We start from the raw sequence: 63,429 nt of genomic DNA, 5'->3' as shown, positions 1-63,429 counted from the left end.
TCAGAGAATGAATACGAGATAACCTAGAGAACACTAATGAAATTAAGATTTCTTAATTAGCTTTTTTCATTTCAAAATAAATATTTTTGATAAAGAATTACGGGGGAGGAAGTGAACAATGTGTCCTTCTTTTCTATATATAAATATTTTTCATGAATAAAAATAAAATGTGCCTTGATTATAAATGAAAATGAGAAAATGGAAAAAATACCCAACTAAAATACACTTTATTTTTAATATTGGTAATATCACTAAGCTTTTAAGTTTTGTGTGTCAAACACACAATCTCTGTAGTAATGACTCCTTACTAAGATATTTCGCTTCATTCATTTTTTTTCTGCATTTTTTGATATTGTGAATTCATAGAATTATTATATTAAAATGTAGCCTTAATTTATATTTAAAAAAAACTGAATCTAAAGCCAGATATATCAAACATTTTTGTTTCCATCTATCCGTTTTCAGGACTTTAACAATCAACAATAACACGCCTGGAAAGTAAAATGCGTACTCGGCTGTGTGTAATCGACCATTTTAAGACACCCCAGGCTCCTAAACAAACAAGCCGGGGTGGGGTTCAAAGATGCAAATTAAGTACTTATATCAATATTTTATCTTTTCGTGTACGGTTTATGACCCCTCCTGTGGCCTGTCAATTCCGAAATGTGCAAACTGCAATAGTATCAAAACAGCACAGACAATGAATAATAGAGATATAATTTTGTACATATATCAAGGGGAAACTTCTTGCAAAGCATTATTATTTATAGTTCATTATTGTATTCAGTAGAAAAAGAGAATTTAGTGAAAAATAAAATCACTATTTTTGTAGAAAATTCACAGACCTTTGTCCAGAGATTTTTGTTATGTTTAGCATGGGATCAACACAGTGGTTCATTACCGAGTAAAAAAAATCAAAATATCTATCTACCTTGCACATTTCAGAAAATTCAGATCAGATAACGAAACTGGTTCCAGCAACATTTATAAGCAATTTAAGATTGTGACCCTCACAGTTTCCATTTACCACAAATATTCTCGTTACAACGAATCATTTTAAATACAAAAATACGTGTTGCATGCAGCCTTTTGTTTATCTATAATTAATATATGTATACGGATAAAGTTATGAAAGGCAGCAGGGTCATCAGGGTGAGGAGTCCATTTCATCTGAAATAAATGCTAAGCATAGATCTAGAAAGCGACATATAATCATGAAATTAAAAAAAGTCTCTTCTTTTCGACTTTTTTCGAACAAATTGACACATAAAATGAAATACATAGTATTGTGAAATTTTTAACTTATTTTAGATACTATATATATTGTTATCTGATATTGGAAGAAAGATGTTGCCCTTTTATGTTATTATGTAATACAAGTTCGGATCATTTGAAAACACATATTAAACAGCCAAATAGATGCACAAGAGCTAAAATAGGAGTCATAGATCCTGTTGGCAACAATTATCTTGCTTATTTTATTGATTTTGTAACATTTGTTTCAAATATGACCAACTTCTTATCCAAAATCACCAGCACCGTATCAGGACCCACCAGCACAATGACAGGACCCACCAGCACAGTATCAGGACATGAATAAATTGAGAAAATGCTTAATTTTAATAAATTGCAATGTTTTTTTTCACAAAATTGTTTTGTCGTGTGGATTGCGGTATAGAAGGCGGACTCAATGAGCATTTTTGTTTTATTTTTTCAGTTCGAGATTTTCTGAAAATGAGCATTTTTGTGTTACGCTTACTGAAACAGTTTAGAGGGTAATTTTTTTAATGGTTTATATATGAACCCATAAGAAACGAAATTGAAAAATCTCAACTGTTTTCTTCCATTTTTTATGAGTGAAAACATCATTTTCGTCTTTGTTTACATTTTTTCATTGATCACCAGCACCCGTCAGGACCGAATCACCAGCACAGTACGTTCTCTCGCAGGACAACCATACCCACCGTGGATTTATGAATTTCGAACAGCGGTATAATAAAATTACCTTTATCTATATGCCCGAACTTCTAAGAGGACTTATATCAAAATTCTGTACTACCCCTACATCACTTTAGGCAATCTTAGCATGCTTCCATGTGTTTTTATACTAGTAACATTCCAAGTTACATCTCTAATTCCTTGAAAAAATATAGCATTGAAGATGAGCATAGTGAAGACATCAGCACAGTAATGGATATGACAGTTTTTTTCTAGTAATGAACAAGTGGCGATAATAATAGATGGTTGTTTGCTTAACGTCTAGTGGTAATTATTTCATACATTCTCTTGACGAGAAAAAAATAACAACAAATACAATAGGTAGGTCATGTTACAGAAGACATCCGGGATGAAGGTCGAAGACATTTGGACTGCCACTGAAAAAATGTCGGTATACATACTCGATATGCACAGCAATTTTGCATTAAAACAGAACACCCACAAAGAATGGCTTTCTCTTAACACGTGACATCGGCATCAACGTCATCATCCTTATCCGACGTGACTACGTACATCCAGCACAGTTAAACGGGTGCTCTATTTCAACAAGGGTTTTATTGGCGGTCGGAAGGAGACTTACGTGATCATATGTCTACGGTTAAGACAAAGACGCGCACGATCATACTTAAAATATATTGTTATGCTTCAAACCATAAGCAATGAATTGTGTTTTGTTTATTATATAACCCATTTACGATCATTTATTGTCAAATAATGAATAACAAAATCAAAGTGCATTACTATAGAAAACACAAACCACTGAAAGACGACTTTTGCAAGTTCAAGGATACCAATCATATATCAAAATCATGGGAGATCATTCTAATATCTTCTTAAAGAACACTTCGGATAGAAAATTTAAGAGTAATCGTTGGAACTTTTGTTGAGATGAATTGACTCCATCAGCAGAGGCAAGATCGAGACAAACCAGGATATCTCTGGGTAAGTAAAACGATGGTCATATATGTGTCAGTAGATCTCAATTGTTCCGAGCTGCTGAATATATTGTCAAAGAAAACACAGGAATTTGATAAAGGAATCTGGGTTGTGGTAACATGGTTATACAATTGAGAATGGGAATTTGGAATGTGTCTAAGAGACATCATCCCGACCAAAGAGCAGAAAACCGCCAAAAGCCACTAATGGGTCTTCAACACAGCAAGAAAATACCACACACGGAGGCAAGCTTCAGCTGGCTGTTAATAACGGATGTGTACTAGTTCGTTGAGAATGGACACCACACTGAACTCCAAAACAGATAAAGTAACTAAAATGGATAAAATATACGAGACTAGCAAAGGACAGAGACACGCGCAAATATGTATCAAGGTTTAACATGTTAAGTAGGTTTAATCTCTCACCAAATAAGTTTTTTTTTATCTTACAAAACAGACATCTAAAATTTAACAGAAACTAAAATAGGTCGATATGGGATTTTGTGGGGTAAAAGGACTAAAAGCATTAAGACTTACAAAATCACAAAATTTAATATAAAAACAAACATCCCTACATCACCCCACGGTTTTAAATGCAACAGCCGATGATCAATGCCATATCTCTGGCGTTGATAAATCATTGTACCAACTAAAATCAAAAGTCAACAATTGTTTTCTAAGATGACTAATCCACTTTTCTAGTATTTGATCAAGATATTTTTAAAAACTACCTCTTGTGTTTATACTGAATATAGCATGTGCTTTTGCAGTTGCTAATTTGGGAATTTGATAAGTTGAAATATTCAATAGTTTACACAGAAAGCAATAAGAAAAAGAGGAAAACAAACAGGAATTTGCTAGACTTCATAAACCTAGGTCTTTAACGTTGCTTTGGTATATGTAAATTTAGGAATACGGATTTTTAGCGCAGTGAATATAACGTTCTACTAAAGAGGATTTCCGAATCTTTAAGCCAATGAGATTCTCTTGCTTGAGCCGGTCATAGCGAAAGTGAGAAACGCAATCGAGTTAAGATTTCCAATGATAATCTGTATATCGCTATTTTACCTATGACGACGTTGTTAATATCATTAACAACGGTACGTGCTTCCTAAGTTTCTAGCGATAATGTTTATAGCACTCTGCTTTGCTGAGAAAGGAAGGGCCAAGGAATGATCATCAGTGAATTCAGTCAGTGAGATCAAAAGAAATTTTCGTAAATTAGCCACAAATACATTTCTAACGACAAAACATATCATTTATCTATAAGTTTAACATAACAAATATTTTCGGTTATCAATAAAAAGCGCAAGGGATTTTCTGCGACAACATGACATCGTTATGACCTCTTGAAGTTATCAGTGAGCCAATGTAAAAATATATTGATGAAACATTAAGTGGTATATCAAACATGTTCCCTAAAATTCAAATCATATAAAAGAATTGTTAAAATATGCCATTCTCGAGTTGTTTTCATCAGAGACATATATACACAGAAATGTTCACTCTGCTACTGTACACTAGTCGCTTACATTGGTCACCATCTATGTTTGTTTAAGTCCTTTAAAAAATTGTCAATGGTGCTTATTTATATTTATCTGTTGTGTTGTTTAAGTTTACATGTCCTCATTCTGTGATCACTATTTCATCTCTCCTGTTTTGAAAAAATGTTCATGGTAATATTTTCTGCAATAAGTTGAAAAGGCACAGATGCTATGACTAAACAGAAATGTGAGGTATATATGTCAATGAGACAACAACCCAACGACAACAATATTCTTTGCACATTTATGAATGTTTAAGAATTCTTGTGAAGGTCAAAAGCACATAACGTGTACTTATATTATATCCATGACCTGGTACATGTATGTACCTATTGATGCATTCCGTCCTAACTGACACAAGTTGTGGGAAGAGACCAAGCAGTTGATATGCTTATAAAAATCTGATATTAATATGAATTCCTGTATAACAAATTCCGGGAATGAGACTATTTTATTTAAAACAGATGAGATATTTGTGGTAAAGGTTTAAACAGAAGCAGGAGATGTCAAGGGGCAAATCAAAAAGTACAAGGTCGTGTAACACAGAGGAAAAAAATAACAAATGAAATGAAAATAACTGCACAGAAAATTACCTTGAACAACATAAACCCACAAAAGATCAGATAAAACTTGTGCACAATTTTAAATCTTTCTAATTTCAAACTCAAGTTTCACTGTGTATATATGTCTCTGGAAAGAGTAAAGAGAAGAATGTTGAAATACTCCAGTGGTTTATGAAACAAAACATTAAAATTCTACAGTTGAGCAGGAACATATTAACGTTAGATATAATGTTCCCAGAGTTGAGCAGAGCATTTTACTGTACTTACTGTATGAAACATATTGTTTTTAATCAAAGTCTATGATATTAAGTCTTTAAAAAAACACAAATAATGACGGATTCATAATCAATATTTCATGGCAGCAAAAAATAGTGATTTCGACAACACTAAAATGTACTTTCATTGAGGAAATTTACGCAAATGTTCCATATAAAATAATTTTATTTTAGGTCAATCGACAATTTAACATTATAATTAAATTAAAACAGATATAAATTCAGTTTCTCACGAGACAAAATTCGGCCACAAAATTCTACTGGCTACATATTTTTATATATATGACCAGAGACATATAATGTCTCTGATATGACAAAGTTGCCTCATTTCTTTTTTTTTACATGTTAAAAGACTCTTTTTGTTTTCCTGATTGAATATACACTATAGTATTGCCGAGTGCTTCTGTTAAAATAAAGTTCTGGTCATGGTTAAAATAATATGTCAGAATTTGTAAATTTTTAAAAAAACAATTGCCAAGTAATAATCCATTTAGAATTCACCTCCGGTAATATTCAGGTGATCGGAGGGCAATAAATTGCGTAATCGCACACCTGTGAATCAACAGTCACAACTCTATTTAGGACCTAATTACCGGAAAATCGGACACACACAATTTCACTGTGTAATTAAACAAACTATTGCAAAGATATATGCCGTACCGAAAATTTTCTTGTTATAACAATTGAGCATTACCAGATTTGAAATTTTAATTATGAAATGCATATCATATAACAATATTTTTCTCAATAAATGCTTAAAGATAAATATAACATTCAAGTTTTTTTATTAGAAAAGAAATTATAATATGATCTGATATAATTTTCCCATTGCTTCTCTTGATTATCTATCGAGGTTATTCATCCACGACTTGATTGCATGTTCTAAATTTTATCGACGAGAATCTCATTCTGGGCCGCGATCTTTAACGGGATTTCACGGAGTTGCCAATCTCTGTGTATATATGTCTCTGTTTTCATGAATTGGTTACATCGCTAAGCCGCGCGTGCATGATCTCAATCAGGAACGGGTGCACACACGATGTCATCCGATGATCAATCAGCTTTAACTGTGACGTAATAGCAGACCTAGCATTGTACCATAGGAAATTTCAAAAGGGAAGGTGCACGAATTCGAAAGTTCTCTGTGTTACGATATTATGAATATACTAGATATAGATATGAACTAAATGTTATATATCGTACAATCCACTGCAATCAGTGACTATATTCAGGCTAAGCTTTGACATACGACGATCAAGGATTTGTATGTGTCCATATCACGAAAATCACCCTTTTATATCAATAATATTATTTAACCAGTTATATTTACAAAGATTTGTGACGATACAGTATATTGCGGTACGGCCAAATAATGTGCTCCTCAACGGAGGAAGTTTAATATAAGAGGTTTCTTTCTGGGCACAGTCCAAAGCGTTCTACTAGTTTCTTTCCCCTGTCTACAATACACACGTACCTTTTCAAAACGAATAACTCTTTTTCGATGTTAATGTGATAGGTATGCAGAAAACTGAACAGTCTTTACAGGTACGTTTAAAGATGAAAATGATAATGCTACAGCACCCATTTTGCACGAAAAGGATGTTCACATTCTAGTTTAAATTAACTCTGGTCTGGGTACAAGGGCCGAAGGGGACAGAGATGTGTTGAGGGAGGGTAAACAGTTTTAAAAACATTCTTCTGATGTACTGAATTTTTTAGCTCCCAGAGTCAGAATCAAACTCAGGACTTTAAGCAATGTAGACATCTGTATTAACCTCATAGACCACGAACCCACATTAAAAGTGCTACAACCTTTCATCCTCCACATACACCTGATTGCTATTTGTCCACCATTACTAGACATCACACAGGTTCATGTAAAATTTTGACGTCTTAAAAATATCTGACGCCACAATGGAAAAGTGATTGTTGTTTGACATCAATAGTTCAAGCAGACACATTCTCTGGTTATCTCAGAAATCCTACATGTACTTTATACGGTGACATCCCATTAGTCCGACAACCATTATTCAGACAGCCCATTACTCCGACAGCCCACTATTCCGACAGCCCATTACTCCAACAGCCCATTATTCCGACAACCCATTACTCCGACAGCCCGTTATTCCGACAAATTGATGCGTTTTTCTTATGTGTATGGGTAAATTTTCTCTAAAAAGACCAACTCCGTTCTCTTTGATATTTGTGGTTGTCCGTTTTGATTACAATTATTCTTTCCATGCAGGATATTTGTCTCAGTATATTGGAGTTGATACTCATGCCTATAGCAACTGCTCAGTCCTTACTCTCGTCCCACTTTCGTTTTACGTGTCTAGGTACTTTATTTATCTTTATATTTCGTTGTTTGTGTGTTCAATATCAGTCTGTGCTGTTCTAGGTCGCTTTTTTTTTGCATGTGTGTCTTGATCTACCTTCTTTCAGTAGATCTTCGGTTCCCCCTTTTCCCGTATTAGGGGAGTGAGGTGTCTCCACTGTTAACTACATAAATAAATATATCGGAGTTGTATAACATTTCCCGCCCTTTTTGGTCGCAACACTTTCTAACCCTTGTCACTCATCTGAGTTTTATTTAAATTGATTTTGTCACAGATATAAGGGACTAATGTGGCGTCAGTCAAAATGAGAAAATCAGATACACATTATACATACCCAGATCCTAAAAAATAAGATGACAAATAGGAAGAAACATTTGCTCAGAAAATATGAGCAATTCCAATTATGAATACGGTATCATGTTCGGGAATATGAATCCATGAAATACGGAGACAGTACACAGCACTTCCAATAGCGATCGTTCAGACATAGTCTGAGTGATGAAACTTTATATATTTGTAGGGATACAGTGAGATTTTATGTCCTGAGCTTATTTTAAAATCTAGAAAAATATGTCTCTTTTATTATGGTTAGTGGAGAAGCAGAAATGATGGTTTACAACACAACTTATTACGAAAAACAAATATGACGGACATGACGGCAACTTCTACTTAAATATTCATAAGGAAAAGTGCATGTATCGGTTCAGTGTCTGTATATGTTATAGAAATATACAGTCAACGCATTTTGACTGCTCAAATAGAACGAGTGCAGTATAAAGCCAATAACAAACTAGTAAATAATCTAAGACAATGTGTGACATTCTTGTCCCGCTTGTGTTTTTGTCAAATTGTCTTATTTTAAAAAAACTTAGTACATTATGTGTTTTGTTGGAAACTTGACACTTATTTTTCATTTAAAGATTGTTTTCAAGAAGAAAAACATATTTAGATATCATTTATTTTAAGAAAGGTAGTTCTTATGTTAATTCAGAATCGGTGCTCTTCCATTACATTAACAATTGAAATTGCTAGATAATCAAAAAATCTTATTGCTGATAAAGTTGAGGATAAGCGTCATTTTTCAATCAAATGCTCACTTCATAATAACTCTTTCACCATATTTCTAGCACGTAAGAATTTTAAAAAAGTTAGATAAATATGATAAATTTTCGATGAAAAACACAGGAAAACTTTACTATTATGGGGTGAAAATGAGGATTACATTGTTAGTTCTTTTGAATTATGTAGTACATGTCTTGATACTGACTGTTATTTGATATCAATATGTTAGTTGTTTTTTTCTATTTTACTTGGCTCCGATTGTGACTGAGGCTTATAGTGCTATAAAGATAATTATATCATATTAGTATTGTAATTTCTTAATGTTGACTCAATCAAGTTGACCACATTAGACCGCCGCTTCGAAAAAAGTGGGGTTATACTGTTTTACCATTGTCTGTCCATCCGTCCTTCCATCCGTCTGTTCGTTCGTCCTTCAGTTTGTCCGTCCGTCCCATAAATATATTCGTTGCATCTTTTTCATGAACTACATACCAAGGATTTCTGAAAGGTCTATTGAAGTCGTTTATATCGTGTGATGCGTTTTCAAATTCATTACTCATTACATGACAGCCAAGTTGAAAATTTTCGTCACATTTTTCTCCTGAACTACAATACAATGATATCTGAAATTTGGTTTCAATGTTTATATAAGTCAGTTATACTGAGTGATGGTTTTTCGGATTCACAACTCAAAATCTCCCTGTCTACCGAAATGTTTGGGCGGGATTTCATCAGTAGCTCGTACCATCAATGGTTGTTCTTGATTTATATGCTCTTTAACAATGTTTAAATATCCTTTAATTTGGAAAATGAAACATTCTTTTCTTTTATATTCTATATACATATTTCGAATTGAGTATATAGACAGTATTCGAACTACCTTAGCCTTATGTTATATATACGCCATAATACAGAGTTATTTCTTAAAATATGTTATTACATATCTAAACGTAATAATACAGACAGACAAATTTAATTTTACCCTGATACCCTGATACTTGACTTGATACATTGTAAGTGTCGGACTTATGGGTTGTCGGAGTATTGGGCTGTCGAAGCAATGGGTTGTCGGACTATTGGGTTGTCGGACTAGTGGGTTGTCGGACCAATGGGCTGTCGGACTAATGGGCTGTCGTAATAATGACGTGTAACCCTTTATACCACATGGTCTTGTTTCCATATACATGTATATATATTAAAGTACTACTGTATGAAAGAATACTTGTATTTACTGAAAACTAACTTAAGCTCTCAATTTTATAAGCAGTCAGAGCTCAGACATTTTAAACAAGTCTATTTATGTTTTCGACTTAAAGAAGTCAAAACATGTATTTATCATAAAAATGTGTTTTCAATTTTAGATTTATCTAAGTCAGAAAATGACAGACTTGTTTAGGTCAATTTATGTTAATGAAAAAATTTTTTTTTCACTTGGTGGCCAAACTACACCACCTATGACAGCAAAAACCTGTCTGAGAGTTCACAAGGACTTGAGCTATCTATATTTAATTGTCTAATTGAACATCCTTCATTTGTCCTTACTAAACACAGATGTTTTACCTCATTAAGTGTGGTGTGGTTCCAGGTGGTTGCATTGTAGGGTTAATTAACATTATCTCTGATTTTTTAGACTCTCTTATTTTTCTTTAGAAGACAAAGTATTGTCTTTCAATGTTGTCATTATTTGATTTAGACGCATGACCTCCTTATAAATATGGGTGGGTCCGGTCTTGAAGTAAACCAATTTGCAACTTTATAATTCTAGCCAATTATTTCTTGTTTAACAATATTTGACTTATTAAAGTCGTATTTTGTCTTTAGGGAGACAAATCCTAAAACTTACAAATTTAGACCGCTATGAGTCAAAAGCAGATTCAGACTTATTTATGTCTGAGCTCTGACTGATAAGCTGAGATATTAATCACTGCAGCTTACATGGCTTAAATTAACCTGCTACACACTGCAAAGATAATGCTTCAGACTCTTTTCTTAAGTTAATGAATCGTTTATGTCTAAATTTCTTTAATTATCAATAAAAAATTGATGTTTCATTTACTTGGAAAAAATTGAAAATGTCCAATGACGGAAGCAACTGAAAGCAAGTATCATCAAGAACAGGGCAACATGTTTTTAGCTTTTGGGGGTCTTGAAAAGCAAAGTAACAGTCGGGAAAGCAACTTCTTTGCCCAAGTTGCCTGGTAGCGTGAGCCCTGCTTAATCATGTTAATAAAAAGAAGGGCGAAAGTCATCCAACATGCCCAAGGGATATTCAAAAGTACACCAAACACAACATAAAAAATAAAGACTTAGTTACTGTAGCAGCACAAACTCGACTAAAAACTTGGAGTGATCTCACTTGTCATGTATAATTGATGAAATATCAATGATATTGACTGCTGTTGTGCAGCCTATTAAACTTCATATCTTCAATCTGATGCAATTAATACCAAGAATTGAATTATGTTGACAATTCTAGAATATACTGGCTGACTTGAATACATGTACTAAAATTATATACTAAAAATGAATAAACATTATATTTCATATTTAAGTTTCCAATCAAACTGATCATGCTGATAGGAAAAAGTAGGGAAAATAAATGATCGTTTCATTCAGAAATTTCAAAATTAACAACAATCATGACAAAGGTATAATTACATCAAACATAGTAGATATATGTACAAGAAGATGTGGTATGACTGCCAATGAGACAACTCTCCATTCAAGTCACAATTAGCATGATAAGTAATACTAAACCATTAAAGGTTAAAGTCTGGTTTTCAACACACAGCCTTAGCTCCCACTGAACTTTAAGCTATAAATGGCCAAAAAAAAATGAATATTGTAAAACCATTCAATCAGGAAAACCAATGGTCTAATCTATATAAAAACAAGAAATTAGGAACATTTATGAACCACATCAACAAATGACAACCACTGAGCTTATCATACACGTTTTAGATTTACACTTAAATGGCAATAAGTATGTATTTTGCAAGATTAAGTATAAATGTATAAACTTTTTAATTGAAAATAATTTTTTCAGATCCAACTGAGAGAAAATGTTTTCTACTAGTACACAGAAAAAACATTGGACATTTACAGGCGAAACACAGATAACACAAAATAAAAGAGATACTAATTATAAATATGTAAATAAACATGGTGGAGCTAATCTTGATGTAAGTAAACATGGTGGTGCTAATCTTGATGTAAGTAAACATGGTGGTGCTAATCTAGATGTAAGTAAACATGTAAGTAAACATGGTGGTGCTAATCTTGATGTAAGTAAACATGGTGGTGCTAATCTTGATGTAAGTAAACATGGTGGTGCTAATCTAGATGTAAGTAAACATGGTGGTGCTAATCTAGATGTAAGTAAACATGGTGGTGCTAATCTTGATGTAAGTAAACATGGTGGTGCTAATCTTGATGTAAGTAAACATGGTGGTGCTAATCTTGATGTAAGTAAACATGGTGGTGCTAATCTTGATGTAAGTAAACATGGTGGTGCTAATCTTGAGGTGAGTAAACATGGTGGTGCTAATCTTGATATAAGTAAACATGGTGGTGCTAATCTTGATGTAAGTAAACATGGTGGTGCTAATCTTGATGTAAGTAAACATGGTGGTGCTAATCTTGATGTAAGTAAACATGGTGGTGCTAATCTAGATGTAAGTAAACATGGTGGTGCTAATCTTGATGTGAGTAAACATGTAAGTAAACATGGTTGTGCTAATCTTGATGTAAGTAAACATGGTGGTGCTAATCTTGATGTAAGTAAACATGGTGGTGCTAATCTTGATGTAAGTAAACATGGTGGTGCTAATCTTGATGTAAGTAAACATGTAAGTAAACATGGTGGTGCTAATCTTGATGTAAGTAAACATGTAAGTAAACATGGTGGTGCTAATCTTGATGTAAGTAAACATGTAAGTAAACATGGTGGTGCTAATCTTGATGTAAGTAAACATGGTGTTGCTAATCTTGATGTAAGTAAACATGGTGGTGCTAATCTTGATGTAAGTAAACATGGTGGTGCTAATCTAGATGTAAGTAAACATGGTGGTGCTAATCTTGATGTAAGTAAACATGGTGGTGCTAATCTTGATGTAAATAAACATGGTGGTGCTAATCTTGATGTAAGTAAACATGGTGGTGCTAATCTTGATGTAAGTAAACATGGTGGTGCTAATCTTGATGTAAGTAAACATGGTGGTGCTAATCTTGATGTAAGTAAACATGGTGGTGCTAATCTTGATGTAAGTAAACATGGTGGTGCTAATCTTGATGTAAGTAAACATGGTGGTGCTAATCTTGATGTAAGTAAACATGGTGGTGCTAATCTTGATGTAAGTAAACATGGTGGAGCTAATCTTGATGTAAGTAAACATGGTGGTGCTAATCTTGATGTAAGTAAACATGGTGGTGCTAATCTTGATGTGAGTAAACATGGTGGTGCTAATCTTGATATAAGTAAACATGGTGGTGCTAATCTAGATGTAAGTAAACATGGTGGTGCTAATCTTGATGTAAGTAAACATGGTGGAGCTAATCTTGATGTAAGTAAACATGGTGGTGCTTATCTTGATGTAAGTAAACATGGTGGTGCGAATCTTGATGTAAGTAAACATGTAAGTAAACATGGTGGTGCTAATCTTGATGTAAGTCATGGTGGTGCTAATCTTGATGTAAGTAAACATGGTGGTGCTAATCTTGATGTAAGTAAACATGGTGGTGCTAATCTAGATGTAAGTAAACATGGTGGTGCTAATCTTGATGTAAGTAAACATGGTGGTGCTAATCTTGATGTAAGTAAACATGGTGGTGCTAATCTTGATGTGAGTAAACATGTAAGTAAACATGGTGGTGCTAATCTTGATGTAAGTTAACATGGTGGTGCTAATCTTGATGTAAGTAAACATGGTGGTGCTAATCTTGATGTGAGTAAACATGTAAGTAAACATGGTTGTGCTAATCTTGATGTAAGTAAACATGGTGGTGCTAATCTTGATGTAAGTAAACATGGTGGTGCTAATCTTGATGTAAGTAAACATGGTGGTGCTAATCTTGATGTAAGTAAACATGGTGGTGCTAGTCTCGATGTAAGTAAACATGTAAGTAAACATGGCGGTGCTAATCTTGATGTAAGTAAACATGGTGGTGCTAATCTTGATGTAAGTCAACATGGTGGTGCTAATCTTGATGTGAGTAAACATGGTGGTGCTAATCTTGATGTAAGTAAACATGTAAGTAAACATGATGGTGCTAATCTTGATGTAAGCAAACATGGTGGTGCTAATCTTGATGTAAGTAAACATGGTGGTGCTAATCTTGATGTAAGTAAACATGGTGGAGCTTATCTTGATGTAAGTAAACATGTAAGTAAACATGGTGGTGCTAATCTTGATGTAAGTAAACATGTAAGTAAACATGGTGGTGCTAATCTTGATGTAAGTAAACATGGTGGTGCTAATCTTGATGTAAGTAAACATGGTGGTGCTAATCTTGATGTAAGTAAACATGTAAGTAAACATGGAGGTGCTAATCTTGATGTAAGTAAACATGGTGGTGCTAATCTTGATGTACGTAAACATGGTGGTGCTAATCTTGATGTAAGTAAATATGGTGGTGCTAATCTTGATGTAAGTAAACATGGTGGTGCTAATCTTGATGTAAGTAAACATGGTGGTGCTAATCTTGATGTAAGTAAACATGGTGGTGCTAATCTTGATGTAAGTAAACATGGTGGTGCTAATCTAAATGTAAGTAAAGATGGTGGTGCTAATCTAGATGTAAGTAAACATGTAAGTAAACATGGTGGTGCTAATCTTGATGTAAGTAAACATGGTGGTGCTAATCTTGATGTGAGTAAACATGTAAGTAAACATGGTGGTGCTAATCTTGATGTGAGTAAACCTGTAAGTAAACATGGTGGAGCTAATCTTGATGTAAGTAAACATGGTGGTGCTAATCTTGATGTTAGTAAACATGGTGGTGCTAATCTTGATGTAAGTAAACATGTAAGTAAACATGGTGGTGCTAATCTTGATGTAAGTAAACATGGTTGTGCTAATCTTGATGTAAGTAAACATGGTGGTGCTAATCTTGATGTAAGTAAACATGGTGGTGCTAATCTTGATGTGAGTAAACATGGTGGTGCTAATCTTGATGTAAGTAAACATGGTGGAGCTAATCTGGATGTAAGTAAACATGGTGGTGCTAATCTTGATGTAAGTAAACATGGTGGTGCTAATCTTGATGTAAGTAAACATGGTGGTGCTAATCTTGATGTGAGTAAACCTGTAAGTAAACATGGTGGTGCTAATCTTGATGTAAGTAAACATGGTGGTGCTAATCTTGATGTAAGTAAACATGGTGGTGCTAATCTTGATGTGAGTAAACATGGTGGTGCTAATATGATGTAAGTAAACATGTAAGTAAACATGATGGTGCTAATCTTGATGTAAGTAAACATGGTGGTGCTAATCTTGATGTAAGTAAACATGGTGGTGCTAATCTTGATGTAAGTTAACATGGTGGAGCTTATCTTGATGTAAGTAAACATGTAAGTAAACATGGTGGTGCTAATCTTGATGTAAGTAAACATGTAAGTAAACATGGAGGTGCTAATCTTGATGTAAGTAAACATGGTGGTGCTAATCTTGATGTACGTACACATGGTGGTGCTAATCTTGATGTAAGTGAACATGGTGGTGCTAATCTTGATGTAAGTAAACATGGTGGTGCTAATCTTGATGTAAGTAAACATGGTGGTGCTAATCTTGATGTAAGTAAACATGGTGGTGCTAATCTTGATGTGAGTAAACATGTAAGTAAACATGGTGGTGCTAATCTTGATGTAAGTAAACATGTAAGTAAACATGGTGGTGCTAATCTTGATGTAAGTAAACATGGTGGTGCTAATCTTGATGTAAATAAACATGGTGGTGCTAATCTTGATGTAAATAAACATGGTGGTGCTAATCTTGATGTAAGTAAACATGTAAGTAAGCATGGTGGAGCTAATCTTGATGTAAGTAAACATGGTGGTGCTAATCTTGATGTAAATAAACATGGTGGTGCTAATCTTGATGTAAGTAAACATGTAAGTAAACATGGTGGTGCTAATCTTGATGTAAGTAAACATGTAAGTAAACATGGTGGTGCTAATCTTGATGTAAGTAAACATGGTGGAGCTAATCTTGATGTAAGTAAACATGGTGGTGCCAATCTTGATGTAAGTAAACATGGTGGTGCTAATCTTGATGTAAGTAAACATGGTGGTGCTAATCTTGATGTAAGTAAACATGGTGGAGCTAATCTTGATATAAGTAAACATGGTGGTGCTAATCTTGATGTAAGTAAACATGGTGGTGCTAATCTTGATGTAAGTAAACATGTAAGTAAACATGGTGGTGCTAATCTTGATGTAAATAAACATGGTGGTACTAATCTTGATGTAAGTAAACATGTAAGTAAACATGGTGGTGCTAATCTTGATGTAAGTAAACATGGTGGTGCTAATCTTGATGTAAGTAAACATGGTGGTGCTAATCTTGATGTAAATAAACATGGTGGTGCTAATCTTGATGTAAGTAAACATGGTGGTGCTAATCTTGATGTAAGTAAACATGGTGGTGCTAATCTTGATGTAAGTAAACATGGTGGAGCTAATCTTGATGTAAGTAAACATGGTGGTGCTAATCTTGATGTAAATAAACATGGTGGTACTAATCTTGATGTAAGTAAACATGTAAGTAAACATGGTGGTGCTAATCTTGATGTAAGTAAACATGGTGGTGCTAATCTTGATGTAAGTAAACATGGTGGTGCTAATCTTGATGTAAGTAAACATGTAAGTAAACATGATGGTGCTAATCTTGATGTAAGCAAACATGGTGGTGCTAATCTTGATGTAAGTAAACATGGTGGTGCTAATCTTGATGTAAGTAAACATGGTGGAGCTTATCTTGATGTAAGTAAACATGTAAGTAAACATGGTGGTGCTAATCTTGATGTAAGTAAACATGTAAGTAAACATGGTGGTGCTAATCTTGATGTAAGTAAACATGTAAGTAAACATGGTGGTGCTAATCTTGATGTAAGTAAACATGGTGGTGCTAATCTTGATGTAAGTAAACATGGTGGTGCTAATCTTGATGTAAGTAAACATGGTGGTGCTAATCTTGATGTAAGTAAACATGGTGGTGCTAATCTTGATGTAAATAAACATGGTGGTACTAATCTTGATGTAAGTAAACATGTAAGTAAACATGGAGGTGCTAATCTTGATGTAAGTAAACATGGTGGTGCTAATCTTGATGTAAGTAAACATGGTGGTGCTAATCTTGATGTAAATAAACATGGTGGTACTAATCTTGATGTAAGTAAACATGTAAGTAAACATGGTGGTGCTAATCTTGATGTAAGTAAACATGGTGGTGCTAATCTTGATGTAAGTAAACATGTAAGTAAACATGGTGGTGCTAATCTTGATGTAAGTAAACATGGTGGTGCTAATCTTGATGTAAGTAAACATGGTGGTGCTAATCTTGATGTAAGTAAACATGGTGGTGCTAATCTTGATGTAAGTAAACATGGTGGTGCTAATCTAGATGTAAGTAAACATGGTGGTGCTAATCTAGATGTAAGTAAACATGGTGGTGCTAATCTTGATGTAAGTAAACATGGTGGTGCTAATCTTGATGTAAGTAAACATGGTGGTGCTAATCTTGATGTAAGTAAACATGGTGGTGCTAATCTTGATGTAAGTAAACATGGTGGAGCTAATCTTGATGTAAGTAAACATGTAAGTAAACATGGTGGTGCTAATCTTGATGTAAGTAAGCATGGTGGTGCTAATCTTGATGTAAGTAAACATGTAAGTAAGCATGGTGGTGCTAATCTTGATGTAAGTAAACATGGTGGAGCTAATCTTGATGTAAGTAAAGATGTAAGTAAACATGGTGGTGCTAATCTTGATATAAGTAAACATGGTGTTGCTAATCTTGATGTAAGTAAATATGGTGGTGCTAATCTTGATGTAAGTAAACATGGTGGAGCTAATCTTGATGTAAGTAAACATGGTGGTGCTAATCTTGATGTGAGTAAACATGTAAGTAAACATGGTGGTGCTAATCTTGATGTAAGTAAACATGGTGGAGCTAATCTTGATGTAAGTAAACATGGTGGTGCTAATCTTGATGTAAGTAAACATGGTGGTGCTAATCTTGATGTGAGTAAACATGTAAGTAAACATGGTGGTGCTAATCTTGATGTTAGTAAACATGGTGGTGCTAATCTTGATGTGAGTAAACATGTAAGTAAACATGGTGGTGCTAATCTTGATGTAAGTAAACATGGTGGAGCTAATCTTGATGTAAGTAAAGATGTAAGTAAACATGGTGGTGCTAATCTTGATGTAAGTAAACATGGTGGTGCTAATCTTGATGTGAGTAAACATGTAAGTAAACATGGTGGTGCTAATCTTGATGTAAGTAAACATGGTGGAGCTAATCTTGATGTAAGTAAACATGGTGGTGCTAATCTTGATGTAAGTAAACATGGTGGTGCTAATCTTGATGTGAGTAAACATGTAAGTAAACATGGTGGTGCTAATCTTGATGTTAGTAAACATGGTGGTGCTAATCTTGATGTGAGTAAACATGTAAGTAAACATGGTGGTGCTAATCTTGATGTAAGTAAACATGGTTGTGCTAATCTTGATGTAAGTAAACATGGTGGTGCTAATCTTGATGTAAGTAAACATGGTGGTGCTAATCTTGATGTGAGTAAACATGGTGGTGCTAATCTTGATGTGAGTAAACATGGTGGTGCTAATCTTGATGTAAGTAAACATGTAAGTAAACATGGTGGTGCTAGTCTCGATGTAAGTAAACATGTAAGTAAACATGGTGGTGCTAATCTTGATGTAAGTAAACATGGTGGTGCTAATCTTGATGTACGTAAACATGGTGGTGCTAATCTTGATGTAAGTAAACATGGTGGTGCTAATCTTGATGTAAGTAAACATGGTGGTGCTAATCTTGATGTAAGTAAACATGGTGGAGCTAATCTTGATGTAAGTAAACATAGTGGTGCTAATCTTGATGTAAGTAAACATGGTGGTGCTAATCTTGATGTGAGTAAACATGTAAGTAAACATGGTGGTGCTAATCTTGATGTAAGTAAACATGGTGGTGCTAATCTTGTTGTAAGTAAACATGTAAGTAAACATGGTGGTGCTAATCTTGATGTGAGTAAACATGGTGGTGCTAATCTTGATGTAAGTAAACATGGTGGTGCTAATCTTGTTGTAAGTAAACATGTAAGTAAACATGGTGGTGCTAATCTTGATGTAAGTAAACATGGTGGTGCTAATCTTGATGTAAGTAAACATGGTGGAGCTAATCTTGATGTAAGTAAACATAGTGGTGCTAATCTTGATGTAAGTAAACATGGTGGTGCTAATCTTGATGTGAGTAAACATGTAAGTAAACATGGAGGTGCTAATCTTGATGTAAGTAAACATGGTGGTGCTAATCTTGATGTAAGTAAACATGGTGGTGCTAATCTTGATGTAAGTAAACATGGTGGTGCTAATCTTGATGTAAGTAAACATTGTGGTGCTAATCTTGATGTGAGTAAACATGTAAGTAAACATGGTGGTGCTAATCTTGATGTGAGTAAACATGTAAGTAAACATGGTGGTGCTAATCTTGATGTAAGTAAACATGGTGGAGCTAATCTTGATGTAAGTAAACATGGTGGTGCTAATCTTGATGTAAGTAAACATGGTGGTGCTAATCTTGATGTGAGTAAACATGTAAGTAAACATGGTGGTGCTAATCTTGATGTAAGTAAACATGTAAGTAAACATGGTGGTGCTAATCTTGATGTAAGTAAACATGGTGGTGCTAATCTTGATGTAAGTAAACATGTAAGTAAACATGGTGGTGCTAATCTTGATGTAAGTAAACATGGTGGTGCTAATCCTGATGTGAGTAAACATGTAAGTAAACATGGTGGTGCTAATCTTGATGTAAGTAAACATGGTGGTGCTAATCTTGATGTAAGTAAACATGGTGGTGCTAATCTTGATGTGAGTAAACATGTAAGTAAACATGGTGGTGCTAATCTTGATGTAAGTAAACATGTAAGTAAACATGGTGGTGCTAATCTTGATGTAAGTAAACATGGTGGTGCTAATCTTGATGTGAGTAAACATGTAAGTAAACATAGTGGTGCTAATCTTGATGTAGGTAAACATTGTGGTGCTTATCTTGATGTAAGTAAACATGGTGGTGCTAATCTTGATGTAAGTAAACATGGTGGTGCTAATCTTGATGTAAGTAAACATGGTGGAGCTAATCTTGATGTAAGTAAACATGGTGGTGCTAATCTTGATGTAAGTAAGCATGGTGGTGCTAATCTTGATATAAGTAAACATGGTGTTGCTAATTTTGATGTAAGTAAACATGGTGGTGCTAATCTTGATGTAAGTAAACATGGTGGTGCTAATCTTGATATAAGTAAACATGGTGTTGCTAATCTTGATGTAAGTAAACATGGTGGTGCTAATCTTGATGTAAGTAAAGATGGTTGAGCTAATCTAGATGTAAGTAAACATGGTGGTGCTAATCTTGATGTAAGTAAATATGGTGGTGCTAATCTTGATGTAAGTAAACATGGTGGTGCTAATCTTGATGTAAGTAAACATGGTGGTGCTAATCTTGATGTAAGTAAACATGGTGGTGCTAATCTTGATGTAAGTAAACATGGTGGTGCTAATCTTGATGTAAGTAAACATGTAAGTAAACATGGTGGTGCTAATCTTGATGTAAGTTAACATGGTGTTGCTTATCTTGATGTAAGTAAACATGGTGGTGCTAATCTAGATGTAAGTAAACATGGTGGTGCTAATCTTGATGTGAGTAAACATGTAAGTAAACATGGTGGTGCTAATCTTGATGTAAGTAAACATGGTGGTGCTAATCTTGATGTAAGTAAACAAGTAAGTAAACATGGTGGTGCTAATCTTGATGTAAGTAAACATGGTGGTGCTAATCTTGATGTAAGTAAACATGGTGGTGCTAATCTTGATGTAAGTAAACATGGTGGTGCTAATCTTGAGGTGAGTAAACATGGTGGTGCTAATCTTGATGTGAGTAAACATGGTGGTGCTAATCTTGAGGTGAGTAAACATGGTGGTGCTAATCTTGATATAAGTAAACATGGTGGTGCTAATCTTGAGGTAAGTAAACATGGTGGTGCTAATCTTGATGTAAGTAAACATGGTGGTGCTAATCTAGATGTAAGTAAACATGGTGGTGCTAATCTTGATGTAAATAAACATGGTGGTGCTAATTTTGATGTAAGTAAGCATGGTGGTGCTAATCTTGATGTAAGTAAACATGGTGGTGCTAATCCTGATGTGAGTAAACATGGTGGTGCTAATCTTGATGTAAGTAAACAAGTAAGTAAACATGGTGGTGCTAATCTTGATGTAAGTAAACATGGTGGTGCTAATCTTGATGTAAGTAAACATGGTGGTGCTAATCTTGATGTAAGTAAACATGGTGGTGCTAATCTTGATGTAAGTAAACATGGTGGTGCTAATCTTGATGTAAGTAAACATGGTGGTGCTAATCTTGATGTAAGTAAACATGGTGGTGCTAATCTTGATGTAAGTAAACATGGTGGTGCTAATCTTGATGTAAGTAAACATGGTGGTGCTAATCTTGATGTAAGTTAACATGGTGGTGCTAATCTAGATGTAAGTAAACATGGTGGTGCTAATCTAAATGTAATAAAGATGGTGGAGCTTATCTAGATGTAAGTAAACATGGTGGTGCTAATCTAGATGTAAGTAAACATGGTGGTGCTAATCTAGATGTAAGTAAACATGGTGGTGCTAATCTAGATGTAAGTAAACATGGTGGTGCTAATCTAGATGTAAGTAAACATGTAAGTAAACATGGTGGTGCTAATCTAGATGTAAGTAAACATGTAAGTAAACATGGTGGTGCTAATCTTGATGTAAGTAAACATGTAAGTAAACATGGTGGTGCTAATCTTGATGTAAGTAAACATGGTGGTTCTAATCTTGATGTAAGTAAACATGGTGGTGCTAATCTAGATGTAAGTAAACATGGTGGTGCTAATCTAGATGTAAGTAAACATGGTGGTGCTAATCTTGATGTAAGTAAACATGGTGGTGCTAATCTTGATGTAAGTAAACATGGTGGTGCTAATCTAGATGTAAGTAAACATGGTGGTGCTAATCTAGATGTAAGTAAACATGGTGGTGCTAATCTAGATGTAAGTAAACATGGTGGTGCTAATCTTGATGTAAGTAAACATGGTGGTGCTAATCTAGATGTAAGTAAACATGGTGGTGCTAATCTAGATGTAAGTAAACATGGTGGTGCTAATCTAGATGTAAGTAAACATGGTGGTGCTAATCTAGATGTAAGTAAACATGTAAGTAAACATGGTGGTGCTAATCTTGATGTAAGTAAACATGTAAGTAAACATGGTGGTGCTAATCTTGATGTAAGTAAACATGTAAGTAAACATGGTGGTGCTAATCTTGATGTAAGTAAACATGTAAGTAAACATGGTGGTGCTAATCTTGATGTAAGTAAACATGGTGGTGCTAATCTAGATGTAAGTAAACATGGTGGTGCTAATCTAGATGTAAGTAAACATGGTGGTGCTAATCTTGATGTAAGTAAACATGGTGGTGCTAATCTTGATGTAAGTAAACATGGTGGTGCTCATCTTGATGTAAGTAAACATGGTGGTGCTCATCTTGATGTAAGTAAACATGGTGGTGCTAATCTTGATGTAAGTAAACATGGCGGTGCTAATCTTGATGTAAGTAAACATGGTGGTGCTAATCTTGAGGTGAGTAAACATGGTGGTGCTAATCTTGATATAAGTAAACATGGTGGTGCTAATCTTGATGTAAGTAAACATGGTGGTGCTAATCTTGATGTAAGTAAACATGGTGGTGCTAATCTTGATATAAGTAAACATGGTGGTGCTAATCTTGATGTAAGTAAACATGGTGGTGCTAATCTTGATGTAAGTAAACATGTAAGTAAACATGGTGGTGCTAATCTTGATGTAAGTAAACATGGTGGTGCTAATCTTGATGTAAGTAAACATGGTGGTGCTAATCTTGATATAAGTAAACATGGTGGTGCTAATCTTGATGTAAGTCAACATGGTGGTGCTAATCCTGATGTGAGTAAACATGTAAGTAAACATGGTGGAGCTAATCTTGATGTAAGTAAACATGGTGGTGCTAATCTTGATGTAAGTAAACATGGTGGTGCTAATCTTGAGGTAAGTAAACATGGTGGTGCTAATCTTGATGTAAGTAAACATGGTGGTGCTAATCTTGATGTAAGTAAAGCCTCTTCCAGAAGGTAAAAGTATTGAGGGTGTCTTAGAGTCTGAACTCAAAATATGTAAATGAAAATTAAGTACATGAAGTATTTGCTATCTGAAAAGTCATTTGAATTTCCGAACCACCCTTAATACATATATTATAGTAATAATATTTGTACCTTCCAATCAATCCTGGGAATATTTTAACAATTTTTATATAACTTTTATTATGAAATCACTTTCATATTTAAAACAAGACAGGTGACAGGCTACAAAAGATTTTGTTCGTTTTCATATGAAATTTTGCTTCTTAATTAACATGTAATTTAATATCCTAGACACCTGTTTCTGTCAATTTTTTTATCTTACCATTTGAAAAAACCATTCACTCACAGACATTTTTGTTTGTTTGTAAAAAGGACATTAAGTGGATAGCCAAAATTATCAGGTACAAAATGAAGGTAAGATAATGTAATTTGTAACGTATTCTACAGATACATATAGTCTGACAAGTTTGTTTTTTGTCCTCGGCTTTTCTTTTTGATTTGCAGTCTTAAGTTACTAAAATTTTTACAGTGCTCATTTAGCTTGCGGACAATAATATTTTTGTATTTTACATCATTGTACATGCTTACATGCTATATATTGAAAGATGAAGAACTTTTGCCAAAGATAGTAGCAATAAAAAAAGTGTGGGATTCATAAAAAATTTAACCTAACTCTTCGTTTGATCTTTAATTTATTTACTTTCAGGATGAAACAAAAGAGAAGAAATACTTAACATTTACTGAAGAGAGGATCCTTGGTCGACATTTTGAGCATGTACTCCGTGAATTTTGTAATGTCTTCCAACCTCCTATGCCAAAATATGTAATGGTAGGTGAATTCTTAAAAACAAAACAAAACACACACACTTGTACAAGCATCAACAATAACAAATACTTCAAATCCCAATCCTGGCTGCAAGGATGAGAAGAATAATTGCAACTCTTATTTTCAAACAAGATAGCATTATTTGTACTTTTAAAAACAAAACTGTAGTGTGATTAGTTATTGTTTTGATTAACATTCCATATTAAAGTAAATGTTATAAGTAGTGACAGGGATCTAGAGTTGGAACAAAGAGGATTTTCCATTATATGATGAAAATAAAAGCAAGTTTAGTAAAACATTATTCTATACAAGTATGTGTTATATTGATCCTTTATTTCATTCAATTCAGAGCTAAAAGAAAAAGATCATTTTTGTAAGTTACCAATTTTTGTTGCCCTTTTCAGCAACATATCTTATGGATGTGTATTATTTTATATTAATGTTTTCATTTTAAGATGCTGCTGTTGTATTTACTACCATTTTAGGGTTCAGCTATGTCTTATTTTATATGTTTACATTTACCCTCATTTTAGGGTACAGCTATGTGTTATTTTATATGTTTACATTAACAATAATTTTAGGGTACAGCTATGTGTTATTTTAAGAGGTTTTATGTGAAGCATTCTGTGATGGACTATCATCCTAAAGATATCATGTAGGTATTCAGAGAATATATTATATACTGTAAACTGATTTTCTGGAGCAATTTATTTTCCTGAATAGAAGAATAATACAAATTTAAATCATCACAAACCTTAGATAAATATATAGAGAAAATGAGAAGATTGTGAAAAATGAATTGCCACAAAGTTGGCTAGAAAGCACTTACTGGTAAGATAAAAAAAAAAAACAGTATGCACAAAATAAGTTGGTTTACAGTATATATATATTAATATTTACAGGTTGTACCCAATTTTCTTTACTATGAATATGAACTACAGGAGATACAGGGTTACATCATTGTGACATCAACTAAATGACGTAAAAAAACAAATCTAAAAAAAAAAAGGCATACATTCATTCATAATGGAATCCATATAAATAATCAATAATAATCCATACAACAAGTCAGCTCCTAATCATCAGCCGATGAAAGTTGTGAATAAAATAAACAGAAACAATTATAGATCTACCATTAAAAAACAACCCATTCTCCAAATAATGGAAATCATTAAGATATAACTTTCAACTACTGACAAAGTTCTTCACTTGGGTCAGGCACCTGAAAACCTGGTGGGATTAAACTAATTCTTTGATACTGGTAAATCAACCCTCTTATCAGTCATTGATGTAAAAATGTTCTGATTGCATTGTTTTTAGCTCCACTGCTAGCTCTTGATTTATAACAAATATCAGTCTTTATATTCAAAAACTTTTATACACTTTTAAGTTTTGTGAGTTGTGTCTATTAATCACAGAGAAAAAATTGGCAAAATTATCAAATTTATTTATTAAACAGATTGAAGAATCTTTTCAAGCTTTAATCGAGAACTGTCATAGGATTTATGGGCTTTAAAAGTTGTGGAAATGGCTATTAATGTTCACAACTCTTTTAATTTAATGTTTTGAGGGTGGACATTTGATTATCAAGCCAGTAAAACTTTTTAAAATGACTGCTTTTTATCACATGGTTCATTATTTTTTTCAGGTTGACATGTGTTTATTTAGCCAGTAAAGTGGAGGAATTTAATGTTTCTATCACACAGTTTGTAGGAAATTTAAAAGGAGATAGAGACAAGTTTACCAATATAATTCTAAGTTTTGAACTTATGTTAATGAAGAAATTACATTACCATTTAACTGTACATAACCCATATAGACCTCTGGAAGGTCTTATCATAGACCTCAAGGTGAGTGTGCTGTGTATTTATTATCATTGAAGTAAATTCAGAAATTATTGCGTGCATTTGTTATTCAGATTTCAGGGCCGTAACTACATTGAGGCAAATGAGGCAAATGCCTCATGTTGGAAATTAAAGAAAAAAAAATAAATAAATAAAACAAAAGATTGTCTTCATATCAAAATGTTTTCATGGAAAGTATCTTGCAAGAAGCAAGTTTTCTTTACTCTCTGGTATCGTCCCTGCGTGTTTTTCGTATCCATGTTTCTATTTACTTTTAGTTTTCAGAGCTGATGCAGTCTATCGTTTGTACTTCTGTGTCCCGGGTTTGTCTTTTGTTCATTTATTGTCTGTAAGACTACAGTCTGAGTGTTGATTTCCATTTGTAACGAGTGACGTGTGGTTTTGCAATGTTGCATGTCCACCGATGTTCAGACATTGTACGAGAAAGTATTTTAAGAATAAACGATTCAACTGGAGAAAAAAAACAAATATGAACTTAACCATAATAATTAGAAAACCATAGTATACAGTATACTATAAGTTATAACTAGTCTTATCTTAATAACGTCACAATATTTCCGTATGTAAAATCAACCGTTGCCAGAATCGTTTTCTCATTTATTTGCGTGAATAATCTTCCGGTACTAAACGTAACTAAAAAGCAACTTTAACATGAGCAGTTCAAAGCGTGACAAGCCTAAATGGCAAACTTTAGACAATTTTTTTACCAAAGCGCCTTCTAAGAGTACAAACAGTGATAGTCATGCATTGTCTGAACTAAGCGGTTGCGCACAGTTGTAAGGACAATTCTGTTCGTAACGTCATGACAGTTGTCCAAGAAATAGGGTTTGCTTTCAACTATTCTGCAAATCGACTACAAGCTTTCTTTGACGAGCATTCATCAGACGTGGCACGAAGGAAAATATTGAAAAACAAACTAAATTAAGAAATCGATTTGAAACTCGTTGGACTAGTTGCACAGATGCTCTGTATACGTTCAAAACAGCATTTCCGGTAGTTGTCCACTCATTAGAACAGTTATAAAACTTAGGGGACGACAAGGCAGGCCAACATCTTGCGTCGCTAATGAGATTTCAGTTTGTCATTGCATTAGTAGTATCAGAGCATAAGTTACAAAGTACAGTTCATTTGTCAACTTTCCTGCAAGGTGCTGAATGCGACCTTCTAGAGGCTGTGAATGAATGCAAAAGCATAGTTGAAATGTTGCGTTCTGAGCGAAATGATGATAATGTTTGGAACGAGCTATACCAAACCGCTCTAGATATGGCAGAGCCTTTTGATATAGTTGAAAATGTTCCTAGACGGTGTGGAAGGCAGACATCGAGAGTTAACCATCAAGCCGAAACACGTAAACAATATTGGCGAATCTCTCTCTACTATCCATTTTGTCAGTGTCAAAATTCTGTTATATGTATTTTCAGACTAGGTATAAATCTATAGAAAAAAGTCGTATAGATAAGATACGCAAACTTGCTGAGGATTTCTTAGACAAGTCCTTAGCCAGTAATGTCAGCTTGGTATTTGCTCCATCACAGATTGCATTGGCAGCCATCTTAAGCAGTGCAGAAAATGACAAAGTCAGTTTGGATAGGTAAGAATCTAAATGGTATTTGTCATCATCTAAAGTAGTGCTGAGAAAGTTTCTTCAAAGAATTATTGATACAGTTTATATAGTTAATACAAATGTATCACTTTTTGTGAAATTCAAAAATTTGAATTGTAATTGAAATTAACACATAAGGTGGTAAATTCCCATGTGACAAAATAGAAACTGAAATGAATTTATTTGGTGTATTGGGGTGAAAACAATTGTTCTCCTTTTACTTAAATTATCCACAGGCTAGAAGGAACATTTTCAACTTTGAATTGGGACCCTTCGGGAAATCATCCAGTTTTATTTGGTTATTAATATTATCTTGGTACCTGTAGTACTGATATGTAAACATTTTAATAATCCATATAAGATCTTAAGTTCTTTTAGAACTGTACCTCTCCGCAAGAAAACTGATTACCTTAAGCTTTTATATGATAAAGCACAAATTTGCATTGCAATCTACCAGTATTTCATGGTAAGTAATATTTAAAGTTATCCTACTACAGCTATCAAACCACAATGCATTTTGCTTTGAAAACATTTGAGTAATTTGAATAATTAACCTGCTTGTTATAAATAATAAATCAAGAGGAGAAATACCCTGATACTATGGATTCATTAATATCCATTGGATACTAATTTCATGGAACAATGGAACCATGAACTTAGATATTTAACAAATTAAAAAATTCTAACGGAATGTATGCAGACTATGCTTAAGCTACAAAATTAAATATCCATGATTCTGATATGCATATTTTCCTCATTCCACTAAAATAAGTTTGAGAAAAAAAAAATCTACAGTACCCGTATTTGGTTAGAGAAGTCTGTATAGCATGTACTGTACTGTACTTTTGGTTTTGTATTTTGTCTACATATCCCTTCTGATATTTACAGTTACATGTCTGATGTGTTGTTGGCCGGAGCTGCACCTGAAGATGTCAAGAAAACAGTTTACCAGATAAAACGTGAGTATTATCCGTGACATTTGTATTTCATTGTTGATCAAATTGATAGGCCCTTTTACATGTTAGAAATATGGGTGTAAACTTAGTAAAGAATTATTAATTTAGCACTCACTGGTTTAACCTAGCAATACAACCCTTGAAGACAAATATCTACCAAAAGGGAACACAACTATAATATAAAAAAAAGATGTGGTATAATTGCCAATGAGACAACTCTCCATAAGTATATTACACAAAGTTTAACTAATGAGGGTTAACCCCCCTACCTAATTATCTTAGATTAGTTAATAAAAGTTGCATTTTAAATTGATGATTTTTTTTTGGCTGTGCCACTTTTTGTTTTTACTTTTGTAAGGTCAGTACACAAGAATCAGTTCAAAAGGAAAGTTGTTTGTTTTATTGTCACAGGTATCATTTATATGATCAGTACACAAGAACCTGTTCAAAAGGACTAATTTGTTTATTTTATTGATATAGGTATAAGATATATGGTCAGTACACAGGAACCTGTTCAGAAAGATATGGTTGGACCAATACAGAGGAAGTTAGAACAGTGTAGAAACCAGGAAAATAATCCGGACAGTGAAATGTAAGCATGGAACCTATTCAGATTTGTAGAAGTGAAGATTCTAGTAGCTCTAGATATTCAATAGAAATTTAGTCAAATCTGGATAAGTCAGATATCAATAGAACCTGGTTTAGCTGTTGGACTTATTCAAGTTATTCAAACAGCTTGATGTCAAGAGTTAAATTGTATGTACTTCAGCTGTCCTCACTGGACAATACTGGTCCTGAAAATTATATGTACTTCAGCTGTCCTCACTGGACAATACTGGTCCTGAAAATTATATGTACAACAGGTGTCCTCACTGGACAATACTGGTCCTGAAAATTATATGTACAACAGGTGTCCTCACTGGACAATACTGGTCCTGAAAATTATATGTACAACAGGTGTCCTCACTGGACAATACTGGTCCTGAAAATTATATGTACAACAGGTGTCCTCACTGGACAATACTGGTCCTGAAAATTATATGTACAACAGGTGTCCTCACTGGACAATACTGGTCCTGAAAATTATATGTACTTCAGGTGTCCTCACTGGACAATACTGGTCCTGAAAATTATATGTACAACAGGTGTCCTCACTGGACAATACTGGTCCTGAAAATTATATGTACTTCAGCTGTCCTCACTGGTCCTGAAAATTGTATGTACAACAGGTGTCCTCACTGGTCAATACTGGTCCTGAAAATTATATGTACAACAGGTGTCATCACTGGACAATACTGGTCCTGAAAATTGTATGTACTTCAGCTGTCCTCACTGGTCCTGAAAATTTTATGTACAACAGGTGTCCTCACTGGTCAATACTGGTCCTGAAAATTATATGTACAACAGCTGTCCTCACTGGACAATACTGGTCATGAAAATTATATGTACAACAGGTGTCCTCACTGGACAATACTGGTCCTGAAAATTGTATGTACTTCAGGTGTCCTCACTGGACAAAACTGGTTGGTCCTGAAAATTGTATGTTCTTCAGGTGTCCTCACTGGACAATACTGGTCCTGAAAATTGTATGTACTTCAGGTGTCCTCACTGGACAATACTGGTTGGTCCTGAAAATTGTATGTACTTCAGGTGTCCTCACTGGACAATACTGGTCCTGAAAATTGTATGCATTCAACTTTCTGTTTAGCTGCAGTTTCATTAAGTTTTGTTATATATCCTTTTAAAACAACTGTAAATTTTGTAAATTGTGGCACTGCTTTTATCATTGTGTCAGGATTGTAATTGCAATAATTTAAACTTGCATTTTGGAATTAGTTTTTTAAATCACAAAAATAATAGTCACATTTTGGTTTAAAATGACAAAATTGCAATAATAAATGCACACAATAGATTAAGGATTAACAGTAATTACTTTACTCAATAAATTTTAATATGAAGTATACACCTTATCGCTATTTAGTCCATTCCTGAAAAAAACAGTCATTTATACAACTTCCTGTTTAGGTCACGTGGGCCGAAAATGGAGGTCATCAGCAGTGAGCTGAGGGAGGAAAAACTTTAAAAAGTGATCATCAAGAAACTTTGATATAGTATGATCCACTTTTTTCGAAATTAAAATTGAAGTAAAAACATATTCTGTTTGAAGTATTTACGGTAGTTTAAACAGGTCTCATTAAAAAGTATCATGCATGGTGAATTGTTTAAACAGGGTCCCAGATAGCTTCGACTAGATGAAAAAGTTGTGTAATTTTAGAACTTATCCGGAATGGAATAAATAGCGATTAGGTGTATTTGCTCATCTCTAATTGAGGTATTTGCTTTTATTATTATGATTATCTCAGGGGTAAAATGTGTTTGTTGTCCACTTGTTTGATGTGTTCTGTGATTTGATTTTGCCATTTGATTAGGGACTTTCCGTTTTGAATTTTACTCAGAGTTCAGTATTTTTGTGATTTTTACTTTTGACCATTGATCTGTCTCACCAACAGTAATTTTTGCTTCTCCAGTGTTTTTTTGTTTTGTTTTTTTTACTCAATATAGTGTTCAGATATTGACACAATTCTCTAGATTGTTATTGCAAAATGCATCAGCTCAGTCCTTAGTACTTTGGTACTGACATGAATTATAACAAACCCTTTTTAGCTTTTTTATATTTTATTTCCTTGTATGTCAAGAAACATAGCTCCTTTGGCTAAAATAGAACATAGAACATTTGCTTTTGAAGAAAATAGGATGATTCAAAGAACATTTAAATAAATTGAAAAGCCAAAATAATCATTGATGAGAGATTTAACCAAAATAATTAAGGTGAGCGATTCAGGCTCTTGAGAGCCTCTTGTTTAAATTGTTCATTTATATAAATTTAAAAATTATTCAGAAACTAAGGTTTAAAATCCCTAAGCCAAAGTTTACCTTAGATGGATTTTGCTATTATGTTTGGTCCTTTTTGGTCCTACAGCTTTTCAACATTTCGAGTTCTTATACATTCTTAGTTTTCAAAAATTTGGCTATGAGTGTTCCTTAAAGAATATAAATTCAGAAAACTGCTTTGTACTATTGAAATTTATAAAGTGGTGCTTTCATAATTTTTCAGTTATAAAAGAAAGCTGCAGGAAATGTTAGATGATGAAGATGAGATACAATCACAGAAAAGAATGAAAATTGAAGAAGTAAGTTTTTTTTGTCAAATATAGGACTTATCCTTAACTGGTGTCCATCTGTCTGTCTGTTCTTTCATCCATTGTCAGATGGTATGTCCTTATGGATGGTTTTTTTTCAGTTAATTTTTTTGTTGCAGAGTTTGTTTTTCCTAGTCCTGTATAGTTGATACAGTTAGACTTTATCCCAATTTTCTCACCTATTAAGTGTTTACGATATTCAATAATTAACAGTTTAGAATTTTATTTTTTTTTCCTTTTTGGGCCTAGCGAGCTTTTCTCATCACTTGGCTTTCATCATCAGTCGTTGTTGTTAACTTTTACAAAAATCTTCTACTCTGAAACTACTGGGCCATATTTAACCAAACTTGGCCACAATTATCAGGCCCACCAACCAAGAAGGCCGCCATAGCTAAAAATAGAACATAGGGGTAAAAAGTAGATTTTGTCTTTTAACTCTGAAACCAAAGCATTTAGTGCAAATTTGACATGGGGGTTAAATTGTTTATCAAGTCAATATCTATCTGCCCTACAATTTTCAGATGAATTGGACAACCGGTTGTTGGGTTGTTGCCCCCCCCAAAATGGTAATTTTTAAAGAAATTTTGCCGTTATTGTTATTATCTTGAATACTTTTATAGATAAAGATAAACTGTAAACAGCAATAATCTTCAGCAAAGTAAGATCTACAAATAAGTCAACATGACCAAAATGGTCAGTTGACCCCTTAAGGAGTTATTGCCTTTTTAGTTAATTTAAAAAAAAATTCATTAGTTTGGTAAATTTTTGTAAAATTTTACAAAATATTTTCTTTTGTAACTAAAGGGCCAAGTTTATTAAAGATAGAGAAAATTGTAAGTAGCAAGAATGTTCAGTAAAGTAAGATCTACAAACATATCATATCATCAAAATTCAATTTTGTCATGGATCCATGTGTCCTTTGTCTATTACATGTTACAATAATGTATACGCATAGACCAAGGTGAGTGACACAGGCTCTTAAGAGCCTCTAGTTATGCTTCATATCTGTCAAGCCTGAAACCCTCTGTCGCAAAAATAAACATAACAATCCTTCATTCTTTCATCAGCATCTGCATTAAGTTTCAATTTGTTGGTAGAGTGTTTTTAAGGATTATCAAAATTTTGTCAGCAGTAGGTCTGAGAACACAATTAATTCGTAGTGCATTTCTTTTAGAACATAAATGAAAATTAAAAAAATCCCACCTGCACTTTCTCAATGAAATTTTTACAGAGTGTTGTACTACTTTTTGGACAAATTATATCAAAATTATAGAAAACTTCATCGCCTCTAACTCAAAATATGGACAATTTTGTGTTTAGGGTGTCTTGAAATCTTTTGACAGCTTCCAAAGTGCTAATTTTTAACCTTTTTCAGCTGGACCAAATCACTACTTTCATGTAAAATTCTGGACCCAAATTTTTTTACAGTGTAATTTCACCCCCCTACTTACAATTTGAGGCATTAAACATAAAGAAACAAATTTGGAAGGGGTATAAAAATTAATGGCAAGTAACCCACTGTTAACACTACGGACTATATTCGTGAACAACGAAAATCAAGGGACGACAATTGTGGTCTCGGACCAGTACACATATGCAGTATGACATATCTTGTCAGTTTTTAAAGGGGCACTAGGTGTCAAATTCATGATCACAGATTTGACTCAAATTCTCATATTTGATTTATAACAATGTTAAACATTTATCCAAACTATCAAAAGTCTAAAATAAACCGTTTACAGAGCAGGGTAGATTATATATAGGTTCGTTTCGTGTCCAGACGCCATCTAATTAACTATCGATTTGACCCCATATGACCATATAAGCGATGTATACATAAATAAAGATATGAATAGATGAAACCAACACGAGCAATTGGATTTTATAGGTCTCCTTGATTTTATTTTATAGATTAAAAATAGATGTTTCTCATTGTTTTTAACCGTATAAGAATGATTTTATGTGCATTGAATTAGTTATCAAATGATTTACCGTAGTTTCACTTTCATTGTTGACATTCTTTTTCTTTAAATAACCAGTTCATGTACAATGCATGCGTTGTTAATCTCTAGCTAGGGGTTAAATTGAAATTCACATGAATATGGATTTAAAGAGGTTGACTCATTCACTTGCAAGTGAACTACTAATTATCAATGTTTCTTAGCGTAATTTGACAAAATTGAACCTTTTGGGCTGCAAAGAGCGAATTGTTATTTCACTATTTCACTTTAATTATTGATTGAACAGAAAAAAGTCAAACTTTAGATTTTTATATATCTCGTAGCTAGTGCCCCTTTAAACATTTTTTTTAATAATTATTATTGCAGGAAGAAAAGAAGGCAGAACAGGAATTAGTTTTAGGTGTGATATGATGACCACATGTTATGATTCAGACAGACTTTAACTGTGACAGGTGCTCAACAGATCTAAGCAGATATCCAGTGTGATTGCTTGATCAAATGATAATAATTGACAGTCTAAATAAAAAACTTTAAAAAGAAAATGTTTCTTTATAATTCTGGAAATGCAAATGACCATTTATTTTATGTGACCATTCTGAATTAAAATAAATGTATTTCATTTCTTAAAAATGTCATTTAAAACATTCTGTTATTGTTTATATCTCCACTGAAGGAAATTTGAAACAATATGAAAACAAATTCATCATAGATACCAGGATTGAAATTTTATATATATGACAGAAGTGCGTTTTGTCTATAAAAGACTCATCAGTGAGGCTTTAATCCAAAATATATGTGTTAACATTGTCCCTTAGTCTTTTCACTCATTCTGTTTTGGTTAAGGATTTAACTTCACCTTGACTTTGCAAACAGTGTGACATAGAAGTTTTCATACACCAGTGACACTTATTAAAAGATCCCTCAGTGACACTGGAATCAAAATATTTGAGAGCCTAAATAAAGTACATTTCAAGTGCAATGAGTTTGAAAATTCAGCAAGAGTTCGAAAACATACAGCTAAGGTAATTTAATCCCTGGGGTAGGAAAATCCTTAGTTTTTCCCCACAACTCAGCATGGTAAGGGTTAAGAACCCTGATGTCAGAAACCATTTTTTTTTCAGTTTTCTGTCCAATTTTGATGTTTTTTCGTCTTATTTTGGGCCTATTAAGGTTATCAAGGCATTGGGATACGCTGGTCATTTCAAAATCGCCAAACAAAAAATTTGTTTAAACTTACTTAACCCTTGTCGTGCGGGGGCCGTAATATTACGGCCGTACCCAGATAAGTTATTTTAGCATCAATGTCGCTCCATACATTTATAGGTCATCGTAATACCATTTAATTCGTAGTGTATGCACGTGTCCTCAATCTGAAACTATTCATGTCATGTTTCTCACTTTAAATATTCATTTTGAGCTCAAATACGAACTTCAAAATTTGATATCAGACAAAATTGGGACAAATACTGTTAACCTTAAGGCACATAACGACTGGTCGTGTTAATTATCAAAATACGCTGAGGAAACGACTACTTCCGGTTGCAAGTCCAGTTAAAGTTCAAAATTGGAAAAAATCCGAAATTTTGTAAATTTTGGTGCAAATGACCTTCTTTACACTGATGAACCTAGATCAGTTTCACTCTGACCTAACAACTCTTGTGATAAAAGTGTTCACTGGTGTCCACGCTACATGTAAACTACAGATGGATGCATCTGTTAGCATCTCTCGGACTTACAGGTCGAGAAAAAGAACTAAAAAACGTCAAAATTGACGCTTTTTGCACCTGAGGACCAACTTTGTTTAAGCTGAACCCCTAACTGTTATATAGACTGAAGTATTTTTAAAGAGCCAGGTATAATATTTATCTTGTAAAACAATATTTTTTTTATATTTAGTGAAATCTTTATGAAGAACTTTATCCTTTTATGAAATATAAGATCCCCACATTTCAATTTGATTTAAACATGACAATAGACCAGACTTATAAATTTATTTGCCAATCGAAACACCCCCAAAGAATTAAGTGTAGAGACACTATGAGCAGTCTATTAATGGATGGAAACTACATCCTTGAAAGATAATTCAAACTTACCAATGCAATATCAGGCGGACTAGTAAAATATGTACTTCAGACTTCTGAAGATGCAATTTAATACTTGGTGTCCTAGAACAGATGGTTTCGAAGATCTTTGAAAAAATTAGATATATATACAATGGCTCATTTTGAAGCTAAGACGCATTTTCACGCATGTTAAAGTTTCGTGGTACAAAATATCATTAAACATTTCACAAATTGGCTAACCCTTGAAAGACCTCACTTGATACTGCATTAACAAGTGAAAAGTCCTTTTTGACAATTGGTACCATCTTTACTGTACGTGTGCATATGGACAATAAATTGTGATCTTTTTTTGTGATGTACGAGTCCCAAATAATAATAAAAAAATTATGCAAGGCATGAAGTATAGCCAAATCCGCACACAAAGAATCCGAGGTTTAAATAAGGGAGATGTATACCTTAGTTTTAAATGATTTCAAAAAGTAAATTACAGCAAATTTTAATAAATTGCCGTAATGCCTTAACCAGAGTGCATGAAATATTACCGTCTTACCATTAAACAAGCAACAATCAATCAATATGTCTAACAATGTTTTTTTTTCAACTTCAACATTTATTTTTAGCTCACCTGGCCCGAAGGGCCAAGTAAGCTTTTCTCATCACTTGGCGTCCGTCGTCCGTCGTCCGTCGTCGTTAACTTTTACAAAAATCTTCTCCTCTGAAACTGTTCAGCCAAATTAATCCAAACTTGGCCATAATCATCATTGGGGTATCTAGTTTAAAAAATGTGTGCCATGACCCGGCCAACCAACCAAGATGGCCACCACAGCTTAAAATAGAACATAGGTGTAAAATGCAGTTTTTGGCTTATAACTCAAAAACCAAAGCATTTAGAGCAAATCTGACAGGGTTAAAATTATTCATCAGGTCAAGATCTATCTGCCCCGCATTTTTCAGATGAATCGGACAACTCGTTGTTAGGTTGCTGCCCCTGAATTGGCAATTTCAAGGAAATTTTGCTGGTTTTGGTTATTATCTTGAATATTATTATAGATAGAGATAAACTGTAAACAGCAATAATGTTCAGCAAAGTAAGATCTACAAATAAGTTATTATGACCGAAATGGTCAGTTGACCCCTTTAGGAGTTATTGCCCTTTATAGTCAATTTTTTTTACATTTTTTTGTAAATCTTAGTTATCTTTTACAAAAATCTTCTCCTCGATACTACGTGGCCAAATTAAACCAAACTTGGCCACAATCATCATTTGGGTATCTAGTTTTTAAAATGTGTGGTGTGACCCGGTCAACTAACCAAGATGGCCGCCACGGTTAAAAATAGATTATAGGGGTAAAATTCAGTCTTTGGCTTAGAACTCAAAAACCAAAGCATTTAAAGCAAATCTGACAAAAAGTAAAATTGTTTATCAAGTAAAAATATATCTGCCCTGAAATTTTCAGATGAATCAGACAACCTTTAAGAGTAATTGCCCTTTATAGTCAAGTTTTAACCATTTTTTCGTAAATCTTAGTCATCTTTTACAAAAATCTCCTCGGAAACTACTGGGCCAAGTTAATTACTTGAATTGGCAATTTCAAGGAAATTTTGCTGGTTTTGGTTATTATCTTGAATATTATTATAGATAGAGATAAACTGTAAACAGCAATAATGTTTAGCAAAGTAAGATCTACAAATAAGTTATTATGACCGAAATGGTCAGTTGACCCCTTTAGGAGTTATTGCCCTTTATAGTCAATTTTTAACATTTTTTTGTAAATCTTAGTTATCTTTTACAAAAATCTTCTCCTCGATACTACGTGGCCAAATTAAACCAAACTTGGCCACAATCATCATTTGGGTATCTAGTTTTTAAAATGTGTGGTGTGACCCGGTCAACTAACCAAGATGGCCGCCACGGTTAAAAATAGATTATAGGGGTAAAATTCAGTCTTTGGCTTATAACTCAAAAACCAAAGCATTTAAAGCAAATCTGACAAAAAGTAAAATTGTTTATCAAGTAAAAATATATCTGCCCTGAAATTTTCAGATGAATCAGACAACCTTTAAGAGTTATTGCCCTTTATAGTCAAGTTTTAACCATTTTTTCGTAAATCTTAGTCATCTTTTACAAAAATCTCCTCTGAAACTACTGGGCCAAGTTAATTATAGATAGAGATAATTGTAAGCAGCTAGAATGTTCAGTAAAGTAAGGTGAACAAACACATCACCATCACCAAAACACAAGTTTGTCATGAATCCATCTACGTCCTTTGTTTAATATTCACAAAAACCAAGGTGAGCGACACAGGCTCTTTAGAGCCTCTGGTTTTTAACTAATATTTGTGTTGGAAAAGTAACTAAAAAACCTTAGAGTTATCATTCTTTGATTGACAGGACTACAATACAAATAAATGGGAGAACACAAAGGACAGAGAAACAGACAAATAATAAGTATCAAAAGGTACCAGGCTTATAATTTAATACGCAGACGCGAGTATCGTATACAAAAGATTCATCAGTGAAAGCTCAGATAAAAAAAACTCGAAAGCAAAAACAACGACAAAGAAGAAAAGCACTGAGGACCAAAATGCTAAAAGGTTGTGCCAAAGTGAAAGCTCAGATAAAAAAAAACTCGAAAGCAAAAACAACGACAAAGAAGAAAAGCACTGAGGACCAAAATGCTAAAAGGTTGTGCCAAATACGTTAGGTTATCTGCCTGGGATAAGAAAATCCTTAGTATTTAGAAATATTTCATACTTTTGCAAATGGTATTTATAAAAATGACTTTATTATAGATATACATGTTAACACCGAAGTGATTACTAAATAAGTGTGTCCATCAACAGACAGTCGTGGAAAAAAGGAAGGTAGTTTTTCATTGTACGATGTTTGCATCGGATCTCTGTGCATAGAAAAAAAAATTAGATTAATATTTAATGATCAAATGTTTTTTTTTCACTGTTGATATTTTAATCTGGAATCAGATATGATTGGGCTTGTCACCTAAAGGCTCTAAATGGACATATTGCCATGGTGATTATTTTCGGAATCGCTTTGGTTGTTTTAGAATGATTAAACCGATAAAGGTATCACTGTTCTGCGTGTCATATATTTTGTTTATCGATTATACAATATTTAAAAAAATATACATAGTACAAAATAGAACTATACATATGAAATAACTAAAGGACTAAGTCGTTATACGAGTAAGGATTAAAAAGATCTGCATGACATGCATCGGTGTTCGTATAGTAGTTTTATTTACGGTTAAAGGTAAATAATTGATAGAAAGTAGTAGATATATATATAAACTGAGTGCTTATGAACCTTCTGAAAGTTACAAAGGAAAATTGTTGTAAGTCGATCTAGTTCTCTATGATCATACATATGCATTTCAGTTAATTGTTTAATCGATGACGTTACAATAAAAATAAATTCTGTAACATGTGTTTGACATGATTTTAAATTAACAATGTTGAATATTAAAGTTTCTGAACATAAGTATAAAAATATCGATTTTTAGCATTTGTTTCTTAGTTATTAGGTACATTTAATATTGCAGATATGAATGTTATAAAATGTTTTTCTATGAAAACTTTTTCCAGTGTATTTTTGAAGGTGCAATAAACTTATCATAGAAACTAGGATTTATTTTGTCAGACGCGCGTTTCGTCTACAAAAGACTCATCAGTGACGTTCGAATAAAAAATGTTAAAAAGGCAAAATAAAGAACAAAAAACTCCTAAAAGTTCTTACAATTAAGTTAAGGTCATCTGTAAAAAAGCCTTAGTGTTTCAAAACTTCAGAATTTTGTTAACAGTTAATAAATTATTTTGACCAAAAATTACCAACACAATCAGATTCACATTATAAAAAAATATAATCTCTTAAGAATAATGATTTCGAGGAACCAGTTATTGTATCTAAAAAGAGCGTCAGAATGTATTTTAATTGGCATTGGTTTCGATTTTGGGAAAATATTACTTGTTCTATTATTTTCATAAAACATCGGTTATACTTTCAAACAATTTATCCAAAGTCATAAGCTGTTGTAATTTGCTTCCCAGTTATGTTTTTATCATTTTTATCGGTTTATTTTATAAACGAGAAAACAAGTATTAAGATAAAGAATCACGTTTAAGGCAATTATAACAAACACATAATTTATGTGAAAATAGCAGCCAATGTTCACTTCGAAGAACGAGATCTGACATAATAGCAGAATGCAGACGTAATTGATTTAAATGTCAAGTATGTGCATCATGGGTGACAAAGGATGTGCAAGTTTTCCTCAAGGTTAAATACTAAATAGAACGAGGGCCATGACCCCCAAATACATCGACTCATATTTGCATCACACCTTGGTTGTCAGGGGAATAAAGATTAACAATGCCAAGATTGTAAAACAGTAATGCTCTAACTGGTACTAATTCAGAACCAGCCACGCATGGTAGACATCAGATGGTATCAACAGACATTACCTTATATGATCAGACGTACAATACAGGAAAGGATCAAAACCCCTTAATATGTGATTTGGAAACTAAAATAAATCAATATTTCATAATCAAATGTTCCCTCCCCATAATTGCATAGTTAAATTCGGATGAGTTTGTATTAGGCATATATATACACACTTAACTGGCTTGTTGATTATATTTACGGCCGCTTTGATTGTTTAATGGTGTTCCCAATAAATGTGTCATTCTTTTACGTGATATACATGTAAGATTCAAATCTGTGACATCAAAATTTTGTCCTCCTCAAATCTACGTCCTGCTAAACTCTGTCCCGTGACGTCATTACACTCGCATATGTGACCCTTTGTTTTGTCCGACCTTAAATATGATATATCTTTCATAAGACTTATGTCCCGTGATGTCAAGAAACTGAAACATTTGACGCCTTTGTTTTTTTCAAATCTAAGTCCTTTTTATAATAAATGTAAAAATATCTGTAATGAAACGTGACTTGGGAGACCTTGTTATAGTTAAGATAATTTTTTTTTAGCTACTTCAGTTATATGATGTTAAATTTAAAGCACAGGATTTTTTTTGTTTATACACAGTTTTGATTTAGAAATAACCGGCTTTTCTAAAACACAATTTGATTTTTATTTACTTCTCATGTTGAGAAAATAACACGATTACAGACTCAATCCCAATTAAATATTCGTGTGCGTGTCTGTATAAAAAAAACCAAATCTATTTTTTTTTTTGAATTTATTTGGAATGAAATAAACGTAACAAAAGTTACAAGAAAAAATGATAAGAAAATAAAATAAAAAAAGACACGAAGCTATGTTACCGTTTGGCCTTCACGATTATTTTTTTTACCTTTTTGTCGGAAAATACCAACATCAATTTGTTTTTCTTTGGAAATAGGCAAAAAAGAAAGGTTTGGGGGGCTTATCCTATGTTGTTTTTTTTTAAGAAATTATAAATAAATTCAGCTTGTTCTTTATGACCATACATATGAATTCGGTTAATTGTTAAATCGATACCCTTACTATGAACATAGGCATACCATTTTCTTAATACGTGTAAATATTGAGAAACTTAATGTGTAACAAGTGTTTGACATAATTGACTAACCATGCTTAATAAAAGTCTGAAAAAAAGTTTTTAAATGTCACTAGAAATCGTTTTAAAATTGGTAGGTACAAGTTTACTTTGCAGACATAAATGTAAGACAACTATAAAAAAAATTGTTTTCTACACATTACAGGTGAACTTTTGAAAGTTAAAACATTTAATCGATCAAGCAAAATTTATTGCGAGAAAGAACCTGTTCGATTTGAAAATCTCATTTTGAACATCTTGAACATCAAAAACGTTGAATATTGCAGTTCTAAAACTTATTGAAAGAGAACATTAGATTGTGATAGTTAAAAGAGGGACGAAAGATACCAAAGGGACAGTCTTTAAATGAGACGCGAGAAACTCCAAAGGGACATACAAATTCATTTAGCTAAAATAAAGTAACAATGCCATGGTTGAAATAAAAAAAAAAAAGAAAAACAACAAAATTAGATTTGGTTTCGATTTTTTGAAAGGTTATTGTTTAAATATTTCCTTAATGCATCAGTTATATTTCAGAAAAGCGGCATCCATAGTAGTCTTTGTTATTTAGTTAATAAACCATACCAGTATCATAGTCAACTTTTTGGTTGAGAAACATTTACATAAAAGGATTGACGTTTAATTGGGGTGTTTTATCTTTACTGCAAATCGGAATTAATTAAAATTTCTTACTTTTAAGTTAAAGATAAATTATGAGGCAACTGAGGTCGATTTCAAATAACAAATTAAGCAATCTTTTAGTTTCATTATTTATCAGATACGTTTTTACACAACGTATTACAGTACACAATTAAAAGTTAATGTTATAAATGTTGGTCTTGTATATTGCTTGAAAAAAAGTTAAAAAAAATAGCATTACAAGAAGACTGCAATACACTTTTTGCAGGTCAGAAGTCAGCACTTTTGTGTTGGCATAAATTATCATTGCTATGGTCATAGAAATAGATTGCTTTAGCTGCATTTGACTATTCGGCATTTTGATTCCTCAATTCTGGTAGCTTCGTACTTTATTTGGACTTTCTATTTTGTCTTTATTCTAGCGTGACTGATGAGTCTTTATTAAGGTTAAACGAGCGTCTTATGTACTACACAATTTTATTTCTAGTATCTATGATTAATTTATTATGTGGTTTTATTCCCAATTATATTTATTACTCATAGAATGTATTTGCACTTTTTGTAGCAGATAGAATTTTTAATTTATGAGGCGTAATCACATTTTTAAAACAAAATTATAGAAAAGTGGAGTACGCTTATACAGTTGACAAGGTTCACTTTAAATACCTGTTCCTACAAAAAATGATAACAAAATTCGACGAAAATGCAAAAAACAAAACCACATTTGTTCATCATTTTCATTCTTACTTTAAGAAACAAAAGGAATATTTACAAAAAGTAAAGTATCAAAATTACCGAACTCAAAACGGAAAGTCCGTTATCAAATGGCAATACATGGAACGTGTCATATTCCTGACTTGATACAGGCATGTTCTTATATAACTGCATCTTCTCAAATTGACATATCAAAATGTTTTGACTAAAAGTAAAAAATTCTCAATCTTTGGACAATACAATAAAAAAAATCGAGAAAGATTATTATATATGAAAATTACCAAAGTTCTACATTTAATATATAGTTGTATCTTAAATTTGTAATTTCTTCAGTTTAAAATACTTCACTTGAAGCATTGAACATAGTGTTTAAATGCGATTTTGAAGAAACTATTTTATAAATTAGGTGACCCACTGTTTTCGTTCACCGCCAGGTCTCATAGGAACACTCAAATGACCTCCATCATAAGAAAGTCTGTATATTTATCGTTTAAGTCAAATGAAACTGTGCTAATTCGTTTTATTGCGATTGAAACACCATGAATATACTTGATCATTCTAGTTTATTGCTTTATCGATAATCCTGCTAAACGAATAAACTTAATATTATATTTATAGCTGTACATTATAAGAAACGTTTGATTCCTTTGATGTTCAACAAGTGTTTGACATATTTGATTAACCATGCTTATACTATTAAAATTCTGAACAATTACTGTTGAGATATTGATCTTTTTATCAGTATTACAAATGATATTTATATTTTTCATATTCATTTAGTAGTAAATACAGTAGTATTGAATATTTGATAAAAAGCCTGCTGTCTAATCCGTATCGCTCAACTTTGTTGCAGACCCTTTATCACACCCCTTTATCGAATGTCTATCCTTTATCACATCCTTCATCGCATACCTAACCTTTATCACACCCCTACTTGGATATATGAAAAAAAACACAAAAATCAGGAAAAATATTTTTTCTTAAATGGGTCCAAAATGGAACGGTCATCTCGGCTTTTTTTTAATGACGTCATTGTTTAGTATAAGCCGTCACAGACGTCGAGCTTTCATATTTTCTGGCACACGATATGAAATCATTTAAATCTACGGGAGCAAAAGGGTTAAACTTTAATTGATATTTCAAAGTGCACATGTTTTACTCATTGTAATGATGAGGGATGAGGGACAAAGCAAGAAAGTTCTTTCTATTTAGATAAAATTTCAAATCCTTATTCCTACGCAGACCTATAGTTATGAGAGAGGGGTCATACACTATAAAACGATAAGAGTTTGACAGATTTAAAGTCTATGCAAATACCATGCATATAGCTCCATTAGTTGACTCGGCACCCTCCCTCCCATAAAAATATCAACCTTTACAGTTACATCTAAATCTCAACGTGTTTGATCTTTGATTTTTGATTTTTGCGCTGAGTAGCCTTGCCAATGACAATTTAAAAAAAAAAGTTGAAAATTATTTTTTACATTTATACCGTATTACTATGTTTTATCATAGTCTAATTTCCTTTTAATCACGTGATGGTATGTTTAAAAGCTACATAGCCAGTAGTCTCAAAAATTTTACATATGAAAAATAAAATGTACACAAAAAGCGAAGAACATAAATGTGTTACACAAAAAATCTTTAAAAGTGCAATGAAATAATAATTAATTTTAAAATGACTTAACCAAGTGAACATGCATTGATGTTTTGGTATCTTTGATATACATTATAAGAAAATGTACCATAAATACTGAAATTCAGCTCGAAAAAGTTCGTACGCGTTATGACCTGAGATATGATTCTTCAATGCAGGTCATGACCTGCATTTTCATCGTCACAGGTTGGCAGGTATGTCAAATCTTTACTTTGACAAAACGTTATAGAGAAGTTAAACATGTATGAAAACTACTAATAGAAAACGTTACAACACTTGCTCAGGTAATGCTGTAGAAAATTAAGAAATTATCTACAAATTTCACGCAACAAAATCTGGCTTAAGAAAATGAGACAATTAAAAATTCATGAATTTATTGACCAATGAAAAGTAAAATCACAAAAATACAGAACTCCTAGAAAAATTCAAATCAGAAAGTCCCAAATTAAATGGCACAATCAAAATATAAAACCCATCAAACGAATGGACAACAATTGTCATATTCCTGGCTTTGTACAGGAATGTTCAAATGTAGAAAATGGTTGATTGAACCTGGTTTTATAGCGCTTACCCTCTCACTTGTATGACAGTCGCATCAAATTCCATTATATTGACAACGATGTGTGATCAAAACTGACATAATAGGTAAAATTGTAAGTTAGTATAAAGTAGATAACAAATACAAGAAAAACAGTTCGGCAACATCCGGCTATAACCGTTCATTATTTGAAATTATAAATGCACACTGCAGGATCTTTTTTTTTTATAGTGTTCAAAAGTGGACGAATATTGATATTTTTGCTTTGATTTACTCGTTGAGGGCTTCATTGACTGATTGGAAAAGGAGGAAAGGGTCAGTTTAAATATATTTATTAATAGTATCGGAAGCACATGTCTGTGTTTGTTTATGTTCAACACGTGTTGATGAGCACATGGTTGCATACCTGGTTTGTTATTGTATGATTTGATTGGCTATTGTATGTCGCAATGCAGGTATCCTACCCGTTTGTACGAGGGAAGGATAGTGCAGAATCTCATTATAAATATAAGATATTTTTATAACCAGTTATTCGACGTTCTGCCTTTACCGAGTAGCATACCTTCCGTTTCGTTATACATATCATGAGCGAAAACCACTCAGACGACGAGGACACTTTGCTTTTGCACGAGCCACCAGTTCATTCAGGTGCAAAGTCTAGTTCTGTACCACAGATAAGTGATCAAACTTTTGAACTTTTTACTTCTTATTTCGATAGTAAGACAATCAAAGAAAAGAAAACCCGTGGAAAACCGTACCCAAAACCGTCCGCCACCGTTTCTAGACCTGCCAACTCTACTGATACTAGTAACAGTTACTATCAGCCTTACAACGCTACTCAGCAGCCCTTACGACACCTGTTACGAGTGTCATCAAACTGGCCACTTCAAGAGGAACTGCCCAAAAGCTACAAACAAACCAACGTTTGGAACCTTGTCAAAGTGAAAAGATACAAGATGAGTATATTATTTTTGTTGACAATTTAATGCTATTTGGTCATAGCAATGTTCTCTTTCAACATGTTAAATATTTTGATAATATAGATTTTTCAAAAATCGCGAAAGGGGTAAAATCAAGCTTATTTAAACATTTAGAGTTTGGGAAACATATTGGGCCAACAAATTTGTGTTGGACACCATTGAACAGGGATATATAATTCCATTTATGAAACAACCCCTCCAATGAAATTTCGGAATAACAAATCTGCCTTAAAAATAGTTTGTGAATGAAGCGGTAACTGAGTTAATTAGCAATGGCTGTATTCTAGAAGTACCATTTCAACCATGTGTCGTTAATCCTCTCAGTGTTGCTACACAAAAGAATGGTAAAAAGCGTTTGATTTTAGATTTAAGTGAATTGAATTTCTATGTTTTGAAAAACAAGGTAAAATTTCAGGATTGGAAAATTGCAATGAAATTCTTCAAAAAAGATCATTTTCTAATTAAGTTTGATAAAAATCATGATATTTTCATTTGGACATCTGTAAAGAACAACAAACATATTTAGGTTTTTCCTGGAATAACAAGTTTTACTGCTTTTCTGTATTAGCTTTTGGTTTAGGTAGCGCCCCCTATATATTCACTGACTGACAATTTCAACGACCTTGAATTGTTCGAGATTCAAATTTATTTATCCTTTTTACTCTTTAAAGTTTTCTTATTTTTATAGAATTAACAAATATGAAAAAGATGAGGGTGGAGGGAATAAAGGCAACAGAAGTATACCGCTGTTCGAATTTCATAAATCGATAAGGAAAAACAAATCCGGATAACAAACTAAAACTGAAGGAAATGTATTAAATTTAAGAGAACTACGACACAACAGAAACACAAAATTAAAATGTAATACACACAGAAACGAACTATAGTATAATAATGGCCATTTTCTGACTTGGAACAAGGCATTTTAATAAAATAAAATGGTGGATTGAACCTGGTTTTGGGGAATGCCAAACCTCCCGCTTAAATGGCAATGATAATTTAAAAACTAAAATGACAACATTACATGATAACATTACATGACGGGACAACAATAAATAAATGGGAGAAAATATAGACAGAGAAACAAACGAATAATAGCCAACAAAAGGTACCAGGCTACAAAAAAACAATATGCCAGACGTGCTATATTTGTTAATGTCCACATAAGAGTAACCAGTGACGCCCAGATAACAAACAAAAAATTTGAAAGCCAAAACAAGTAACAGTTGGAGATCATTGACGACCAAAAGTTCAAAACAGTTGTGAGCAATACGGTCAGGATTATTCAAAATTATATATTAATGTCAACATGTTTTTATCTTGATTTTAAATCTTGTTAGTTTTAAGATTTGGACATTACTTGCATTTTGGCCTTTGATTTAATTTTAAAACATGGTAGTATTGTTTTTTTCCCATCTAGAAAATTTATACTAGAACAAAAAACTTAATGCTAGGAATTTAAAGCTCCTTTCAGACCAAATGACAAGCGGCAAATTAAATGCATGTTTTGATATCAGCTTTGCGTGTACAAGTCTTAGCATAATTTTAACGTAATTGTCAATCGTCACACTTCCCACACACTTTGTTCTAATTTCGAACCATCTAGTTTTTCTTTTACTCCTTGATTCTGCGTTCTGAACGGAGAAGCAGCAAACCCCAATTTTCAAGTCTTTCATTTGACCTGATCGGGGATCTGACTAACGACCTCCTGCACACGTGATTATAATGCTACAACGAGATCCCCACTTCCTTTATTGTGATTCAAAACAAAAAAGGATGTCTTTGTGGAAAATATGTGCATCATGTATGCAGTCCACATTAAAGATATTCGAAAGATACCAAGGTGATATTCAAACTTATAAGTCGATAATAAACTGACAACTCAATGGCTAAAAAGAAAAAAAGACAAACAGGCAAACAACAGTACAAATAAAACAACATACAAAATGTGAACTTAGCAACATGAAACCCCATCAAAAAGGGGGAATAATATCAGGTGCTCTGGAAGGGTTAGCTGATCCTGATTCATATGTGGCACCCTTCAAGTTGCTCATGTTAGTACATGTTAGATATAGAAATGTTAAAAATACATAGAAATGAAAAGTTCACAATTGGGAAGCTGACATCATTTTGTGTCGTGAAGTTTTGTTTTCAACCGACATTTATTGTCAGTTTCTAGATGGAAGCAAGATATGAGACAGACTTTACTGTATTGATTGTATTCTTAATCTCAGGCTCGATGATATAAATGGGTACATAGACACCACATTTGAATTATTTAGTAAGAATATCATCTTTATAGGGAAAATTTCAGTTAAAGGATACTGCTAACTTCGATTCCTTCATTCCAATGAACTTCCTGTATGCAGTCAACTTCTTATGAATAAAGATACAAGTCGGCAAGACGAGAGGCACAGTTGGTTCCCATGAGAATGCAAATTTATGGAGAAAAAGTTTTTGAAAAGTAACAAATATGTTGTCAATCAAAAAATCAAGCATTCTGATATTGTTAGTTTCAAATGATATTCTGATATTGTCAGAAATGTCATACATGTTCACGCATTAAAGTAAACTAATTAAATTTACCTTATACATTAAACTACAAACTTAATACAGAGCTTAAAACTCATGTCAGGCATACAATTTTGTAAAATTATGCGTTTAGTGACATCTGTTTTTCATCAATAATTTCGTATGAACGTCGTTTTATATATATTTCACTTTGAAATTCAATCCAATCTTATAACCTTAATCGTCTCTTGGAAGGTCGTAGGTTCAGTCTAAGTTTGTGCTAAAAATAGGTTAACCTTCTCACATGTTCATGTCCCTTCCCAAGAAAAGATTTTTGTTAGTTGACCTAGTTTTGTCATTTTGAAAATACATTATTGACTGGAGATATGTCATTATCTCCAGTACATCGGAACATTATTATACTGACATTTTGCATCGCCACCAACTTTTCTTGATACTTTTTGTTGACGACCAAACGGCTTTTAAATATTTTGCCACTTTTCGGCGCTATTTCATTGAAATCCACATTAAAACTCTGTTAAAAAAATTAAAAAAAAATCATGGCAAAAACGGAAAATTACAAAAGGCAAAAATAATACAGAAAACACAACACAGAAAATTAAACACTGCTCAACACAAGCCCTGGGAAAAGGGGGGGGGGGTAAGCAACTATTAGAGATCCGAAAGACATAAGCCATCTTAAGAAGTTATTGCTAGATATTATTATAAGAAAAAAACTTATTGTTCGGGTGTTTATCGGAAACTCACAAACTGAATAAAAAGAGTTTATGTGTTAAGTTTTTGGGTGCATCAGAATAATTGTCATTAAACAATAAATCCATCAGAAACTGCTTAAATCATCAACCAAAACTTACCTTTTTTTTAACCTAACCTTCCGTGGAATCCAATGATTCCCATAACGCTCAACCCACTCGTAATGGTGTCCTTAAAATTTACGATTTCAGCATCACCATTTGGAACTATTTTTTTTAGGCTTCCTTGTGAGCATTAATCCTCTACCAAGGACATTATGATAGGAAAACAAGCCCAGCAAAATCGTATCAACTAGCTATAGAAAATATCTATACTATGTATGCAGGCTCTGGAATAGTGTTTCATATAAAAGGAAAGGTCACAGTTGGAAAGCTGAAATCATCTTTCTTGTCGTAAAGTTTTGTTTTGAACCGACCCTCATTGTCAATTTATCTATATAAATAAAGATGTGAAGACGATTAAACTGTATATGTTGTATCCTTTATCTCTTGTTTGATGTGATAGATGCGTTTAACATGATATGTTTATGTATGAAATAAGTCATATAATAAAGAAACTAGAGGGGCACAGTTGGTTCCCATGTGAATGCCGGTTGTTTATTGAAAATTAACTTATACTAGATGATTCAAACGTTTAAACTTTTATCTACTGCAATATTTGGATTGTTTAAAGCACAGGTTCGATTGTTCATTAACATTTTTGGTCTTTTTAGGCATAATTCCAAATTTAAACAGAATAAAGCCTATGCATAGTTAGGGTGAAATCAATTCCAAATAGGAAAGTATCATTACACCGGTAGCCTCGGCGTCAATTGACATAAAAGAGGTCATTCAGTTATCGGCTTTAACTGTAACGTTATAACACAAACGTGGGTAATTTAAATGGAAATTGCCCGAAACCATAAGTCTTCTATATGATAAGGATAACTAAAAAATAATTGCTGATATTTATTTTCAATAATGTGCTTTTTCTATTGAAACATGGTAGTGGTTCAGCATATTTTTCCTTTAACGTCAGCCTCTGTAAGAACTTCTAGAATATGAACCATAGGTTGATTTCTTCTTCTCTCCGGCATATTTCCTTTGATATGCCCACTTTTTTATCTCCTCTTTTTTGCAAGTGCTGCAGACTATGTCATCATTTGGTTGGTTCTTTTCACATCCATTACATTGCATGTCTGAACGACCTTGTACAGGACAATTCTTTGGTACATCGCATCCTAGATCTAACAAAAAATATATAGCAAAAGTTATATTTTAATTATTGCTACACTTCGTCGGTTTTTTTCAATAAGATTTTTTTTTTTTTTTTTTTACAAAATGTCAAATAATAGAAGGACACGATGTATCCTTTTAAGATTGTTTGGTCACAATTATCGACGCAATGTCTATGGTTTATTTTTTGTTTTTTTTATATCATAAAACGATGTCATTTATTGACTTATTATTGATTTTCAGTTAATATAAAAAAAAAATCACAATATACAGATCATTTTTAAGACGTGTACATTGTTAAAAAAAATCTTTATCAATACTTAGATTACTTCTTGAATTTTAAAGTAATTATTCTTAAACAAAACTTAAGTGTACGGCGCCATACTCACGAGTATTCTCTTTTGCTGAAATAAGAAATAAAATAGGAGTGTCGATTCTCTGTTCAAAATAAAATCTATGATTAGTTTAATAGGAAGAGAAAACATGATGTTCACTATTATGCATAATTGCTCTACAATAAAAACAACGTGTTGAACAAGATATTGTTATAAATGTGTATAAAGATTTTGAGTAAGCTATAAACAAACAAGGAGCTGTGATATAATTGCCAATGAGACCACTTTCGACCACAGTCTAAATGACGTGGATGTAAGCATTTTTAGGTCATCATAATTGTTTTACATTGTCATTTCGGGGCCTTTCATAGCTGACTATACAGTATGGGCTTTGCTCCATGTTGAAGGACGTTCGGTGACCTATATTTGTTTATTTCTGTGTCATATTGGTCTCTTGTGGACGGTTTTATCATTGGCAATCATACCATATCTTGTTTATAGGTTACTTTTGTTTTTTCTTGATAAATATTGATGGCAATATCTCTTAACATTACAGTTATATTTGCATTTGGTGTTAACATTATTATATCGAAATGTATCGATATAGTTTTAAAGTAGAGAGCAGGTGGTAGTTAGCATGATCCTAGTCGGGTTTAAATGAAAACTTGTAAATTACAAGTTATCGATTATAATCGTGTCGAGGTAGTTGGTACACATAGACTGATTAAAGTAGAAAAAAATCATGTTATGTTAATTGCTGTGTTCGTGCCATGTTTGTCTGCAGTCTTACCTGTAAAATATTCGACTCCAGACTAGAGACCTTACAATGCGATCCAATATTTGTTTTACTAAAACATGTAAAGTGTACTTACCGACCCATACTTGTGGCTTGCTGGTAAGATTTCCAGGAGTACAAATGTCGCACAAATTTGGAGGAAAATTCTGTTGGACTGTGATACAAAAAAAATCACCATAAAATTTAATTTGGTAATTATTTGGAATACGAAATATCTAATATAATTCTTAAAAATATTGCTTTTCGTTTCATCCCGTTTTCATTTGGAATATATTGGTATGCTTTACTACTTTACTACTAACATAAGTTAACCGATTTTCAAAATTCATAAATCGACAAGGAAGACAAATAAAGCTAACACACTGAGGGATTCACATGAGTTCAAATAGAATCGAAATCGGAAACGTCGACAGGATAAACGTCTCCTGCTGTGCATGTATGATCCGCCGTGAAGGTTATCACTCAGTCAAACTTTCACATAAGGTAATAGGACACAGTCAGTAGTTTTACAGATCATACGACTGTTCTGGTATCTAAAGATAACACTTAACAATAAACACATATCGCTTTTGAGGGGAGACATAGAAACATTGTATTGGTAAACCGATTTGTAATCATGACCGTAAACTTATGTAGCGTCAATTTCAATTGTATAACCTTATGACTCAGTTGGAGTAGATTTTTTGTTCGGATCACATGCCCGTTGATGAAGTTCGAAAAGTGAAAATGCACGACAGTAATTAATAACTGAGATAACTAAGGTCGTGGTTGAAGATTTTGCATTATATCTTTAGAATCTTAAGACTCCAAATCTGATTGACACCTCTGGTTGAATATAAGTCATCAGAATATCTCTGATGTTCATTTGTTACTGTAGAAAGGACTGCTAATACTTTAAAAAAAATTAGTTAATCTAACATCTTGAAAACCGTTTATATATCGTTCTTTATAATGATTTGGTGATCATTATGTATCCAGTAAAACACAGAAGATTTGAATGGTTCTTTTTATGTTAATATGAAAGGAGAAGAAAGGCTGATTGACACATTCCTGATGTATTTTCTCTTCAAAATCATTTTAATGCAAAATTTTAATTTGTGAACATTATATATCCAGTAAAACACAGAAGATTTGAATGGTTCTTTTTATGCTAACAATATGTAAACACAGACTAAACAAAATAATTGATTTACTTAAAAATACAAACCGAGAAAGAATCATTTAGTGTAATATTTATTCCTTTATAAACAAACGTGAAAAACAAGATATAACCAAGGGTTACAGGAAAGAAATTCAAAGTATAATGTACAATATTGATCAGAAAAATGAAACTGATATTTTTATAAAACAGATACATTGTACCAGCAATTGATCACCAAACAATGCATCTATTACTGTGGATTCATTTATTTTCGTGGGTATCAATTTTCGTGGATTAAGGAAAACTTGTATTTTCGTGGATATTTGATTTCGTGGTTTTGTCAATCTGTGCACACAAAGCCATAGAAAATATCTATTTCGTCGAATATTTGAATTCGTGGTTCACTTGTACCCTTTAAAACCCACGAAAATTGTTATTCAACGAAATATAATGAATCCACAGAATAACATATTTCCCCTTCTATCATTGAAATATTTTCCTGTCTACATCCTTCCTGTATTTCTCTTTTCTTTACTACATTTTAGATAATTTAACTTACTTAATTTTGTTTCTATCACCACAAAGCTGTCCTTACACACGTCGTTAATTTTTATACATCTGTAAATGTCTTTATCGACACCTCGTCTGAATAAAAAAAACCATGATGTATCATCAAAAACAATAACTGTGTATGTACTCTGCAAATTGTTCTCTGAATGAAATTTATTCTTGTTTATTTTGTTTTGAAAGTATCATACAAGTCAGTTTTTATTTTGATAAAATAGAAATGAGATTTTTACAAAGAGGAACGAGACTGGAAAAAGCATTTCACTTACCTGTTAACAATGAACGGTCCTTCTCTAATCAAGCATTCTATAACAGTGTCTTGTATTTGTAATTGGTATGCATTTGGAACAAAAAGGTCTAAGTCGGCTGCTTCATTGTAGAATGTACGCTCTTGCCAATTACATGGGAAAGAGCACATACAGTTCACTTAAAAAAAAATGTGTCAACTAAAATAGTGTCTTGGTGATGTGTGTATCAGTACCAATTGAAAACTGTCAGTTTGTTACATTACATTCTATAACATCTACGCTAGAAACCAAACACTTTCTTTGAATTCTTTCAAAATGTTAAATCTTTAAAAACAATTACCAGGTTCAAATATAGATTTTTTCCTAAATTTGTGGTATCTAAAGTTCGACAAATAAATATTGTTTCAAATGAATTTTTTGTGAAATTATTTAAGTACGCTTAAAGATTTATCTTAAAGATTAATTTTCAAGGCACTTTTCATTGTTTAATAAAAAAGTATAACAAAAATACTGAACTCAATGGTAAACTCTAAAAGGAGAAATCGACGGAAATGAGTGAAAAAACAACTGTCATATCTCTAACTTGGTACAGGCAGTCAAAATACCTAAAAACCTGAATAAAGTTCGTTGTTTTCTTTTCCACCAAGTCTGACCGCTCCAAATGTGTTTTTTTTTTATACTTATCTCTCGCTTTTATTTAACTACAATGAGCTTTTATTTTTGATAATTTTACCAGAACAAAATACTACATAAGTGGTATACATAGCCACAATCTGAATTCCAATTAGTATTGCTGTTACCAAAAGATTGTAATAAACAAAGCTACAAAGTATATCTTAGGTATACAATTTTTAAACACTTCCATGTGTAAGGTAACGATTTGAACAGCTTTTTTACATTTGAATTAACTTACTGCCATAAAGCTAATCATCTTCAAATGAATCTCTTAATTATAAGTCAATAATTCTCAGCTCATTAAATTTTACAAACGAACGCAGTCCAATGTAGCGTCTGAACATAACTCCAAGAAATGGAGGGTTATGATTCTTACCTTAAATAATAGAGATTACTTATAAAAAATATAAAAGAAAATTTGACGATATTAATAAATATTTACTCCAACTTATCTGAAGTAAAGCGCTTGAACAAAAAAATCATAACTAATTCCGTAATTAATGATGATATCTTGTTTGGCTGATGATGAGCACAAAGACGCAATTAAATTTAATTATACACACAACAGTAATTATGATAAAAATACAAAAGAGAAGAATCTCATACAATTACCACCACCCTCACATATAATGTTGGCGATGTATTTACTCATATTAAAACGATGAGAAATACTCTTAATCAGTTGCACAAACCCTGCTAGGTTTCTGGTGGCATCACCTGCTAAAGCTTTTCATCTATTCATTACTTTCAAGCATGGAAAATATTTTGTCGTCTACAAATAAAATAATTTCTATAAAAGGTATTACCTTGTTTATAACAGACAAGAACAGCAAATAACAAGGCAATGGTTGCCCTCAGAAGCATGCTGTAGCTTAAATCTTCACTATCCAATATCACAACGTTTTTTTGTTTAGCAACTTTCTTGTAGACTCGTACTACACAATTTTCAAGTTTCTTCTTTTTATACTTGAGAGAGAAACCAATGAATGTTATATGGTCTCTCTATACTCTGACGAGTGTCTTATTCTGATTGGGTGAAAATCTCTTTCAAAAAGAACACAGTTTTAAAATCAATGAGATTATTTTTACGCATGCATAAAAATACATATATATATATATATATAAATCAGTATATGTGAAAAACAATTACAACAAACATGTAAAAATACAAGTTAAAATCTGTATAGATTAGCAGATGTTTCTCCATATTTTGTATATTTTGTATTAAAAACAGTCACCGTTTCCATTCTCATTTTTTTTTTTATAATTTTATACTAAACATAAATAGATTTTAAAATATGGACCAAAATAATCACGAATTTAAATCATGAATGTTAAACCACACGTCAGAACCGAATAGATATTAAGAGTAAAAAAATAAAAAAATAAATAAAAAATTTATTAATCATTACTTGACGCTTTTCACTTTAAATAGGTCAAGAATCAAAAATTAAAAAAACAAATTAAGATATTATGAAAAAAGTTACTAAACATTATATGAACGAGTCTGGTAAAGCAGGGGGAAACGTCGATATTCAAAACCACATCGATTGATCAGCGGTAATCTTTGCCATTGAGATTGTGACACGGAGATGATGACTGTTTCCCTTTTTTGACCATTTTACTTATTATATCTGTTTTGTTAACGCATCGTTAAAAATATTACAGAACTTGATGCGACCAGTCATACAAGTGAGAGATTTAGCGCTATAAAACAAGGTTTAATTCACGTTTTTGTACATTTCAATGAGTGATCTGTTGTCCTGTATTTCTAATTGCTCGTACGAATTAACATATACTAAAATAATTAAAGAGATTTAGAGTTTATCGCAATGAGATAGAAACCTTTAAGTAAAATAACTAGAGGCTCTCAAGAGCCTGTATCGCTCACCTGAATCTACCTGGGTTTTTGAATTCACATAAAAAAAGATAAAATTGGGCTACAAAGTAAAAACACTTGCCCAGAATCTCATTAGGAAAGGAACATTTATGCTATGTTTGGTTTCATTCAATTCAGTTGTTCTCAAAAAGAAGAAATTTGTATGTATTTTCCTAAAGGTCCTATGTTAAAATAAGTCCCCACACTTGCGACCATCTTGGAAGTTGGATTGGCGACAAAGTAACAACACTTGGTCAGCATCTTATTAGGAACATTCATGCTATGTTTGGTTTCATTCCATTCAGTGGTTCTCTAAAAGAAGACATTTGAATGTATTTCCATAAGGGCCCTATGTAAAACTAAGTCCCCTGCTGGTGGCCATCTTGGATGATGGATGGGCTACAAAGTACCAACACTTGCTCAGCACCTAATAAGGCACATTCATACTAAGTTTTGTTTCATTCCATTCAGTGGTTCTTTAAAAGAAGTCATTTGTATGCATTTTCTATAGGATCCAATGTTAAACTAAGTCCCCCGCTGGCGGCCATTTTGGATGATGGATCGGCTACAAAGTAACAACACTTAGTCAGCACCCCATAAGGAACATTCATGCCATGTTTGGTATCATTCCATTCAGTAGTTTTCTAGAAGAAGTCATTTGTATGCATTTCCCAAAGGGTCCTATGTTAAACTAAGTCCAAAGCTGGCGGCCATCTTGCATGATGGATCGGCTAAAAAGTAACAACACTTGGTCAGCACCCCATAAGGAACATTCGTGCCATGTGTGGTTTCATTTCATTCAGTGGTTTTCTAGAAGAAGTCATTTGTATGCATTTCCCATAGGGTCCTGTGTTAAACTAAGTCCCCTGCTTGTGGCCATCTTGGATGATGGATCGGCTATAAAGTAATAACACTTGGTCAGCACCACATAAGGAACAGGCATGTCTTGTTTGGTTTCATTCCTTTCAATGGTTCACTAGACGAAATCATTTGTATACATTTCCCATAGGGTCTAATGTTAAAATAAGTCCCCCGCTGGCGGCCATCTTGGACAATGGATCGGCTACAAAGTAATAACGCATTGTCAGCACCCAATAAGGAACATTCAAGCCATATTTGGTTTCATTCCGTTCAGTGGTTCTCTAGGAGAAGTCATTTGTATGCATTTCCCAAAGGGTCCTATTTTAAACTAAGTCCCCCACTGGCGGCCATCTCGGATGACAGATCAGCTACAAAGTAACAACACTTGGTCAACACTCCATAAGGATCATTCATGCCATGTTTGTGTTTATTCCATTCAGTGTATCTCTAAAAGAAGGCTTTTGTATGCATTTCCATAAAGGCCCTATGTAAAACTAAGTCCCCTGCTGGTGGCCATCTTGGATGATGGATCGGCTACAAAGTACCAAAGTACCAACACTTGCTCAGCACCTAATAAGGCACATTCATACTAAGTTTTGTTTCATTCCATTCAGTGGTTCTTTAAAAGAAGTCATTTGTATGCATTTTCTATAGGGTCCAATGTTAAACTAAGTCCCCCGCTGGCGGCCATCTTGGATGATGGATCGGCTACGAAGTAACAACACTTAGTCAGCACCCCATAAGAAACATTCATGCCATGTTTGATTTCATTCCATTCAGTGGTTCTCTAGAAGAAGTCATTTGTATGCATTTCCCAAAGGGTCCTGTGTTAAACTAAGTCCCCTGCTTGCGGCCATCTTGGATGATGGATCGGCTACAAAGTAATAAAACTTGGTCAGCACCACTTAAGGAAGAGGCATGTCTTGTCTGGTTTCATTCCTTTCAGTGGTTCTCTAGACGAAATCATTTGTATGCATTTCCCATAGGGTCTAATGTTAAAATAAGTCCCCCGCTGGCGACTATCTTGGATGATGGATCGGCTACAAAGTAACAACACATTGTCAGCACCCAATAAGAAACATTCATGCCATATTTGGTTTCATACCGTTCAGCGATTCTCTAGAAGAAGTCATTTGTATGCATTTCCCAAAGGGTCCTATTTTAAACTAAGTCCCCCGCCGGCAGCCATCTTGGATGACAGATCAGCTTCAAAGAAACAACACTTAGTCAATACTCCATAAGGAACATTGAAGTCATGTTTGTGTTTATTCCATTCAGTGGTTCTCTAGGAGAGGTCATTTGTATGCATTTCCCTTAGGGTCCTATGTTAAACTAAGTCCCCTGCTGGCGGCCATCTTGGATGATGGATGGGTTACAAAGTAACACCACTTGGTCAGCACCTCATTAGGAACACATTCATGCCATGTTTGGTTTTATCTCATTCAGTGGTTCTCTAGAAGAAGTTCTAAATGTAAAATGTTAACGACGCCGACGACGACGACGGACGCCAAGTGATGAGAAAAGCTCACTTGGCCCTTCGGGCCAGGTGAGCTAAAAATCAGCAAACATATATACAACAGGAAAATATAGGCAATTTTATATAGTTTTACGCACTAGATTCATTTTACAATATAACATACACTCACACAAACACCAACACATACACACACAGATAATGAATTGTAGAAATCTCGTTTTTTTATTTAAATATGCCAATATCAGATAATAATCAAATCGTATTAAGTCAAGGGGATTGATTTTCTTTGCATATGTTGAGTGCTCGTTTCAAAGTCACCTTTGTCACTTTTTGTATTCATATGAAGCAGAATTTATACAGAAACTTCACAAGGTGTAAAATTTGAAGAAGTTATAATACAGTTATAATTAAGAGATTGTTCTACGAGTTGTATTATCAAATTCACAAAATATTTGAAAAGGCAGTTTATAAAATCAATCATCTATTCCTACACCTGCACATTATAACAAAGTAAAAAAACCAACATGAGTTTTAATGTAACAGGTTAACAGAAAAAAGACTACTTAAACTATCTGTAACATGATAATGACTGCTGTACCAATATTTTGACTATTTCATTTATTATGTCGTTTAGTTCACGCATCACTGTAAATAAAAGGAATTAATGAGGCTGTCATATAGAGTGAGAGGTTTAGCGCTATAAAACCAGGTTTAATCCACCATTTTCCACATTTGAAAATGCCTGTACCAAGTCAGGAGTTCTGACAGTTGTTGTCCATTCGTTTTTATGTGTTTTGTCATTTTAATTTTACCATGATTAGGGACTTTCCGATTTGATTTTCCTCTGAGTTCAGTATTTTTGTGATTTTACTTTTTAATGACTTTTCATATCAAACATAAAGTGTTTTTTAAAGGAAATTGAAAATGATCAATGATTAATTTTGATTTGCAGTGGGGGAACAAAAGGTAAACAATTACATTGTTCACTTACGAAAAATATAACCAACTTACTCTCAAAACAACTATAACACTCAGTAGAAAATGTGAAACATAGAAGGATTAAAAAAAAATCTCAAATTAGTACATAGTTAAAGCATGTCAGATATGTCATGCATCAAATATGTTTCAACTTGCAGAAAGAAGGAAAAAGAAAACAGTTCCTTTGTTGTATCCTAAATCGACAATTTGATCACAAAAGATTTGCAAACTAACCAAAGGTTATTGTATAGTAAGCTCCTAAACACCAATCAAAATAAAAACACGTCGTTTGGTCATGTAACAATAAATACTTATTAATGCGGTCTCGCAGTTTTACTCAGGCAAATTTTTATTGTTCCAATCAGGCTCTTTTTGGAATTTTTGCGATTCCCTTAATTTTTTTTTTTTTTTTTTTTTGTATTTGTTTCAGGTTTTCCTATAAATCAATTTGTGAGATTTGAACAACGATAAACTACATATTTTGAAATTTATAATTAATAAAGCTATTTTACGAAAATAAGTAATATTTTCATGAAATATCCATTTGCAGAGGGATTGAAATACTACATTCATCCAATCTGTATATTTTTGTTTTAATCAAATCTATGAAATTTACTGATAAAATACATATGCATAAGTATAATACAAACTTTGTTGGCCATGAAAAGATATTGGTGGTAAAGTATTAGGGTAAAGTTTTATATGATTACAGATATTACTGTACACTGTATTGTTATAGATAAGCACTTGTAAATGTCCTACGCATTCTTCTAGTTTTTCCGAGACTTTAATTTATAATAGATTGAAAGTAAAATTTAATTTAGGAATTTCTATTTGTCTAATATTCTCATTATTGCATGTATTTGCAACCGTCATATAATAGAGAGGTTTAACTAGCTATATAACCAGATTTAATCATCCATTTTCTAAATGAAGAAATGCCTGTACCAAGTCAGGAAATGACAGTTGTTTCCCACTCTTTTGCTGTGTTTTAGCGTTTGATCTTGCCGTTTGATTAGGCATTTTCAATATTGAACTATCCTTGGAGTTTGAATGCTTTTCATTTCTCTTTTTCCTTTTACATCTCTTTTGCAATTTGATATGGAACATATGCACTTGATTTAGTTTATTATCAATCTTTCCAGATGCTTTATTAGAAGAAGAAAGACAACTGTGATTTATTTATACGACAAGTTGTTTGTTTTGTCTTGGTCTTATCCTTTGTCATTATCGACATATCGGTTATACCTTATTGCCACTTACATTTATTTCTATGATGTTTTAATTTGAGACTTTTTCAAATTTCAAGTATTTCTCTAGATCGTCCTACAATATTAAATGACGCATATATCAAGTTTCTGTGCACTGCGATAGGAGCAAGTGTGTACATTGTATGAAAGTTTTCTGAACAAAAAATAATTACACGCTTTTCCCTTATCCTTGGAAATTATTTATAACATATAGAAAAGGATAAAGAAAAAACATCTACAAGGCTAGAGGAAATCCGTTTTTTTACACGAAAGCTGCAAAATGTTTTTTATTCTAGTTTTTTATGAAAGATTTTTCGTGATGACACATAACAAAAACAAAAGTCTCTGAAATGTCTAATTGTCACCAATTAATTCAAATTTCAAGATGATTTTATTGTAGTTATTCTTCAATTTTATAAAAGGCTTATAAAACTATAAATCAAGAAATGCTGTATAATAGAACTGTCTCAATGGATCTGTTTAGTTCGGAAGTTGTGGCTTTAGTTGCTGGAGAGAATTTAACATAAAAGAACTACATGTTTTACCTAAACATAAGAAAATTCAACTAATACATCTTGAAAAATCTCGCTTTTATTTTTATATAGACGTCATGTCAAAAATCAGCTCAATACTTTAGCGGATTCAAGCGTACTATTTACACCGCAATAACCATTTTATTTTTACTGCTAATAGCACATTTTTTTAACTCTTTATTGATGCTAGTATCATAGTTAACTGTCATGATTAACAATCAATTAAATAAAAAGATTGAAGTTTAATTTGAGCCTCTTAGCACGAATTTTAATTGATGAAACAAGTACCAGGCACTTAAAAGAGGGACGACAGATACCAGAGGGACAGTAAAACTCATAGATTAAAAACAAACCGACAAAGTCATGGTTATAAATAAAAATACAAACATATTGCTACACATTATGTCATTATCCCACTTGTTCATTCTGCTTGTCCACTTTGTATCTTTATTTTGCAACCACATGGATTTTTGTTTGATAAAATATCAATTACACATTTGTCTTTTTATAAGCCAGTACTTAGATAACAAGTGTAACTTAAACATCCACCTTCAAAAAAGCATTATGATTACATATGACATAGAATTGCCTAATATTTTTCAAAGTAAACAAGACATAACATTACATGTTTATAGTCTCAGATTGTTGATTTTGTCTGCTTTCACTTATATTAGGTAAGCTTCTTTATTGGTTCATTTGTCATTTTGAACAATAGGAAATGTTCAAACTAACTGTAACAATCTTATGTATTCAATGTTTTCTCTAGATTTAGTGTTGAAACGTCACAAACAGTATGGAAACGCATAATATTGTCTGACTAAGGGAAGAACAACCTAACTACATGTATATACATTTTTTTTTAATATATGTGTACCTATTTGGCTTGCGTAACATGTGCATGACATATTTGTTTAATCACGTATAATACTATTACACGGTTTAAACAATTGTTCTTAAAATATAACACTTTTAAGCATTTCAAAATCAATAAATTTTGTTTTTAAATAAATCAAGACAAAGTCGTTATAACGAGTAAGAATTAAAAAGAAATCTGCATAACAGGCATCGGTTTTCGTACGATAGTTTTATTAACGATCAAAAGTAAATAATTGATAATAAGTAGTAGATACATATCTAAACTGAGTGCTTGTGAAAACGCAACACCTGTAAATTTCGAATATTTAAAAAAGATATTAATGGTTTACTTTTTAAATTGTTATTTGGATGGAGAGTTGTCTCATTGGCACTCACACCACATCTTCCTATATCTAATTAATGATTTATTTGAAATGATTACCTATATCGGATTAAAAATGAATTGTCATACTTATTTCGACAACCTTACGCTTGAATGAATTTAAAAAAAAAGATAGTTGCTTGGTTACAGAAAAGTGGGGAGAGTGGACTGCAGCGCTATTTTACGCAAAAGTGATTTTCTCATGTTTGTTTTGGAAAGCCTTGCTTAAGAATTGAAATTGCCAATCCTTTTTAGTAAGCCGCTGCAATAAACTAAGGCGTGTTAACAAAGAATTTCAGAAAACCAGTGACATGAAGTTTGGGGCATGGTACAAGGTGGCATTTCAGTCGAGAAATTGCACGCAGAATGCAGCGTTCGGTCTCAACAATTACCAGACTCATCAACAGATTCAACAAAACTGGGTCGTTGAACGATAGACCACGTCCCAGAATACAGAAAGCAGTTACTGCCCAACAGGACCGGTATATTGGTCTTTAGCCCCTGCATGATTGTTTCTGTACGGCTGTACAATCAGCACGAGAGACTGTCATTGTTCCTAGGAGACAAATTGGAGCAAACACGATAAGAAGCCGTTTACGCAGCAGTGAAAAAAGGTCACACCGGCCTTTCCGTGGTAACATGCTGACAGCAGTACGACGTCAAAATTGTTTAAGATGGACACAACTGCGTCAGAGATGGTTACACATGCAATGGACACATGTCTTATGGACGGACGAATCAAAGACCCACATTCGCCGTAGTGATGGACGAACTCGTGTGTAGTAACGAAGATGATAACGCTATGCAGATTCATGTATCCAAGCATAGATCGTTGGAGTGGTGGTAGTGTCATGGTATGGGGAGGAATATCGTTAACCATAAAACTCCACTCACCACTATCAATTGAAAATTTAAACGCCAAACGCTTCATCGATTATTCTATGGCTAGGCATTAATATGTTAATGTTTTTCAACAAGATAACGCTCGAGCACACTCCGCTAGATTCACGACTGAGTTCATCAATAACAACCATGTTCAGACATTACCATGGTCAGCTTTTTTGCCGGAATTGAGTCCAATTAAAGAATTATGGGACCAAAATTGGACAAATCGTAAGACGCCGACAGCTACTACCAGTTACGTTGTGCCATTTTCAAATTGCATTGTAGGAAGAATGGCCAAATATCCCAGTCAAACCGTGTCCTACGTCTGGTCAGGTAAATGCAACGTTG

The 63,429-nt window shown here is 33.1% G+C and overlaps 2 protein-coding genes across 2 annotated transcripts; one reads left to right on the top strand and one right to left on the bottom strand.

Annotated features, from left to right (window-relative positions):
* The first annotated feature begins 6,738 nt into the window (after positions 1–6,738).
* Positions 6,739–34,213, top strand: LOC134707310 (cyclin-H-like). The gene is made up of 10 exons (XM_063566958.1): positions 6,739–6,860; positions 11,760–11,895; positions 23,867–23,989; positions 24,568–24,641; positions 25,635–25,836; positions 27,273–27,442; positions 28,343–28,413; positions 28,891–29,002; positions 31,526–31,601; positions 33,938–34,213. Exons 2-10 carry the CDS (start codon positions 11,776–11,778, stop codon positions 33,980–33,982), a joined length of 993 nt encoding a protein of 330 aa, XP_063423028.1. The 5' UTR covers positions 6,739–6,860; positions 11,760–11,775; the 3' UTR covers positions 33,983–34,213.
* A 15,726-nt stretch (positions 34,214–49,939) lies between these two features.
* LOC134705152 (uncharacterized) lies at positions 49,940–54,963 on the bottom strand. Its single transcript, XM_063563903.1, has 6 exons — positions 54,788–54,963; positions 53,328–53,484; positions 53,051–53,136; positions 51,427–51,504; positions 50,609–50,623; positions 49,940–50,230 (listed from the first exon to the last, which is right to left on the bottom strand). Exons 1-6 carry the CDS (start codon positions 54,843–54,845, stop codon positions 50,019–50,021), a joined length of 606 nt encoding a protein of 201 aa, XP_063419973.1. The 5' UTR covers positions 54,846–54,963; the 3' UTR covers positions 49,940–50,018.
* Between the last annotated feature and the right edge of the window lie 8,466 nt (positions 54,964–63,429).

Source organism: Mytilus trossulus, chromosome 2, assembly GCF_036588685.1.
Source record: "Mytilus trossulus isolate FHL-02 chromosome 2, PNRI_Mtr1.1.1.hap1, whole genome shotgun sequence".
Classification (NCBI taxonomy): domain Eukaryota; kingdom Metazoa; phylum Mollusca; class Bivalvia; order Mytilida; family Mytilidae; genus Mytilus; species Mytilus trossulus.
The sequence above is the reverse complement of the archived record's forward strand: the minus strand, read 5'-3'. Positions and strand labels throughout refer to the sequence as shown.

Coding starts and splice junctions, on each gene's coding strand:
- LOC134707310 (XM_063566958.1), top strand. CDS start 11,776: ATGTTTTCTACTAGTACACAGAAAAAACATTGGACATTTACAGGCGAA. Junction 24,642..25,634: donor TATCATCCTAAAGATATCAT/GTAGGTATTCAG, acceptor TATTTTTTTCAG/GTTGACATGTGTTTATTTAG. Junction 31,602..33,937: donor AAAGAATGAAAATTGAAGAA/GTAAGTTTTTTT, acceptor TTATTATTGCAG/GAAGAAAAGAAGGCAGAACA.
- LOC134705152 (XM_063563903.1), bottom strand. CDS start 54,845: ATGCTTCTGAGGGCAACCATTGCCTTGTTATTTGCTGTTCTTGTCTGT. Junction 53,485..54,787: donor TCTTGTCTGTTATAAACAAG/GTAATACCTTTT, acceptor TTTTTTTTTAAG/TGAACTGTATGTGCTCTTTC. Junction 53,137..53,327: donor GGACCGTTCATTGTTAACAG/GTAAGTGAAATG, acceptor TTTTTTATTCAG/ACGAGGTGTCGATAAAGACA.